Source organism: Papaver somniferum, chromosome 6, assembly GCF_003573695.1.
Source record: "Papaver somniferum cultivar HN1 chromosome 6, ASM357369v1, whole genome shotgun sequence".
Lineage (NCBI taxonomy): Eukaryota > Viridiplantae > Streptophyta > Magnoliopsida > Ranunculales > Papaveraceae > Papaver > Papaver somniferum.
In genome coordinates this window covers 84,820,975-84,893,063 of record NC_039363.1, presented here as the reverse complement: position 1 = coordinate 84,893,063, position 72,089 = coordinate 84,820,975, and positions in this window count along the sequence as shown.

The window sequence follows — 72,089 nt, the reverse complement described above, 5'->3', positions numbered from 1 at the left end:
GAATAATAATAATCATAATCACTGTTGCTGTTGGAAGTCGCCATCGTCTGGAACCAAATCAGAAGCACGGGATTACATCTATCCTAATATTGGTTTCATAATGAAAATGGTAATCCTCAACTTTTACCTATTTACGATTTCACGAACTTAGTGATAACAACATAAAACTTTGAAAACTTGCTCGCTTCTTCAAAACCTGCAAGGACGAGAAAAATTTAAAGTCAAACACCCGACTTTACATGAAACCATGAATGATCCATATAACCTTCCATATGAACATTCGCTGATTTTTACGTATACACACACACTATAAAATCACCAAACTCATGCGTACACTGCGAGTTAACAAATTCACCGAATATTGTTTTCTTTCAACAATTGTTCATAAATCAACTTTTGATTTCGAAACAAAAACGTGAATAAGTCACGTAATTTTAAAAATAATAATAATAATAAAATGTCGTGAGCTAATAACTCACGTGAACTTTTATACAAAAAAAAGCTTTTTTTGCTCACACGAGCATTCGTCTATAAAACGAGGGTTTTACTATTTTTGTGAAAGTCTACATGTTCCAAACAAAGTTTTGAAAGTCCACAGATGAATTTTATCATGAACTACAGGTATTTTCAAAATTTCCTCTAACTCTAAAGATTATTATTTACTGCTTCTACTACGAACGAACCTACGTTCCTAAAAGTATTTGTGAAAGTTCATGCTTTCAAAATAAATTTAGGTTTTCATGAATCCTCATAAACAAAATTTTCTCTACTGCGACTAGACCATGTCTATCCAATAATATATATGTCTCTTTCATATTAGGGATATTTGCTCGTTTCTTAACTATTGAACGAACGACATACGTATTTTCAAAAGCAACAAAATTTCATAAAACCTACGCATACATGCACACATGGAATTTTGTTTTGAACAACTCATGGTAAATTCATGAAAACACACAGCCAAAAAAAAAAATTCGGACTTACCTAGTCGGCACTGGCCGGAATTTGGCCGACGGTGGCTGGTGACGGTCGGCGGCGACTGAAGTCCGAAGAAAATCTTCCTTCCCTGCTGCTAATCGCGTGAGAATGGTGAAGGGAGGGAAGTGGTGGGTCGATCAAAAATAAAAGAATTTGAGGGTTTCTTCCCTTTTATATCAATTTTATTTCCAAAACCTAATAAAACATGGGTTTCCTTTTTTGGGCTCGGGTCCATAAATCCTAAATTGACCAAAACTGGGCTTTCCACCAACCAAATCAGCGATGCTTCACCTCTCCGTACTCACATAATCGCACTCAATCAACTATCAGAGTCCTTACTCACGCGGTTGCTCGTACATGACATCATTGGAGTAAATTGAGGATTCTGAAACTACCTTTGTAGACTGAGTTCAACCACTGATCTCTCGTCGACTGAAAATCACCATTTAATGCTTACTGCGGAACACGACTGTTCCTCACTAAGCGGGGGACTTATTGTAGATGGTGGATTTTCAACAAAGGGAAAAATCGTAAAATCATGATGCATGTTTCTGACACGGCTTTCAGACGAGCGACAATTCATATTTTACGAAGCCACGGTGAATATGCCTTTCGAAAAGCCTCCACTAGCTGAGCGTTCGATCCCTGGCATTTCGTCGTGCCCTCTATGTAGAATAACATATTTGGACGGTTTTTCGTAAGATTTAGAGCAATAACACCTTCAGGACGTCGATGACACTCACTGTTCCCTGACTACATGAGAGAGACCCCCCTCTACATAGAAGAACGATTGGGCAGTTCTCCGTAAGATTGAGAGCAATAACGCCTTTAGGACGTCGGTGATACTCACTGTTCCCTGACTATGTAGAGAGACGTGTATAGACCCAGGCGGTTCTCCGTAAGATTGAGAGCAATAATGTCTTCAGGACTTCGGAAACACTTGTTTTTTCACTAACTATACGCAAGAGATTAAATTCTACCGTGACATTCACCACTAAATTCCTAGAAGATAATCTATCTTATCTCAGTACTCCTATTTCATGATCGAAATGGTAATAGATAAATGTATTACTCCGATCTCATGATCGAATCCACGGATGATCTCATGAAATGGTAATAGATATTACTCCAATTTCATGGTCGAACCCACGGCTGGTCTCATGAAATGGTAATATCACCACTTATTTTATTACTCTGATTTCATTGTCGAATCCACGGCTGATCCTATGAATTGATGATAAAAAAACTACTCATCTTTATTACTCAGTTTCAGTACTCAACAACCGTGCATCTGGACCACCACTGAGCCTAGTTAGTAATTCGGCGTATTATTCGGGAATTATTCGCGAACGCATCCGAATCGTCCACATTCGAATCATACGGCCGAATAAGTTGAACCCCTTCCCTAGTACGCGGATTATATGAAGGTCCCGAATCATGCGCGTATTATTCGTGCTGCATCAAAGTTCAGCGTATTAATTCGCCCTGCTTTGCTTGCAGCCCAACCAGAAAACATCAAAATGGTCCCAGCTAACTAAGCCCACTTGCCCATTTCCCTCTCTTATAATTGGATTTCCACAAAAACATGAGGTAAGGATGGACCTCATGACCTCCAAGTCCCATGGCATCCCACAAAGCCACTAGGCCAACCGCTCCTAGCTGATATAATCCGACAATACATAATATATATCACAGTTCTTGCACAAACAATATTACTCCCGCCCTAAAATTCTAGAATTTTATTATTTAAAAGGTCCGAATTTTACGTACCGAACTCACATTTCCAAAACGAATTATACACGTACATATCCGTTCTGAATTAGTCTCCGAATAACGAACTGTTGAACGATTTTTTGACCGAATCCGACCTATCCGAATCCATGTAATTCCCTACGTTTGTCGTTCCGAACTACTCCCCGTACCCCGAATTGCTAACTAGGCCACTAAGAAAGCCCCATAAAATGGTGCAAGTGTACTCGACAATGATGCATGACTGAGCCCCCGGATGCACAAACGAGTATTCAAAAATATGGAAAACGAGGAATCCTACACAAAACAGGAGAGATAAACAAATAATAATAATAAAATAGTGGAGAGGCGCCCATGGGCCGGGCCAACCGGCCGGCCGGCCGTGCCTAGCCGTGGACGGTCCTATGCCTCTCCCATTATTTTTCTTATTTTATCATTTTCATGAACTCATGAAAACTCCCTCATCCAGCAACTTTCCTTGTTTGAGCAAAACTCACGGTTTCTCCATATTTTGATGAACTCATGGAAAATAATATAAAATTAGGGAAAGGTGTGTGGGACCGGGCAACATAGCCGGCCGGCCATGCCAAATCCGTGGCCGGTCCCACACCTTGCAGACCCTAACTTTTCATAATTATTATTTACCTCAACTCATGAAACTCCCTTGTTTCAACAAAACTCATGGATTCTCCATAACTTCAAGGATTCTCCATAACTTCAAGGATTCATGAAGAATAATATTATGAAATAGGGAAAGGTGTGCGGGACCGAGCAACCTATCCGGCCTGCCATGCCCAAGCCGTGGCCGGTCCCACACCTTGCAAACCCTAACTTTTCATGATTATTATTTTTCTCAATTCATGAAACCCCTGGGTTTGAGCAAAATTCATGATTTCTTCATATTTTCTCATATATTGCTCAAATCACGAAAACCAAAAGCCAACATGGTCACACGACTGGCTAGCCTCTCACGACAATTTTTAAATATTAAAACATTTTTATTTTAATATTTTCAAAATATTGATGAATTGAGCATACATGCTCATTCCAACAAAAATCAAGAGTTTCAGCCAAGATGAAACTCTTCTGAAAATTCACAATGTTGCTCGAACGCGCATCAGAAAATACTGAAACTCTCAGTATGGAGACACGGACACCACGTCAACAATACCTTCATGACCGACCAGAGTCATTCCTAGGGCTTGCACAAAGCCGGTCCCACATGTTTTCATAATTCTAACCTAATTTGCTCAATTGCTCATACTGGGCCCAAACTCTCTCCAACCAACTGGAGGATTCTTCAAACGGCCAACAATTGGTCACGTGACCACCAAGTGCCGGTCATATGGCCTCTTGGTCGGTCCCCCATATCTCATACCTAGGTTTTATCACCTAATGCTGAACCCAACAATATTTCAGAAAATGATGAAACCGACATTTAATCATCATTCTTTCACCAACTCTCAAAACCGAGAACCCTAGTGTATGATCACTCGAGCACTGGGAACCACATGGACGCCCATCATCCCATGTGGTCGGTCCCTCTTCACTCATGATCAATTTTTAGCAATTTGCCAATTGAAGGATTGATCAAAAAATTAGGGTTTCGAACAAACGCTCATGAAATCAGCATTCTGAGCAAGTTCAAACATTAAATTATGTTGATCCAGCAATCAGTATCTAAATTAATTATATAATATTCGGTAATCTACCAATATTTTAATTAATATTTTATTGGGTCACGTCACCAATAAATAATTCGCCGAATCGAGCAATACTTGCTCAATTGCCCGAATATTGATCCAACTAACAATATTCAGTAATCTGTCGAATTGAGCAATACTTGCTCAGTTGCTCGTCAAATTCTCAATATTCAGTGATTTGCAGAATTGAGCAATACTTGCTCAGTCACTCAAATATTGGTCAATAATTCACTGGATCGCTGAGCATTCATCACTCATGCTCGATTCAAAAAAATCTAGACTCATTGTCTAAACAGTCAACAACTGACTAATTAAAACACGCCTGCCTTGCAGACTCCACGATTCGTGAGACATCAATCACGTCACAAATAGGGATATATCACTTAGGGTTTTGGTCTGGCGGCCTTCGGCACGTGGATACATCCACGACGAGAAGTGTGAGTAAGTCGTGCAAACGGTTGAAGGATTTAGCAAAGTAGTGGGTGCACGATCAGTCAAGTCTCCACACGACATGGAACTGACTTTACCACGATCTCCCACTTTGCCACTCTTTCAGTCAAGAAACTCTCCCACTTTCCCACGAAGGGATCAATGTGTTCACTACTCTGACAGTATAAATAAGTCTCTGAATCCATGATTGACAACAAGAATTACATCAGTAATCATCCACACAGAATTTCTCGAGTAACTACTCTCAAGAATTCATCAATCTACCAGAACTTATTCGAACTCAACAGTTCACCAATTATTGCAGAAACCCACAACACATCCACAATCCTTGATCATCATTGATCCACACAATTCTCAGTTTCCCTCCTACAGATCAACCCATCTCCCTCTTTGCGACCGAATTGACTCTGGAACGGCCATTGTTTTGGTTTAAGCCGGAGTCATACATATTGATTTCCCGAATCTAAGAACACCCTTTGCAGCGGTGCATCTGTGTGAGGATTAACATTTTTCCCGGCTGAGGAGTCTCGACAACACGCTCAACTCTTCACTTTCCCAAAAAACCGGCGGCCCGTTTTTCTCCATCCACAACAACTTTCTAACATCTTATACGAATGAGCTTCGTATTTGAAATCTGAACCTTTTCTTCTCCATATCTCTTGAGATTGAGCTACAACTTGAGCATCCCTTTAACCCTTTAGTCTAAGTTGGCTAATAATACGATTTAATCCATAAAATTTTGAACTTTTATGCATATACCTCCAAATCATAAGAGAAAAAAAACCCAACTAAATTACGGTTATGAGTGTTATCGGTGTCAATGCATAAGTTTTCATGAATGATCTTCCAATAACCAAAACTTACTAACCACCTTGCTTTTGTTATTCTCTCTTATTTGGATAACATAGTACATAATTTCTGCAAAGAGATAAATCTTCGTCCAAAGAAAAATTATGACCTTCCACCCTAGGTTGGGCTTTTTCTACGTATAAGGACATAATAAGGATACTTTTTTTTATTATTATTATTTATAAATGACTAGTAAATAGATTTAGGTTTAGGTTAATCAAGGGGAAATTAGACATTTTTTATGTATTAGGAATCCGCACATCCGCATTCTAGGTAATAAAATCCTAGCAGGGTTAGGTATTTCACTAATTCGAAGTCGTAGGGTTCTTTTTTTTTCTACCATCGTCACATTACCAACATTAATGCAACATCTAATGTCCTTGACAAACCACTTAACTAGATCGACCTATAAATTTTCAAAAACTTACAAAAAAATAAAAGAAATTAAATATCATATTACCACGTTATTACATTTGAGTCTTGTTGTGACGAGGTCACCCTCGTAGTAACTCTTGCAAGGGTGCACTTTCTAACCCTTGGATATTACATCTTAAATATGCACACACCTGTAGAATAGCTTAGAAAATTAAATAGTTTTATTATTTTCAATTTATGCATTTTATATTTTTGTATCCTTATGTTTATTTGGGAATGATATTTGGTCCCTCTAAATAACCAATTAAATTTTCTATGATTTGTGAAGAAAACTCAAGACTTGTTGTATACTCGTTAGATAGTGAAAAAGCGGGGGTTTAACAACACCACCCAATATTTGGCTTAGCAATCTGTATGGACTAACTCCGAAATACTTTCTAGAGAATCAACTAGACAGTCAGACTCAATCTAGGTAAAAGTATCTCAAGGAGTTAATATCTCTCTCTTGTTTTGATTTACTCGAGCTAATAGAGATCAGCGAGTCTTTAATCAAACACAAGGAACAACTTGGATGGTACCAAAGACCAATATCCAAGGATCAATCAATGACAATCAACAACCAAAGGTTGGATTACTCTAATTGATGATCTAACACACAACGTGTATTATTTCAATTATAAAGATAAAACAATATAATGCGGAAATAGAAATAACACAGACACCAGAAATTTTGTTAACGAGAAAACCGCAAATGCAGAAAAACCCCGGGACCTAGTCCAGATTGAACACACTGTATTGAGCCGTTACAGACATTATCCTACTCCAAGCTAACTTCGGACTGGACTGTAGTTGAGCCTCAATCAGTCTCCCACTAATCCAAGGTACAGTTGTACTCCCTACGCCTCTGATCCCAGTAGGATACTGCACACTTGATTCCCTTAGCTGATCTCACCCACAACTAAGAGTTGTTATGACCCAAAATCACAGGCTTTAACAATAAACAAATCTGTCTCACACAGACAAGTCTATCAAAGGATCAATCTGTCTCCCACAGAAAAACCCTAAAGTTTTTATTCCGTATTTTGATAATAATCAAGGTTAACAAGAACCAATTGATAATCCGGCCTTATATTCCCGAAGAAAAGCCTAGATAAATGAATCACCTCACAACAATCTTAATCGTATGGTAGCGAAACAAGATGTTGCGGAATCACAGACAATGAGACGAAGATGTTTGTGACTACTTTATATATCTTGCCTATCGGAGATATTAATCTCAAGCCAATCAATCTAATTGTACTCGTACGATAGAAGATGCAAGATCAGATCACACAACTACGATAAAATTAGTATCGGTCTGGCTTCACAATCCCAATGAAGTCTTTAAGTCGTTAACCTGGTTTTAGAAGAAGAAAACCAAAGGTTAAAGGAGAAATGACTCTAGCACACAAACTAGTATCACACATGAGGTACGAGGATTGGTTTTGGAGAGTTGCTAGATGTCCCCTTATATAGTCTTTCAAATCAGGGTTTCTCCTTGGTCACAAAGCAAACAATATCCACCGTTAGATGAAAACCTGATTTAGATTCAAGCTAATATTTCTCAACTATTAGATCGAAAACTTAGCTTGTTGTACACAAATGAACTTCACGCTTCTAGGTTTGTTACCCGTACCCAAACGTGTACATTGTTGGTTCAACAATAGTTAACCAAAAGGTTAGCCAGATCAGAATTTCATACCAACCATATTCTTCTTCACCACAGCTAGTTCAAATGACTCAAATGAACTAGTTAGAGAGTTGTTCAATTGCAAGGACATCTTATATACTACACAAGACACAATTGAAGCAAAGATGATTTGATTCACTCGAATCGGTTCATGAACTTTATAGCCACGGTTTGTAAATTGCATTCCTTAGTCTTTATAAGTTTAAGTTCAGAAATCATCTTCAGATATATAACCTTCTTAAGTTCGCACACTAGGTTCGCGGACGTAAGCAACCAGGCAGAGTTTACAAACTCCAGCAGAAAATCTCGGCAAAGACTTTCCGCCGGTTCGCGGACTGGGTTCGCGGACTGGTACTTGGTGTGTTTTCAAAGTTGTTGTAGTGATAAGATTCGTTCAAGACTTGTGAAAGCATATTTTAGACTTATTTTTAAATAAAAATTATAGGAAACTTAAATAAAAGTGATATGAAAAATATGGAGAAGACTGGGGCTATGGATTCCACTAATTACCAATATCAAAGTGATTTATATTTTCTAATTATAATTACGCAAATCCTTCATTCAAGTTGATTCTTAATATTGCAAAAGTTGATTTTTTAGAAATAACAATTGTAAATTGAAAGTATGGGACATCAAAACCCTAGGCTAGCATGCTCCATCAATTGAAACAACAATTGTTTAAAAAAAACATTTTATCTATTTATTTATCAAGGCAAATAATCATATAATAATTGCATAAATTAAATAAAATAGAGATTACCACATTTCATTGGCGAAATAGCTTATTCCGTCGCCCCAGCGGATGGGTTTAGCTCATCATTGTGTAAACTTGCTCAAAATATTGATTCATGCTCAAAATTTGTTTACAAAGATGAAATGGAGAGAAAATAATGAAAATCGGGTGTTTGCAACGTTTATAATTGTTGCAAAACACTGTTACAAAGAACGATAAAAAAGAACTGTTGTTGTTGTATCTCTGCGACCATCGTGTGGCTGTCGTTGTCACTATTGATAAACGACTGTCTCTGGTGGTCTTTTGTTCTTCGTGTTCTTGGTGTAGCAGCAGAAACAAAGTTCTGAAAACTCTTGATTCACGCCTCCTGAGCTCTCCTCTCGACCCCAAACTCTCCGCCTCCCTTCTATGTGATACCAGAAGCCTATATATACCCACAGAGGCCTTCGAATATCACCCCATTACTCCAAATAATCCTCATAACTACGGCAGCAAAGAAAATATTCTCGGGAATATTTTCTTCCCTTTTTCTTCTCCTGCACGCGTCTGGATACGTGCATAGAATCTTTGTTTAACTCCTTCACGTTTCTGAAGCAACCAACCTGTGCGGTACACGTCCAAACTCGCTGTAATCCCGTGACTGTCTCCCTTGTGAACACGGCTTGCCATGTTTAGCTTCAATCCGACGATGCAGACAATTATAATCGAAACAATCAACCATACCACGCCTGTTACGCTCCGTAAAGTCATCCCGTGCAAATTCAGCCATTGAGTCTCACTGCAGCTCCTCCAAATCCGAAGAAGAATATGTTGCAGGTGAAAAAAAATATTTTCCCGCCAAAAAAAATTAATTCAAACGAGGGAGAAGGGTACTGTGGACAAAAATGGGTGTTGTGGACAAAAATGGGCTACATATAGCCGTGGGTGACACTTAGCAAAAATGGGGGTCCATATAGCAATTGTCCTCCGAGGTGCTCCGAACAACTTTTCGAGCCGAATTTTCCAATAATATTTATTTCCCAAAAAATACCTACAAACACACAAAACACCATAATAAGTACGAAATCGAGTACTAATAATACGGAACATTGAGGACAAATTAGACACATAAATGCGTCTATCAGTACTCACACAACATGTTTGTCAACTCCAGCAGAATTTCTCGGGAAGAGAAGTTCGACATTTCGCGGACTGAGTTCGCGGACTTGGCAACAAGCCATTCTTCCGGTTTCTGTTGATCAACAAAGTTCGCAAACTTTGGTTCAAGGGATAGAACTTATGCACATATGTGTTTCCACAACAATACTTATGTCCATCATTGGTTATGTAATCTAAACTCTCATTCCAACCATTGAAACATTCTTAGAGGACGTTATTTAGTTGTTACACCATTTCTCGTCAAAGCAATTTTCAAGATGATTGAAACATATCATGACTTACGTCACTAGGTAAAGATAAACATGGTCGAAGCGAAACACTTACCAACACATATTTCGAGATATAGATAGGCGAGGTATACTCGGCTCGAACTACCAAATGTGTATAATCTAAGTCTATATATAGCATACGACTTTTTGTCTCAAGAAGTAGGATATAGAGTAGATAAACTTTTGAGTGACAGATAAGTTCAAGTCTTCACATACCTTTTTGTCGAGAAGTTCCACCGGTTCCTTGAGTAGTTCTTCTTCTTGGCCATGAAGTCCTTGAGCTCAACTGAACTTTCTATCCTAGTCCGAGACTTAGCTATAATAGACTAGAAATCAAGACTTATAGTTTTGATTACTAACATTGACAAACATGCTTGAGATAGCAACGCATGCGAGTTCGACCGAGAAATGCTCTAACAATCTCCCCCTTTGTCAATTTTAGTGACAGAACTATCAATACATATGGAATACAAAATAGATAAAGACTTTAGTAGCTCCTATTCCACATGTCTAATCTTCAACATTCCTCAAAATCTTCGTCACTTCTAAGTACTCCAATGACCCCAAAGGTTGTACGTTTAGCATCACCGTTGTTGAAGATCCGTAGCTATAACAATGAGAAAGCATCGGTCTCGATCATTGTTATACAGTATCATAGTATTATTACACAGTGTCAAAGTCCAATTGTATCACAACTTCAACAATAATACTATGGTGATATGTATCACTCCCCTTAGTCAATACTCTATCTCTCATGGAAACCACTCCCCCTTACACAATGATCCGAAAACTATATGTATTTGTAGTGTGAACTACATATTAATTTTCTCCCTTTTTGTCAATAAAATTGGCAAAGGTACAAGAACGGGATCATAATGAAATTTCTGTAAGAGACATTTCATGACTAAAAGAAAAAAATACATACCATCTAATTTAGATGCAATCATATAGCCGAAGCTAATAGCATCCATCAAGGAGTTTAAAGATACAAGATAACCCCTTTAAAATTCCACAGCCGCACACCCCTCAAGATATGACCATTAAGCACAATTTCAAAAGAAATCTCCCCCATTTGATGTCATTCCCAAGGGAACAACAAGAGCGACCTTAATTTCAAAAGAAAAGAAGGATTTTTATTGGACACCAAAAACCATGAGAATGACTTTCCATGTCCATAAACTCAATCAAATTAATCACAAGTAAACCCATGATTAATTTAATCGGAATACGCAATCAAATTAAACACAAAAGTGATCAACTTAATTGATTATGCTCGACATAAGAGAACTTACGGAGCATACGACTAACATAACCATTAGAAAATGAATAGGATAGTCGTTCATATACTCAGCATAAGAGGAATATTACGAAATATGAAAATACTCAACTAGATTAATTACAAGAGAACCCATAATTAATCTAATTGGAATACACAACCAAACTAATTACAAAAGTAATCAATTTAATTGTCATTTGTTTTTCTCGACATAAAAAGACTTATGGAGCAATAACTAAATAACCAAACAAGATGATTAATTTAGTTCAAGAATTCTCAACATAAAGTACCTTACGGAACAACCAACAAAGCAAATCAAAAATTAATCAACTTGGTTGTATCGTTCTCAACATAAGACACATTACGGAGCCTCACGGTATTACATAATATATGGATCAGTGAAGATCAATACTGTGGAATACACAAGGATTCATTCTATCTTCCCATCACTATTTGCATAACGATATTAATAGACATCATCCTTGAAAACAAAAGATTTTAACCTATCTTCCATCAAAGATTTGACAATATAGGCTTAACTTTTGTAATTGTCAAAAGTCCATTCATTCTTTTACCAGTACGTGAATACCGATCACAAACGATTTTACTTTTGACAAAATATGGGACAAACATAGTTTAAGGTGGTAAACACCAATATCCCATAACAAATTGCAATATAACAAATCATAAATATTAAATACTGCAAAACATCATCCTCCAAAATATTTTTTAGAATTTAATATCAATAAATCTAAAAACATGAAGATGAAAACGTTGGACATAGCTATGTGTAATCACAATAATGGCTATTCCAAACTCTAGTAATCCTTCTCAAAAGAAGAATAAATTCTCATAAGAAGTTTCGTAGGCATCAACACATATAAGATGATTTGTCCTTTGAGGGTAGAATCAATCTTTTTCGCTCGGATTTACACCAAAAATAGCTACCAAAGGCGTATAAACAGATTTTCTTAACAAAGAAGAACATACAAAGTCATTAACGACCATGCACTACAGTTCACATAGGATGATTGTGAACATTCAAGAATCCCATAGTAATGCATACTACTGCCTGTTCTTGAACTTCCTTCTTTGTAATTCACCAATAACATTCTTGTAAAATCTAAAATGATCTTAAAAGAGTAGTACTCCAAGAATACAAGTGCCAAGTCCAAGAGAAGTGTAACAAGTGCAATGAAACTGAGCAAAACACTCAAAAACAAGAGACAAGACAAAACACTCCAATCTTAACTCATCCAAATACAATAATTCTCATATCCATTTGAATATAATTCAAATAGAAATGGAATGAAAAAATAATGAGGTCATTCCGAGTTCGTACGAAGAAGTTACGGCCAAAACAAGTTTACCGAATATCGACGTCTACAGGAAAATATGCATACGGATTTGCAAACGAATTTTCAAGTCTGCGAACTTAAACCCCTGGATTTTGATTTTAAAACATGTTATGCATACCTGGTAGGTGTACCATGAAGTCCAAACATCCCGAACTAATGTTTTCAAACCTAAACATTTAAGAACCTTAAACACAGATCAAGTTAGGTAGAAATGAATGATAATCAAGGTACATGGATCATTATAAGTACTCAAACAAGTAATAAAAACATAAAACTTGCTCAAGTTTATAGACATACCTTTTTAGAAAAGTCCAGTTGAATTCTACAGCCTTACCGAATATAATATGTGCGCCCCATTTGTTGTGCTTCCCTCACCGTATACATAGCAGGGCATTTCTTGGTGAGGATGCACTTTCAACACAAACAAGTTGTGTTGAGGTGAACAATGTCTTGGTCACCATGGCACCAAGAAAGAGTTTCTTTCCAACAAATCTTAAATCTTGTAGTGTTGAGAAACACCCAAGGAACTATTTTTATAAGCCTATCAAAGAACTTCAAGAGAACGCAAAAAGATTTGTGTTTCTTATTTCTTGCGTTCCAACTTATAAAAAACAGTTTCTGCAGATAGTTTTTAGTACTGCGAAGGGAAACTCTTTTGATAAAAAGAGACATCCTAGATTCTTCATAAAAGAAGACAATACTACTATCTTTATAGGAAGTATCAGGAATTGAGAAACGAATCAATTCATGCTTTGAGGTGATACACTTAGATGACTGAGATTTAAACTCCTCTTGTAATTCGTTTAGTTTATCACAACTAATTGGATTACGCAGAGGAGGAGCATTACTCTCACTGATTAGTAAATCAATATCAACCTCAACATGAATATTATCATCATAACTTGATTTAGCCTATCAAGAGATTCTTGCTCTTTCTGGAGGTATAACTCAACATCAAGAGATAAGCTCTCAAGCTTCTTTTCAAGCCCTGAAAACACTTCAAGGGATTTTAAACCTGGTGGAGGTTTAGATAGAATTTCTTCTACAGATTTTATTAAATCATTCATGGAAGAGAATGCTAAAATCCCTGGATCTGGTGGTGCATTTATTGAGATAGCACTACTGTCCATAGAGTCAGATCGCTACAAACACAGACTTGTAAGGTCTTGAACGTGTTTGCCTGCTATCAAACACAAGGAATAACTTGGATGGTACCCAAGACCAATATCCAAGGATCAATCAATGAAAATCAACAACCAAAGGTTGGATTACTCTAATTGATGATCTAACGCACAACATGTATTATTTCAATTATAAAGATAAAACAATATAATGTGGAAACAGAAATAACACAGACACCGGAAATTTTGTTAACGAGGAAACCGCAAATGCAGAAAAACCCCGCGACCTAGTCCAGATTGAACACACTGTATTAAGCCGCTACAGACACTAACATACTCCAATCTAACTTCGGACTGGACTGTAGTTGAGCCCCAATCATTCTCCCACTGATCCAAGGTACAGTTGTAATCCCTAAGACTCTGATTCCAGCAGGATACTGCGCACTTGATTCCCTTAGCTGATCTCACCCATAACTAAGAGTTGTTATGACCCAAAATCGCAGGCTTTAACAATAAAAAAATCTGTCTCACACATACAAGTCTATCAAAGGATCAATCTGTCTCCCACAGAAAAACCCTAAAGTTTTTGTTCCGTCTTTTGATAATAATCAAGGTGAACAGGAACCAATTGATAATCCGGTCTTATATTCCCGAAGAACAGCCTAGATAAATCAATCACCTCACAACAATCTTAATCGTATGGTAGCGAAACAAGATGTTGCGGAATCACAAACAATGAGACGAATATGTTTATGACTACTTTTTATATCTTGCCTATCAGAGATATTAATATCAAGCCAATCAATCTGAATGTACTCGTACGATAGAAGATGCAAGATCAGATCCCACAACTACGATAAAAGTAGTATCGGCCTGGCTTCACAATCCCAATGAATTCTTTAAGTCGTTAACATGGTTTTAGAAGAAGAAAACCAAAGGTTAAAGGAGAAACGACTCTAGCACGCAAAATAGTATCACAGGTGAGGTGTGGGGATTAGTTTTGCAGAGTTGCTAGATGTCCCATTATATAGTCTTTCAAATCAGGGTTTCGCCTTGGTCACAAAGCAAACAATATCCACCATTAGATGAAAACCTTATTTAGATTCAAGCTAATATTTCTCAACTGTTAGATCGAAAACTTAGCTTGTTATACACAAATGAACTGCACGCTTATAGGTTTGTTACCCGTACCCAAACGTGTCCATTGTTGGTTCAACAATAGTTAACCAAAAGGTTAGCCATATGAGCATTTCATACCAACCATATTCTTCTTCACCATAACTATTTCAAATGACTCAAATGAACTAGTTAGAGAGTTGTTCAATTGCAAGGAAATCTTATGTACTACACAAGACACAATTGAAGCAAAGATGATTTGATTCACTCGAATCGGTTCATGAACTTTATAGCCACGGTTTGCAAATTGCATTCCTTAGTCTTTATAAGTTTAAGTTCAGAAATCATCTTCAGATATATAACCTTCTTAAGTTCACACACTAGGTTCGCGGACTTAAGCAACCAGGCAGAGTTTACAAACTCCAGCAGAAAATCTCGGCAAAGACTTTCCGCCGGTTCGCGGACTGGGTTCGCGGACTGGTACTTACGTAACAAATTTGTCAACTCCTGCAGAATTTCTCGGGATGAGAAGTTCGGCAGTTCGCCTACTGAGTTCGCGGACTTGGCAACAAGCCATTCTTTCGGTTTCTCTTGATCAACAAAGTTCGCAAACTTTGGTTCAAGGGATAAGACTTATGCACATATGTGTTTCCACAACAATACTTATTTCCATCATTGGTTATGTAATCTAAACTCTCATTCCAACCATTGAAACATTCTTAGAGGACGTTATATAATTGTTACACTATTTCTCGTTAAAGAAATTTTCAAAGTGATTAAAACATATCATGACTTACGTCACTAGGTAAAGATAAACATGTTCGAAGCGAAACGTTTACCAACACATATTTCGAGATATAGATAGGCGAGGTATACTCGGCTCGAAATACCAAATGTGTATAATCTATGTCTATATATAGCATACGACTTTTTGTCTCAAGAAGTAGGAGATAGAGTATATAGACTTTTGAGTGACAGATAAATACAAGTTTTCACATACCTTTTTGTCGAGAAGTTCCACCGGTTCCTTGATTAGTTCTTCTTCTTGTATGATGAATCGCCATGAAGTCCTTGAGCTCAATTACACTTTCTATCCTAGTCCGAGACTTAGCTATAGTAGACTAGAAATCAAGATTTATAGTTTTGATCACTGACATTGACAAACATGCTTGAGATAGCAACGCATGCGAGTTCGACCGAGCAATGCTGTAACAGATAGTCTCTGTTATTAACTAGGTGATAAACAAACTCGGTAGTGAGTTTAATGTTATTTGTGATTAAGATCAATAAAGTTCCGCTTTTATATAGGAACCGGATTTTTACTATTGTAACTAATTGTTGTACCTTTTTCGACATGATCAAAACATGAGAGAGTATAAAATTGAGTTGATACTGGATGTCTAAAACTCATGTCTAATTATAGGTTCATAAAGTAATTAGACGTAGAAGTTTATTGATTTATTGGTATACAGAAAAAGAAAAATAAAGCTAAAGGTCAAAACATCAATATTTAAGATCGAATTAGTAAAGAAAGACAATATACCATTGTTATACGTTTTTGTTTCCATGATTAATCATGATCAAAGGTTATCAAATATTCTATATTTTAATTCAAGGAAAACCCATTGCTGAGATTTAGATTTTTAATTTGTGATTTTTAAAGGAGTAAGGAGCGAATTAAATAAAATACTAATATATAAGAAATAATACAAACAATAATTTTTTTATAATCTAAATTTTGTGTCGGGAATCTAAAATTTAATATCAAAGGGTTATGAAGTGCACCCTTACAAGAGCTGTCACATGACTGACCTCGTCACAACATGACTTTATTACATTTACCCTTCTAAAAACCTGCATCCTTCGTAAAAGTTGGACTATCCACCTTGTTTAAATATTGTATTGATTTTGGTTCATATTTATCACAAAAGGATGACAAAACTCATAAAATTAATCCAAGTAATCGTCCACGACTAGTGTTGTTCCATGGAAAACATTGGTCCTAGTTTACTCCGGTTAGTGACAGTTCTGAATGCAAGCTTTCCAGTGGTCGATCGATGGGGTTGGCTTATAGTTCAATCTCACATTGGTTGTTGAAATGCTGGAGTGTGTTTAGTCCGCTCCAAAAATATCCACGGTGACTACATTCTAGAGAATACCAATTTTACAGCGAGTTCGATGAGGATTTTGAATCACAAAACCTGTTGGATGAAATTATGGTTCATTGTAGGTCGCCACATTTGAAAAAATTCACGAGCATTATCTTATCGAGCTTCAAGTATGGGTCAATAACCACCTTGTCAATTGAAAAACTATCCAATTACTTCTCAACTCAACCATCTTCGTCTCTTTAACCTTTCGTTGATTTCCTAAGAAGGGGTATCTTCCTCCTCTAGGATTAGTAGGATGCCAATCTTTAACCTGAGTTGGCTTCAAGCTAGGAAAATGGTCGTAAACTCAATACTTTGCAAAAAATAATTATAGATAAAACATCACACAAAAATCAATATAAAGTTACAACAAATTTTGGAAATAAGACACATAAATTACCCCGAGAAGACCAACATTCCCTGCAATTTGTCTGTCCAAAATGGCAGCATGTACTCAGAAATTGAGAAAAAGTTCAGTGATGATAATAACACCGGAGAACTATCATATGGTATTATATATGTTATAAATATTCCCTATTTCTCAGTTTTTATTCTAGTACTAATCAGTGTTTTTATTGTAGTTTATGTAGTTCAAGAAATGACGGAAGATCCAATCGTGGCTATTGGAAATTGATGCTTAGACTGCAGAGGAATTTACAAATCTACTACCTCATAAAATGAGACAATACCTTTGGTGAGATAGAGTATATATGTACAAACTTGTAGTTGCATCTTTTTCATCTATTGATTGTTGATTGTTGTTCTTTCTCTTTTGCATAACATGTGGATGACCATACTGATTCTAATCACAAAGGTGATAAAAATGGAGATGTTTGTTACACTGACACTAGCTTGTGTTGGATTATATATTTCATGCTTAGGAGAGTTGTGTACCTTATGATTGCTCAGGTACTTATTAAAGAAGATTCTTTTTAGGATTTTTTAAGTAAAAATATGTTATTATATATGGGTAACTCACATCAGTATATCAAAACTTCGATACTGTCTTAGAATTTGTCAATTGGAACTACAATTTATTTTACTAGACGAACCATAATAATTAGTGGAGTTGCTAAAACATATTGTATCCCCGATGTTTCATTCATTTAGATCTATGCTTTTCGTATTTCCCATAAAAACATGACGTTGATCATCAACTTGTCTTCTGTTTTCTGTGTTTTTTTCCATCTTATTTTATTGAGAATTATCCTCATAAAAATGCATATTACTTGTGAATGTTTTCTGCAGTTATGAAACTGAACTCAAAAACACTACACTTAATATTATATTTCATACATAAACATACGAGAAAGAGATTATTATAATCGAAATAGTTGAGCTGGAAAATACTTGCTTCTTTCACTTGTAACACATCAAGATCGTCCTTAGTAATTAAAAAAAAAGTTAAACTTTGAGATCATGTGTTTATCAAGATGGTGAAATGAATCCAATTAAGTTTATAAGATTCTTTTTTGGACCCTGGCAATTGTATCAACTTCTACCTCAAATTCCTCCGCGTTGCATGGATTCTGAGCATCAAAATATTTTATTGCAATTGGTTTGGAGTTCGTCAGCACACATATATAGACTCTGCGTGAAACACCTCATTGAGGATGTAGTCTTCGTTAAAATTCTCAGTCATCCACTAAATATCTTCACATGAAGGTAATGCCACATCTCTGCGAAGTATTATCATTTTTAGAAGATCTGAAATAATAGAATGTTAACAACAAGAATATTACAAATTAAAACTATAAGAAATAATAAATAAATAAAAATATTTGGAGACATGTCTTCATGTGTTTAATCGCGATCCTTCAAAAATAAAATTTGTAGGTAGGATATAATAAATACTATTATAGCCAATACGAGTAGTGCGAAACAACTAAAAGTTAGTAACAAAACCGGAGCTCTGGATAATCCTGTAAATTGAAAGATTGAACTATTTTTATAGTATGTTTGGTTCAAGGAATTGATTTCTTGGTAATCCAATTCCAGGGGAATGTGGCAAATTTCTTTAACCAAACAACATAAATCAACTATATGTAATTGAGAATTTTAATTCCTAAGAATCAATTCCCTACAAAATAATAGATTTCCATTACATTGGTCTAATAGTGCAATGAAATTGGATTCCATGGTAAAAAAAAAGTAATTGAATTACCTCAACCAAACGCTAATTTTTTGGATTTGAATTTAATTCCTTGGAATTCAATTCCAAGAATTAGATCACCCCATAATTGAATTCCTAGGAATCCAATTCTTCCAATCAAACGAAGTATTAGATAGAATGTGTACATGACAACAGATTATATATGTTTGGTACACACTCAAAACTACCGCAAATACCCGTGCTTTCTTCAACTTGTGGTCCAAAACATGATCCCAACCAATGACCGCATAACAAAGGACTCCCAGAAAATCGAAACATATAAATTAAAACGTCAACATTTAACAATTTACACCTAACAAAAATCCAAATCACTTGATCTTTTATTAGCTAAAGTAAGGATATCATACCTTCGTGGTGGAAACCTTGAGAAGTTTTGTTCGAAGGAGTGAGACTAGACAGGTTGTTGTTGGAGAAATCCCTGAACCGATACCAGAACTAAGTTAGTAAAGAACGTCAATTAACCAACAAGAACACTAAACTGACAGAACTTAGAAGATATCTAGGCCGATGTAATTTTTCAATTGAGACAGAATTTCTCCGTAAAAACTGTTGAGTAGGTATTTAAATTGTGTTATTTAGATATGTTTTTTTTCTTTCTCTTTTTCACTTCTCTAATGTAAGTGAGAGTAAATAATTTTTTTTTGGCATCTGGACTAGAGATTGTGGTTAATGGTTTTTGTCAAATTAAGTACAGTTCATATATATAATATTAATTACCCAAATATCCTCGATTTTTAATGTTTAATACTACATTTATCCTTGTAAATTCATTAAAATAGTGAAATATTTTTTTGCTTATCTTGATTATAATATTTATGGGGTCACGAACAAATAAGAAAACTTTTAACATAACTATATGATTTAATATATCTATGGGTTTTCATTCTTTCCAATGTAATAAACTTGTATCTACATCTTACATAAACTACAAGGTCTCGTTAAGATTATAATATACTAGTATGCCGGCACGCTCTTTGCACGTGCTTTGATTTTTCTCTGGGACCCTTCCACACCGAGAATATTTTTGATCGGGGCGATTTCGGATGGGGGCATGGGGGACTAATTGAAAATTGCCATTTGTCATTAAGTTTTCTAACTTATAATTTTTACGACAAGGGTGATTGGGGAATTAGTTAGCCGTAACCTTGTTTTACATTGGTGAAAGAAATTTGAAGGAAAAAAGCCTATTCATCTTCATGGATTTATAAGATATAACAGGCGAAGAAGTCCAGAGAGGCCAAATATTTTGGATATTGTTTCAATTTTATCAGATGTCCCTAAAGGGACAAATATTTTGGATATTGTTTGATTTAGGGAAAAATTGAACTTCAGGTTAAAAGATTAGATTTTTATTCTCATGATATTGGATTTTGATCGTGAAAAATCTTTTAACACCAGCGAAACCCTGACATTCATAAATTATGATCATCGTTAATTTTTTTCTTCGTGTTATCAAAGATTACACACCTTAGTTTTATTTCGCTGAAAGAGATGCAAATATTCGTTTATTTTACTTCTTCATCGATGGTGATTAATATCTCAAGGTGATTGTCAATGGCAGTAGTGTCGTTGTTGACGGTGATACTTTTATTTTCTCTATTCTACCAAGGTCTGTGATCATTAATCACATTAGTAAATCCTTAACCTTTTTCCGATAAAGAAAAATATCATTTTTCAAGAACGACAATGTTAAGGTTAAGCTTTTCTGATCCTAATTCTCATACGACCCTAGATTTTCTGATAACCTTTTCCAGAATTTCAACCGCAAAAGTAAGTTAATTGATGGTAAATTCACAAAATACCCTTGCTTACAAAATTAATTAGCCAAAATCAGTTAATTAAGGATGAGAAGTGGCAGTTTTTTATTAGTCCCTCATGCCCCCCATCCAATATAGCCCCCATCAAAAAATTTCTCTTCCACACCTAACCAACTGTCTCTACCCTTTGTTCTCTCCCGATTTGTTATTTTTCATTTTTACATTTTTGGCCTCATTTAATTTAGATGGTATGTTTAATGTAGTTATAAAACTATGGGTAATGGATTTTCAAAATTTACAGCTTCATTTATGGTAGATGAATAGTGCTAAGGGGTGTTCCCTTTACATAATATATATATTATTTTTTTAAGCATGATTGTAATATAATTGATAGTCATACATTATTTTTTTTGGCACGATTACTATGCGGTAAATACTCTTTGTAGAAAACCCTAACTTTTGAATTATATGGTTGGATTTTCATTTGTGAGTAAGCCCCGTTAATGTTTGGTATAGATTAAATATAATTTATAAATATAATTTATAAATATAATTATTACTATTTATATATTATTTGGATATTTGTAAAGTTTGGAAATGTATGGATACGAAAATCACTTTTATCATAATTATTTTAATTATCTCATGATCAGTGTACAACTCAAAAGATTGGAAATCGGTTAAATAACAATTAAGTGAATAATGATACGCAATTCATGATCAAAAACAAAATTCCTAACTGTTACCATGAACGTATACCTTTTTTTATCTAGATGTCTCTCTTTTCTACGTAGAAAGCAAGAGTATGTATAGTGCTTATCATGATTAAATTATTTATCATGGAGAAGCTCATGTCGAGTGCGAGTCATAGTTGTCTGGAAAAACAAATTAAAAATAAGTTACTATTATTCAAATCTGATTCGATGAACAACTTATTAAGATACCTACTTCTCTCCAAATGGACAATGCAGGATGAGCTTCCCTAAATTTGGAAAATTGTTTTTGAAAATTAACCATCTCATTGATGACGTTATCGAATATTCTTTTAATGAGTTTGATTGATTTTTTATTTCTGATTACATTCTAATGCCACAAAGACAATAAATATACATTTCCAGAAAGTACTAAAGGTTTAATCTAAGTTAATTTGGAGACATTCTTCATGACTTCTGAATGACACCTGAGCACCAACAATGGCAACCTCTTTTTCAGTAATGTGGGGAGAAACCATTTTTATTTTATTTTTTATGAAGAAGAAATGAGAAAAGATATCAGAGGTTTGAAATAAAACGTTTATTGAGAGAAGAGTCCTTTAAAAACACAACAACTAGTTTTTTTTTCTTTTTGGCTAAAAAATAGCCATTCCTCGAGAGAAGATACTTAAAAATGTACTAACTTACGGTTAGGATTCCACAAAAACCTAACCATAAGTGACTATGAAATCCATTAATTTCAGAGAATTCACCATACATCTTGGATTCCTAGCCGTAAAACTTTTTTGTTTGGTTGAAAGGTTTATGGCTAGGTTGTTCAGGTATAACCTAGTCATAAACCCGAAAGTCACCAATTTGGTTTTTTCTTTTTTTAATTTAAAAAAAAAAAAATTTAAGGCAAAGTTGGTCTATACCTAGATGTAAAAGGAATATGGGATGAATTTGAAATTTCAGGCACTTATGACTAGGTGCCTAGGTCGATATTTTTCAAATTATATATTCCTAGCTATAAGTGACTCTAATTTTTGAAATTTCAGAGTTCTGAAATAAATTTGGACTTGAAATGTAAACGTTTCATTAAACCATAATATAAATCGTTACATAATTTGCTCGCATCACAACTATCTAACATCCTATACGAGTTAGGAAAAAAATCCTTAAGGATGGCGAATGAGCTTCGTATTTGAAATCTGAACCTTTTCTTCTCCATCCCTCTTGATATTGAGCTACAACTTGAGCATCCCTTTCACCCTTTAGTCGAAGTTGGCTAATAATTCGGTTTAAGCCATAAATTTTTGAACTTTTATGCATATACCTCCAAATCAGAAGAAAATAAAAAAACAACTACTTTACGGTTATGAGTGTTATCGGTGTCAATACAGAATGGTGTTCCAATAACCAAAACTCACTAACCACCTTGCCTTTGTTATTCTCTCTTATTTGGATAACATAGTACATAAGTAATGCAAAGAGATAAATCTTCGTCCAAAGAAAAATTATGACCTTCCACCCAAGGTTGGGCTTTTTCTGCATATAATAGAGTGAGATTATGATATTTTTATTTTTTGGAAACCGTGGATGTAGAAAATTTGGTGTTGAAATGGGATAGGTGGGGTAGATACATGTGGGATTCATATATAACTAAAATGTATAATGATTATCTTTTTCAAGAACCACCCGTTGAGCTTTATAATGGCTATTTTTTGGTAGTAAAGGTATAGTCGTAAGGTGAAAAGTCAGAATTGTTTGAACTTTCAAAGTCACTTACTGTTAGAGCATCGCTCGTCTGAATTCACAAGTTTTGCTATCTCAAGTTTTTTGTCAGTGTTAGATGTACAACAATATATCTTGATTTCTAGTATACTAAAAAAGAGACTCTGACTAGGATTAAAATATGGTAGTTGATTATCATACATCACTAAATAACCCTCGAAGACATTTGCAAGAACTTCATCAACAAAGAGGTATGTAAAGACTGTCCAATCCTATTTACTCACGACGTTTACCATTCTATAATGTCATACTATGTCTTATGATTTTAGTAGATTTAATATTTTAAAGAAAAAATGTCGACTTCAAACTTGCCTTTGTTAAATTCTTGAAGTATGATTCAAGCAATGGATGTCCATAGATCCTTTAGCAATCTTAGTTAGAAAATTTCTTGTTCACAAAATATTTTTGTTTCAAGTTGATCATTTGGAATTTTCACAACCAACAGTGCATCTTGTCTATGGCTATTCAAAATGTTTCGAATTAATTATGAGAAAAGATGGACTGCTCGGTGCTAGGTATACATACTTGTATGTTTTGCAAAATTCAGTCAGAATTCCGTGAACCGTATAGGTTCGCAAACCCATTACATATGAGTCCAAGAATGAGGTAGGTTTGCAAACCCCTGCTATCTGACTTTCGTGAACTTCCAAGGTTTGCAAACCCGGTTTGCAACCCCTTGTGTCCTGACTTCGGGAACTGGAAGAGGTTTGCAAACGTGTACACTTCAATCAGAAGTACACACACTATCCTTAAATTTATCTTTGTTTGTCCCCCTTTGTGCCATGGGTTTCGCTCTGGCAGCAAGCTCAAAATTTTCTTAGGCTCCGATTTGGCCCCACACAAGCATTTCTTCATCCGACACGTAAAGGTTCTCAAAAAGAATAGTGTTGTCAAGTGGGATATGGATACTTTCTGTTTCAGTCCAGAATCTTTCCCTTACGGAACATACAGTAACAAAGTCAAATTGCATATGTGCTTCCTAAGTTTCAGGCCATAATAATGAAGCTTGCACCAAGGCTACAACCATATTGCTTTCTATATCGAACAACCAAAAAGTCATCTTCTGGTGCTTTAGTTTACGGATCCAGTCGTATGATCCTACATAAATCATAAAATGTTAAAGAAAGAATAAAAAAATGATAAATAAACTAACAATAACATATACATTCTTGGATTTGGATTGTTGCCTCTACCCGATAGACCCTTGCAGCCCATGAAGATTCTTAACGAAATAAGACTGCGGTCTTATATTTTGGCTTCCTCCAAGGTATTCCATCCTGTTTTTCAAGCAAAAATGTTGAACCTTATATATATGTATTTTTTGGCCATATCTTGTTATTCTTAAATTTCATCATTTTCTTGATTTTGTTGTTGAAAAATCACAAATCCGCATTCAATCACTTCTACTCTTGCTCCACCAATGACAAGTGTGTGTTTGTTACATTGCCTTGCACCCAATGAAATCTTGTTACGAGGAGGGTTAGAGTCTATTCATATCTTGGTGTTACTTCTTGCATTCTTTTCTTCTTTTCCTTTGATCGATTAATTATAACATATTAAGAATTGCGCTAAATAAATAAATTTGTAATTTTTGGTGAATTCTCAGAATCCCTTAGGACAAGGAATCAAAACACGAACTAGCCATAAGATCCATTACGACTAGGAATAACTCATATCAAATAGGAATTTTGTGACGGAAAGTTTATTTTTGGGTTTCACTATATTTTTTACCGCTAGAAAATCATATTTTTGCTGGAAATTTTTGATGAAATCAATTTTTTTAGAGTCACTTATGGTTGGGATTCCAGGATGCAATACTAACAATATATATATGTATGGTTGGGAGCTCATCAATGAGTAGTTTTTTTGCATGCCTTTGTGCATTTGGATTTGGATTTTTATCTCTATTAGTAACCTTCGTCCACGCCATCTTCTTTTATAGTTTAATAGACGATGGATAAATTTTTATAATCTGCGATTTGACGATAAATCGTCTTTTGAAGAAGAAAGAAGAGGCGTGGGGATTTTAATGGCTAATGAAGAAGGACACGATAAGGATATTTTTTTATTATTATTTATAAATGAATAGTAAATAGATTTAGGTTTAGGTTAATCAAGGGGAAATTAGACATTTTTTATGTATTAGGAATCCGCACATCCGCATTCTAGGTAATAAAATCCTAGAAGGGTTAGGTATTTCACTAATTCGGAGTCGTAGGGTTCTTTGTTTTTCAACCATTGTCACACTACCAGCATTAATGCAACATCTAATGTCCTTGACAAACTACTTAATTCGATCGACCTATAAATTTTCAAAAACTTACAAAAAAATAAAAGAAATTAAATATCATATTACCACGTTATTACATTTGAGTCTTGCTGTGACGAGGTCACCCTCGTAGTAGCTCTTGTAAGGCTGCACTTTCTAATCCTTGGATATTACATCTTCAATATGCACACACCTCTAGAATAAATTAGAAAATAAAATAGTTTTATTATCTTCAATTTATGCATTTTATTTTTTTGTATCCTTATGTTTATTTGGGAATGACATTTGGTCCCTCTAAATAACCAATTAAATTTTCTTTGATTTGTGAAGAAAACTCAAGCCTTGTTTTATACTCGTTAGATAGTCTCTGTTTTGAACTAGGTGATAAACAAACTTGGTAGTGAGTTTAATGCTATCTGTGAGTAAGATCAATAAAGTTCCGCTTTTATATAGGAACCGAATTTTTACTATTGTAACTAATCGTTGTACCTTTTTCGACATGATCAAAAGATGAGAGAGAGTATAAAATTGAGTTGATACGGGATGTCTAAAACTCATGTCTAATTATAGGTTCATAAAATAATTAAAGGCAGAAGTTTATTGATTTACTGGTATACATAAAAAAAAAAAAAAAACTAAAGGATAAAACATCAATGTTTAAGATCGAATTAGTAAAGAAAGACAATATACCATTGTTATACGTTTTTGTTTCCATGATTAATCATGATCAAAGGTTATCAAATATTCTATATTTTAATTCAAGGAAAACCCATTGCTGAGATTTAGATTTTTAATTAGTGATTTTTAAAGGAGTAAGGAGCGAATTAGATTAAATACTAATATATAAGAAATAATATAAACAATAATTTTTTTATAATCTAAATTTTGTATCGGAAATCTGAAATTTAATATCAAAGGGTTATGAAATGCACCCTTACAAGAGCTGTCACGGGACTGACCTCGTCACAACATGACTTTATTACATTTACCTTCTAAAAACCTGCATCCTTCGTAAAAGTTGGACTATCCACCTTGTTTAGATATTGTATTTATTTTGGTTCATATTTATCACAAAAAGATGACCAAACTCATAAAATTAATCCAAGTAATCGTCCATGACTAGTGTTGTTCCATGGAAAACATTGGTCCTAGTTTTATCCGGTTAGTGGCAGTTTTGAATGCAAGCTTTCCAGTGGTCGATCGATGGTGTTGGCTTATAGTTCAATATCGCATTGGTTGTTGAAATGATGGAGTGCGTTTAGTCCGCTCCAAAAACATCCACGGTGACTACATTTTACACAATACCAATTTGACAGCGAGTTCGATGAGGATTTTAAATCGCAAAACCTGTTGGATGAAACAATGGTTCATTGTAGGTCGCCACATTTGAAAAAATTCACGAGCATTATCTTATCGAGCTTCAAGTACGGGTCAATAACCACCTTGTAAATTTCCAAACTATCCAATTACTTCTCAACTCAACCATCTTAGTCTCTTTAACCTTTCGTTGATTTCCTAAGAAGGGGTATCTTCCTCCTGTAGGATTGGTAGGATGCCAATCTTTATCCTGAGTTGGCCTCAATCTAGGAAAATGGTCGTAAACTTAAGACTTTGCAAAAAATAATTATAGATAAAATATCACACAAAAATCAATATAAAGTTACAACAAAATTTGGAAATAAGACACATAAATTATCCCGAGAAGACCAATATTCCCTGCAATTTGTCTGTCCAAAATGGCAGCCATGTACTCAGAAATTGAGAAAAAGTTCAGTGATGATAATAACACCGGAGAACTATCATATGGTATTATATGTGTTATAAATATTCCCTATTTCTCAGTTTTGATTCTAGAGTGTTTTTATTGTAGTTTATGTAGTTCAAGAAATGACGGAAGATCCAATCGTGGCTATTGGAAATTGATGCTTAGACTGCAGAGGAATTTACAAATCTACTACCTCATAAAATGAGACAATACCTTTAGTGAGATTGTCAAATCCAGGTACTGCTCATATAAACAGAACTACATGCGCTTATGATGGGTTTATAGTTAGTGATAGAGTATATATGTACAAACTTGTAGTTGCATCTTTTTCATCTATTGATTGTTGATTGTTGTTCTTTCTCTTTTGCATAACTTGTGGATGAACTAACTGATTCTAATCGCAAAGGTGATAAAAATGGAGATGTTTGTTACACTGACACTAGCTTGTGTTGGATTATATATTTCATGCTTAGGAGAGCTGTGTACCTTATGATTTCTCCGGTACTTATTAAAGAAGATCTTTTCTAGGATTTTTTAAGTCAAAATATGTTATTATATATGGGTAACTCACATCAGTATTAAAACATCGACACTGGCTTAGAATTTGTCAATTTGGAATTAAAATTTATTTTACTAGACGAATCGTAATAATTATTGGAGTTGCTAAAACATATTGTATCCCCGATGTTGCATTCATTTAGATCTATGCTTTTCGTATTTCCCATAAAAAAATGACGTTGATCATCAACTTGTCTTCTGTTTCCTGTGTTCTTTTCCATCTTATTTTATTGAGAACTATACTCGCAAAAATGCATATTACTTGTTAATGTTTTCTGCAGTTATGAAACTGAACTCAAAAACACTACACTTAATATTATATTTCATACATAAACATACGAGAAAGAGATTATTATAATCGAAATAGTTGAGTTGGAAAATACTTGCTTCTTTCACTTGTAACACATAAAGATCGTCCTTAGTAATTAAAAAAAAAGTTAAACTTTAAGATCATGTGTTTATCAAGATGGTGAAATGAATCCAATTAAGTTCATAAGATTCTTTTTTGGACCCTGGAAATTGTATCAACTTCTACCTCAAATTCCTTCGTGTTGCATGGATTCTGAGCATCAAACTGTTTTATTGCAATTGGTTTGGAGTTCGTCAGCACACATATATAGACTATGTATGAAACACCTTCATTGAGGATGTAGTCTTTGTTAAAATTCTCAGTCATCCACATAATATCTTCATATGAAGGTAATGCCACATCTCTGCGAAGAATTACCATTTTTAGAAGATCTGAAATAATAGAATCTTAATACAAGAATATTAAGAATTAAAACTATAAGCAATAATAAATAAATAAAAATAATTGGAGACATGTCTTCATGTTTTTAACGCGATCCTTCAAAAATAAAATTTGTAGGTAGGATATAATAGAATAAATACTATTATAACCAATACGAGTAGTGCGAAACAACTAAAAGTTATTAACAAAACCGGAGCTCTGGATAATCCTGTAAATTGAAAGATTGAACTATTTTTATAGTATGTTTGGTTCAAGGAATTGATTTCTTGGTAATCCAATTCCAGGGGAATGTAGCCAATTTGTTTAACCAAACAACATAAATCAACTATATGTAATTGAGAATTTTGATTCCTAGGAATCAAGTCCCTACAAAATAATATATTTCCATTATATTGGTCTAATAGTGCAATGGAATTGGATTCCATGGTAAAAACAAAAGTAATTGAATTACCTCAACCAAACGATAATTTTTTGGATTTGAATCTAATTCCTTGGAATTCAATTCCAAGAATTGGATCACCCCATAATTCAATTCCTGGGAATCCAATTATTCCGATCAAACGAAGTATTAGATAGAATGTGTACATGACAACAGATTATATATGTTTGGTACACACTCAAAACTACCGCAAATACCCTTTCTTTCTTCAACTTGTGGTCCAAAACATGATCCCAACCAATGACCGCATAACAAAGGATTCCCAGAAAATTGAAACATATAAAGTAAAGCGTCAACATTTAACAATTTACACCAAACAAAAATCCAAATCACTTGATCTTTTATTAGCTAAAGTAAGGATATCATACCTTCGTGGTGGAAACCTTGAGAAACTTTTGTTCGAAGGAGTGAGACTAGACAGGTTGTTGTTGGAGAAATCGCTGAACCGATACCAGAACTAAGTTAGTAAAGAACGTCAATTAATCAACAAGAACACTAAACTGACAGAACTTAGAAGATATCTAGGCCGATGCAATTTTTCAATTGAGACGGAATTTGTCCGTAAAAACTGTTGAGTAGGTATTTAAATTGTGTTATTTAGATATGTTTTTTTTCTTTTTCTTATTCACTTCTCTAATGTAAGTGAGAGTTAATAATTTAGTTTGTCATCTGGACTAGAGATTGTGGTTAATGGTTTTTGTCAAATTAAGTACAATTCTTATATATATAATATCAATTACCAAAATATCCGCGGTTTTTAATGTTTAGTATAACATTTATCCTTGTAAATTCATTAAAATAGTGAAATATTTTTTCGCTTATCTTGATTATAATATTTCTGGGGTCACGAACAAAACATTATTAAGAAAACTTTTAACATAACTATATGATTTAATATATCTATGGGTTTTCATTCTTTCAAATGTAATAAACTTGTCTCTGCATCTTACATAAACTCATACAAGGCCTCGTTAAGATTATAATATACTAGTATGACGGCACGCTCTTTACACGTGCTTTCATTTTCCCCTCTCATGGGACCCTTCCACACCGAGAATTTTTTGATAGGGGCGATTTCGGATGGGGGCATGGGGGATTAATTGAAAACCTCCATTTGTCATTAAGTTTTCTAACTTCTAATTTTTACAACAAGGGTGATTAGGGAACTAGTTAGCCGTCTCCTTGTTTTACACTGGTGAAAGAAATTTGGAGGAAGAAACCCTATTCATCTTCATAGATTTATAAGATATAACAGGCGAAGAATTCCAGAGAGACCAAATATTTTGCATATTGTTTTAATTTTATCAGATGTCCCTAAAGGGACAAATATTTTGGATATTGTTTGATTTAGGGAAAAATTGAACTTCAGGTTACAAGATTAGATTTTTATTCTCATGATATTGGATTTTGATCCTGAAAAATCTTTTAACACCAGCAAAACCTTAACATTCATAAATTATGATCATCGTTAATTTTTTCTTCGTGTTATCAAAGACTACACACCTTAGTTTTATTTCCCTGAAAGAGATGGAAATATTCGTTTATTTTACTTCTTCATCGATGGTGATTAATATCTCAAGGTGATTGTCAATGGCAGTAGTGCCGCTGTTGACGGTGATACTTTTATTTTCTCTATTCTACCAAAGTCTGTGATCATTAATCACATTAGTAAATCCTTAACCTTTTTCCCATAAAGAAAAATATCATTTCTCAAGAATGACAATGTTAAGGTTAAGCTTTTTTGATCCTAATTCTCATACGATCCTAGATTTTCTGATACCCCTTTCCACAATTTCAACCGCAAAAGTAAGTTAATTGGTGGTAAATTCACAAAATACCCTTGCTTACAAAATTAATCAGCCAAAATCAGTTAATTAAGGATGAGAGGTGACAGTTTTTTATTAATCCTTCATGCCCCCATCCAATATCGCCCCCATCAAAAAAATTCTTTTCCACACCTAACCAACTCTCTCTACCCTTTGTTCTCTTCCGATTTGTTATTTTTCATTTTTACATTTTTGGCCTCATTTAATTTAGATGGTATGTTTAATGTAGTTATAAAACTATGGGTAATGGATTTTCAAAATTTACAGCTTCATTTATGGTAGATGAATAGTGCTAAGGGGTGTTCCCTTTATATAATATATATATTATTTTTTTAAGCATAATTTTAATATAGTTGATAGTCATACATAACTTTTTTTGGCACGGTTACTATGCGGTAAATAAACTTTGTAGAAAACCCTAACTTTTGAATTATATGGTTGGATTTTTATCTGTGAGTAAGCGCCATTAATGTTTGGTATAGATTAAATATAATTTACAAATATAATTATTACTATTTCTATATTATTTGGAGATTTGTAAAGTTTGGAAACATATGGATATGAAAATCACTTTTATCACAATTATCTTAATTATCTCAAGAGAATTTTAGTATGCACACTCTCAAAAAATATTGAATAACTAAATCATGATCAGTGTACAACTCAAAAGATTGGAAATCGGTTAAATAACAATTAAGTGAATAATGATATGCAATTCATGATCAAAAACAAAATTCCTAACTGTTACCATGAACGCATACCTTTTTTTATCTAGATGTCTCTCTTTTTCTATGTAGAAAGTAAGAGTATGTATAGCGCTCATCATGATTAAATTGTTTGTCATGGAGAATCTCATGTCGAGTGCGAGTCAGAGTTGTATGGAAAAACAAATTAAAAATAAGTTACTATTATTCAAATCTGATTCGATGAACAACTTATTAAGATACCTGCCTGTCTCCAAATGGACCATGCATGATGAGATTCCCTAAAGTTGGACAATTATTTTTGAAAATTAACCATCTCATTGATGAGCTTATCGAATATTTTTTTAATAAGTTTGAATGATTTTTTATTTCTGATTATATTCTAATGCCACAAAGACAATAAATGTACAGTTCCAGAAAGTATTAGAGGTTTAATCTAAGTTAATTTGGAGACATTCGTCATGACTTGTGAACGACACCTGAGCACTAACAATGGCAACCTCTTTTTCAGTAATGTGGAGAGAAACCATTTTTATTTTATTTTTTATGAAGAAGAAATGAGAAAAAATTTGAGAGGTCTGGAATAAAACGTTTATCGAGAGAAGAGTCCTTTAGAAACACAACAACTAGTTTTTTTTTCTTCTTTTTGGCTAAAAAATAGCCATTCCTCGAGAGAAGATACTTAAAAATGTACTAATTTACGGTTAGGATTCCACAAAAACCTAACCATAAGTGACTATGAAATCCATTAGTTTCAGAGAGTTCACCATACATCTTGGATTCCTAGCGTAAAATTTTTTTTTAGTTGGAAGGTTTATGGCTAGGTTGTTCGGCTATAACCTAGTCATAAACCCGACAGTCACCAATATGGTTTTTTTGTTTGTTTGTTTTATTTAATAAAAATATTAAGGCAACGTTGCTCTAGACCTAGATGTAAAAAGAATATGGGATGAATTTGAAATTTCAGGCACTTATGGCTAGGTGCCTAGGTCTATATTGTTCAAATTATATATTCCTCGCCGTAAGTGACTCTAGTTTTTGAAATTTCAGAGTTTTGAAATAAATTTGGAGTTGAAATGTAAATATTTCATTAAACCATAATATAAATCATTACATAATTTACTCGCATCACAACTTTCTAACATCCTATACGAGTTAGGAAAAAATCCTTAAGGATGGCGAATGAGCTTCGTATTTAAAATCTGAACCTTTTCTTCTCCGTCCCTCTTGAGATTGAGCTACAACTTGAGCATCCATTTCACCCTTCAATCGAAGTTGGCAAATAATACGATTTAAGCCATAAAATTTTGAACTTTTATGCACATACCTCCAAATTAGAAAAAAAAAACAACTACATTACTGTTATGAGTGTTATCGGTGTCAATACAGAAGTTTTCATGAATGGTCTTCCAATAACCAAAACTCACTAACCACCTTGCCTTTGTTATTCTCTCTTATTTGGATAACATGGTACATAATTTCTACAAAGAGATAAATCTTCGTCCAAAGAAAAATTATGACCTTCCACCCAAGGTTGGGCTTTTTCTACGTATAATAGAGTGAGATTATGATATTTTTATTTTTGGGACTGTGGATGTAGAAAATTTGGTGTTGAAATGGGATAGGTGGGGTATATATATGTGAAAATGTGGTATTGAAATGTATAACGATTATATTTTTCAAGAACCACCCGTTGAGCTTTCTAATGGCTATTTTTTGGTAGTAAAGGTCTAGCCGTAAGGTGAAAATTCAGAATTGTTTGAACTTTCAAAGTCACTTACTGTTAGAGCATCGCTCGGCCGAATTCACAAATCTTTCTATCTTAAGCTTGTTGTCAATGTTAGATGTACAAAAATATATCTTGATTATTAGTCTACTAAAGAAGAGACTCTGACTAGGATTAAAATATGGTAGTTGATTATCATACATCACTAAATAACCCTTGAAGACATTTGTAAAAACTTAATCAACAAAGAAGTATGTGAAGACTTACCAATCCTATTTGAAAAAACGGGGGTACAACAACCACACCCAATATTTCGCTTAGCAATCTGTATGGACTAACTCCAATATACTTTTAAGAGAATCAACTAGACAGTCAGCCTCAATCTTAATAAAAAGTATATCAAAGAGTTATATCTCTCTTTCTCGATTCAATACTTACTCAACCAAATAGAAATCTGCGAGTCTAATTGAATACAAGAGAAATCACTTGAACGGTACCAAAGACCAATATTCAAGGATCAATCAATTTCAATCAACAACCAAAGGTTGGATTTCCCAATTGATCGATTCAATGCACAACATGTGATATTTCAATTATATAACAAAATATAATGCGGAAAAGAAATAACACAAACACCAAAAGTTTTGTTAACGAGGAAACCGCAAATGCAGAAAAACCCCAGGACCTAGTCCAGATTGAACACATACTGTATTAATCCGCTACAGACACTAGCCTACTACAAATTAACTTCGGTCTGGAATGTAGTTGAACCCCAATCAATCTCACACTGATCCAATGTACAGTTGCGCTCCTTACGTCTCTGATCCCAGCAGGATACTATGCACTCGATTCCCTTAGATGATCTCACCCACAACTAAGAGTTGCTATGACCCAAAGTCGAAGACTTTAATAAACAAATATGTATCACACAGAAAAGTCTACGGTAATATATAAATCTGTCTCCCACAGAAATACCTACGAGTTTTTGTTCCGTCTTTTGATAAATCAAGGTGAACAGGAACTAGTTGATAACCCGGACTTATATTCCCGAAGAACAACCTAGAATTATCAGTCACATCACAATAATCTTAATCGACTAGAGAAATAAGATATTGAGGAATCGAAAACGATGATACGAAGATGTTTGTGACTCACTAAAAAAATCAGGGAATTTGTGACGTCGAAAAAACGTTACTATCTATATATTGTAAGGTCAAAAAAACGTTGGAAAAGTGCCGTTATTATTAGTGTTGCAATAATTTATCAACGGTTGATTCGTTACAGTAAAAATCTATTAAATAACAGTTTCATTCGTTGGAATAAATACACCAACGGTAATCTAGTCAGCACAAGATTTATCTGATGTCATTTTGTTGTAAAGGATAACCGTTATTGTGGAGATCGTAACGGTTGGTCTGTAACAGTTCGGTGTAACACATACTGTAGCGGGGACTTTGTGTGTAACGGTTGACTTATTTCCACCTGTACTTCCTTGTAATGGATACTGCAACAATTTTAATCGTTGTTTAGTTTATTGTAACAGATTGGGTTTAACAGTTATTGTAACGATTCCCAACCGTGATAGCTTAGTGTAACGGCTACCGTACTGTCATAAACCTTCCATTTTGTTTATGTTTTGGGCACCCCCTTGTATGTTAAGGGCACCCCAGTAGTTCTGTTAGAAAGTGTTTAAAGGTATTAAATAGTCGTTAATCGAAGTGTGTCAACCAAACTGCGCTGTGCACGTTATTCCTCGGATGGAGTGGTTATAGTCTGTACTCATCTCTGTGTAAGTCATGAAAAATAATAAGAAAAACAATCTTTTCTCTCTCAAACTTCTGTTCTTCCCAATCCAATCTCTATCCTTAGAGATTCAGAGATGTTTCTGTGCTAATTTGTAGTGTAGATCACCACAATTGGTATTAGAGCACTCGATTCTGAGTGACATGAATATCATGGTGAACGACAAACTCGAGTTGGGGGATTTACATAAGCATTTATATGTTGTTCTTCAGGATCAAGAAGTAGCAGAAAAGGCTTTGAAGAATAACCCATCTCCTGTGTGAAAAAGCGGGGGTCTAACAACACCACCCAATATTTCACTTAGCAATCTTTATGGACAAACTAGAATATAATTTTAAGAGAATCAACAAGACTCAATCAATTAAAAGTATATCAACGAGTTTATATCTCTCTTCTTGATTTGATTTGCTCAAGCAAGAACTGCGAGTTCTAATCAAATACAAGGAATAACTTGGATGGTAACAAGACCAATATCCAAGGATCAATCAATGACAATCAACAACCAAAGGTTGGATTACTCTAATTGATGATATAACGCATAAAATGTATTATTTCAATTACAAAGATAAAACAATATAATACGGAAATTGAAATAACACAGATACCAGAAATTTTGTTAACGAGGAAACCGCAATTGCAGAAAAACCACGGGACCTAGTCCAGATTGAACACACACTGCATTAAGCCGCTACAGACACTAGCCTACTCCAAGCTAACTTCGGAATGGACTGTAGTTGAACCCCAATCAATCTGCCACTGATCCAAGGTACAGATATGCTCCTATGCCTCTGATCCCAGCAGGATACTGCGCACTTGATTCCTTTAGCTGATCTCACCCACAACTAAGAGTTGCTATGACCCAAAATCGCAGGCTTTGACAATAAACAAATCTGTCTCCCACAGACAAGTCTATCAAAGGATCAATCTGTCTCCCACAGATAAACCCTAAAGGTTTTGTTCCGTCTTTTGATAATAATCAAGGTAAACAGGAACCAATTGATAATCCGGTCTTATATTCCCGAAGAACAGCCTAGAGTTATCAATCACCTCACAACAATCTTAATTGTATGGTAGCGAAACAAGATGTTGCGGAATCACAAACATTGAGACGAAGATGTTTGTGATTACTTTTAATTTCTTGCCTATCGGAGATATCAATCTCAAGCCAATCCATCTGATTGTGCTCGTACGATAGAAGATGCAAGATCAGATCACACAACTATGATAAATGTAGTATCGGTATGGCTTCACAATCCCAATGAAGTCTTTAAGTTGTTAACCTGGTTTTAGAATAAGAAAACCAAAGGTAAAGGAGAATCGACTCTAGTATGCAAACTATTATCACACGTAAGGTGTGGGGATTAGTTTTGCACAATACTAGATGTCTCCTTTATATAGTCTTTCAAATCAGGGTTTGCAATCAATGTTAGCTTAGTAACAAAGCATTCAATATTCACCGTTAGATGAAAACCTGATTTAGATTCAAGCTAATATTTCTCAACCGTTAGATCTAAAACTTAGCTTGTTATACACACTTGACAATGCACGCTTCTAGGTTTGTTAACCGTACCCAAACGTATGCACTTGTTGGTTCAACAACAGTTAAAAAAATGGTTAGCCATATGAGCATTTCATATCAACCATGTTATTCTTCACCATAACTAGTTTAAATGACTTCAAATGAACTAGTTAGAGAGTTGTTCAATTGCAAGGAAATCTCATGTACTACACAAGACACAATTGAAGCAAAGATGATTTGATTCACTTGAATCGGTTCATGAACTTTTATATCCACGTTTTTCAAACTGCATTCCTTAGTCTTTTTAAGTTTAAGTTCAGAAATCATCTTCAGATATATAACCTTCTCAAGTTCGCAGACTAGGTTCGCGGACTTAAGTTACCGGGCAGAGTTTACAAACTCCAGCAGAAATTCTCGGGTTTGAGAACTTCGCCGGTTCGCGGACTTAGCTTCACGCAAGTAGTTTGTCAACTCCAGCAGAAATTCTCGGGTTTGAGAACTTCGGCAGTTCGCGTACTGAGTTTGTGGACTTGGCTCACGCCATTCTTCCGGTTCTCTTGATCAACAAAGTTCGCAAACTTTGGTTCAAGGAATAAGACTTATACATAAATGTGTTTCCACAACAATGCTTATGTCCACCATTGGTTATGTAATCTAAACTCTCATTTGAATCATTGAAACATCCTTAGAGGACGTTATACAGTTGTTACACCATTTCTCGTCAAAGCAATTTTCAAGATGATTGAAACATATTATGACTTTCGTCACATGGTAAAGATAAACTTGGTTAAAGAGAAAAGCTTACTAACACATATTTCGAGATATATATAGGCGAGGTATACTTGGCTCGAAATACCAAGTGTGTATAATCCAAGTCTATATATATAGCATACGACTTCTTGTCTCAAAGAGTAGGAGATAGAGTAGATAGACTTTTGAGTGACAGATAAGTTCAAGTCTTCACATACCTTTTTGTCGAGAAGTTCCACCGGTTCCTTGAGTAGTTATTCTTCTTGTATGATGTATCGCCATAAAGTCCTTGAGCTCAACTACACTTTCTATCCTAGTTCGAGACTTAGCTATAATAGACTAGAAATCAAGACATAGTTTTGATCACTAACATTGACAAACATGCTTGAGATAGCAACTCATGCGAGTTCGACCGAGCAATGCTCTAACAATCTCCCCCTTTGTCAATTTTAGTGAAAAAACTATCAATACATATGGAATACAAAAAAGATAAAGAAACTTTAGTAGCTCTTATTTCACATGTCTAATCTTCAACATTCCTCGAAATCTTCGTCACTTCCAAGTACTCCAATGATCCCAAAGGTTGTAAGTATAACATCACCGTTGTTGAAGATCTGTAGCTATAACAATGAGAAAGCATCGGTCTCGATCATTGTTATACAATGTCATAGTATTATTACACAGTGTCAAAGTCTAATTGTATCACAACTTCAACAATAATACTATGGTGATATGTATCATTACCCCTTAGTCAATACTCCATCTCACATGGAAACTACTCCCCTTTACACAATGATCCGAAAACCATATGTATTTGAAGTGTGAACTACATATTAATTCTCCCCCTTTTTTTCAATAAAATTGGCAAAGGTACAAGAACGGGATCATAATGAAATTTCCGAAAGAGACATTTCATGACTAAAAGAAAAAAAATACATACCAACTAATTTAGATGCAATCATAAAGCCGAAGCTAAATGCATTCATGAAGGAGTTTAAAGATACAAGATAACCCCTCTAAAATTCCACAGTCGCACACCCCTCAAGTATGACCATTAAGCACAAGTTCAAAAGAACTCTCCCCTATTTGATGTCATTCCCGAAAGAACAACAACGAGCGACCTTAATTTCAAAAGAAAAGAAGGATTTTGAAACAAAAATGACAATAACAAGACAAAAATAACTCTTAAGAAATTGAACTGGAGTATACTTATGGAGTTTCAAACTCAATTTCCCAAAATATAGAGATAAGCATAGGGGTAAAAGTTATAGAAACGTTGTAGTGAACCAAAACAACACCAATAGACTGCCACAAGTGTTGAAACGTAGCAGTGTCTAATGGTTTGGTAAGAATATCAGCCAATTGTTGTTCAGAAGGCACAATTCCATACTTATGATACCATTTCATAGAGAGCACGAATAAAATGGCACCTTATGTCAATGTGCTTTGTTCTTGAGTGCTCAACATAATTCTCAGTGATTCGAATCGCACTAGAGTTATCACAAAAGATCTTCATTATTCCAGTATCAACTCCATAATCAACTAGCATTTGTTTCATCCATAGGAGTTGAGTACAGCATGATCCAGCAGCAATATATTCTACCTCACATGTAGACAGGCATTGAGAATTTTGCTTCTTGCTATGCCAAGCTACAAGATTCAGTCATACATAGTAGAAACCCCCTGATGTACTTTTTCTGTCTTCTACACATCCTGCCCAATCAATATATGAATAAGCAGAAAGGTCAGTGTTAGTATCAAAAGTGTAAGATAGACCATACCCAGCAATGTGATTAATATACCGAATGATCCTTTTTGCAGCTGCAAGATGAGATTCCTTTGGATACGCCTGAAACCTAGCACAACAACCAACATTGAAAGAAATATCAGGATGTAAGATACAAAAGGCTACCAATAATAGATCGATAAATCTTTTGATCCACTTTTGCTCCTTTCTCATCTCTATGTAGTTTACCAGTAGTGGGCATAAGTGTCAATTTTGGAGAAGACTTATCCAGGCCGAACCTTGTCACAAGATCTCGAGCATACTTCTCTTGGGATAAGTAAATTCCATCCTTAAGTTGTTGAATTTGTAATCCTAAGAAGAATTTTAATTCACCAACATTGCTTATTTTAAATTCTTTAGCAAGAGAGACTTGGAAGTCCTTTGCAAATTTTTCAGAAGTTGATCCATAGATAATATCATCTACATAGACTTGAGCAATGACAACAGCTTTCCCACTCCATTTGGTAAACAAGGTTTTATCAGCTCCGCCTCTTGAAAAACCTTTTCTAATGAAAGAAGTGATAAGTTTTTCAAACCAGGTTGTAGGTGCTTGTTTCAACCCATACACTGCCTTTTTGAGTTTTAGCACATGATCTTGGAAATCAGGGTTTTCAAATCCCTTAGGTTGAGCGACATAGACTTCCTCCTTTAAATTCCGTTTAGGAAAGCAGATTTTATATCCATTTGAAAAATCTTAACCTTAATAAAACAAGCATGAGCTAACAAAAGACGAATGAACTCAAGGCGTGCCACAGGAGCAAAGGTCTCGTCAAAGTCAATCCCTTCAATATGTGAATATCCTTGAGCGACAAGTCTAGCTTTGTTTCTGACAATCGTGCCAAATTCATCAGACTTATTCTTGAATATCCATTTGGTACCAACAATATTGATATTTGAGGGACAAGGTACAAGTTCTCACACATCTTGTCTTTGAAATTGATTTAACTCTTCATGCATTACATTCACCTAAAAAAGAATCGTTCAGAGCTTCATCAATATTTCTTGGTTCTACTTGCGAAAGATAACAACCAAAATTGCACATATTTTGAAGTTGTCCTCTTGTCTTGGCTATAGAATCTCTTCATCCAATAATACTGTTGGGATCATGATTCCTTTGAACCCAGAGATGTCGTGGAGGGACACGTTCTTTTTCTTCAGGAATGGTTTGATCAGTGCTCTTCTCCTCGTCACTAGAAATGTCAGGATCAGCAACAATTGGGATAACTTCAACTGATTCTGGGATTTCTTTGACTTTCTCAATAGTCTCGGTTGGAGGCAATTCAACAGGAGGATTACCATGACGAAAGTTACTAATGTCGTTGATGATAACATTAGCAGATTCCATCATGACTTGTGTTCTGAGATTAAACACTCGAAAACCACGACTATCAGAAGCATAGCCAAGAAACATACTTTCATCACTTTTGGTGTCGAATTTCCCTTTCTTCTCGATCTTTCAGAATATAGCACTTACTTCCAAACACCCTGAGATAGGGTAGGTTGGGCTTTCTTCCGTGCCACAACTCATAAGGAGTGTTAAGGTTTTTAGACTGTAAATACACACGGTTGATCAAGACCCAAAACCTTAATGGTAAGTTTTTATTATGGAGCATTACCCTGGCCATTTACTGAATAATCCTATTCTTTCTTTCAGCAACTCCATTAGCTTGAGGAGTAATAGGTGGTGAGTATTTTTGAATTATCCCCAGTTCGTCACAGAATTCAAATACCTTGGTGTCTTTGAATTCAGTTCCACGATCGCTTCTAATTTTCTTTAGTTTACGACCTTGTTCTCTCTGGATCCTTTTAACAATAATCTTGAATTCACCAAGAGTTTCATTCTTATGAGATAGAAATGCAACCCAAGTGAATCTGGTGTAATCATCTACCATAACTAAAGTATACTTCTTACCAGTAACATTGGGTTGTTGAATTGGTCCGAAGAGATCTATATGAATTAAATCAAGTGGAGCTTTAGTGAGAATATCTCGAGATGATTTGTAGTGAACTTTCGTTTGGTTACCCTTTTGACAGGCACCACACACACCTTCAATCTTTGCATTGATTTTGGGAATGCCTCTAACAAGTTCTTTGTTAATGATCTTAGTTAGAAGACAATAATTGATGTGACCAAAACGCTCATGCCAAAGATGTGTAGATTCCACCTTAGTCAAATTACAACGGTTGCTAAACTGAGTATCAAGTAGATAACAGTTGTTTTTACCACGAGTTCCTTGAAAAATTACTTTCCCAGTTTTGTCTATAACAGTTTGATCGTTCCCTTCTTGCTGATGTAGCAACAACTCTCATCTCCAAACGTTACAGGACCTCCTTCATAGTCAATATATGAAACTAACCATGTGAGATCGCCTGTCATATGTCTACTACATCCACTATCAAGAAACCATTGAAAAGGAGACGTAGATCTTAAAGCAAAAGCACCCATACTATTTGTACTTCTATGTTTATAGTTTCCTGATAGTTTTGCATGTCCTTTCAGAGTATCAAAAAGTTGTTTAGTTTTCTTACAAAGATTACTTGCAACATTCAGACTCTTTTGAAACGACATACAAACCTGTTGAAGTTGATTGGAAGAATCACAACAACAATGCGTGCCAAAACTTTAAAGTTTGTCTGAGTGGTTCTTAGTCATATCAGTTTTCACAATAACCAGTCGTTGATTACCATCTGATTTACGGCTGTTCTTTAAAGAGGAACAACTGGAGTTTCTCATATTCACCAAGGGACAATTACCAGATATCAAATCCTTAAGAATTGCAATTTATGCAACAAGACCAGAGTTGATCCGGATTTGTTCATCCAACCCTTTTTGAAGAGTAACCAGTTTATCAGACTTTTTTCTACGGTTGGTTTTTAAACTTGGTGAAGCGTCAATTGAGACTTTATGGTACATATAGTCAGATCACTACAAACACAGACTTTTGAGGTCTTGAACGTGTTTGCCTGCTCTGATACCAATTGGAAAAGCGGGGGTCTAACAACACCACCCAATATTTCGCTTAGCAATCTGTATGGACAAACTCGAATATACTTTTAAGAGAATCAACAAGACTCAATCAATTAAAAGTATATCAACGGGTTAATATCTCTCTTCTTGATTTGATTTACTCAAGCAAGAACTGCGAGTTCTAATCAAATTCAAGGAATAAATTGGATGGTACCAAAGACCAATATCCAAGGATCAATCAATGACAATCAACAACCAAAGGTTGGATTACTCTAATTGATGATCTAACGCACAACCTGTATTATTCAAATTATAAAGATAAAACAATATAATGCGGAAATTTAAATAACACAGACACCAGAAATTTTGTTAACGAGGAAACCGCAAATACAGAAAAACCCCGGGACCTAGTCCAGATTGAACACACACTGTATTAAGCCGCTACAGACACTAGCCTACTCCAAGCTAATTTCGGACTGGACTGTAGTTGAACCCCAATCAATCTCCCACTGATCCAAGGTACAGTTATGCTCTTATGCCTCTGATCCCAGCAGGATACTGCGCACTTGATTTCCTTAGCTGATCTCACCCACAACTAAGAGTTGCTACGACCCAAAATCACAGGCTTTGACAATAAACAAATCTGTCTCCCACAGACAAGTCTATCAAAGGATCAATCTGTCTCCCACAGATAAACCCTTAAGGTTTTGTTCCGTCTTTTGATAATAATCAAGGTGAACAGGAACCAATTGATAATCCGGTCTTATATTCCCGAAGAACATCCTAGAGTTATCAATCACCTCACAACAATCTTAATCGTATGGTAGCGAAACAAGATGTCGCGGAATCACAAACAATGAGACGAAGATGTTTGTGATTACTTTTTATATCTTGCCTATCGGAGATGAGAATCTCAAGCCAATCAATCTGATTGTACTCGTACGATAGAAGATGCAAGATCAGACCACACAACTACGTTAAAAGTAGTATCGGCCTGGCTTCACAATCCTAATGAAGTCTTTAAGTCGTTAACCTGGTTTTAGAAGAAGAAAATCAAAGGTTAAAGGAGAATCGACTCTAGTATGCAAACTAGTATCACAGGTGAGGTGTGGGGATTAGTTTTGCACAATACTAGATGTCTCCTTTATATAGTCTTTCAAATCAGGGTTTGCAATTAATGTTAGCTTAGTAACAAAGCATTCAATATTCACCGTTAGATGAAAACCTGATTTAGATTCAAGATAATATTTCTCAACCGTTAGATCGAAAACTGAGCTTGTTATACACACTTGACAATGCACGCTGCTAGGTTTGTTAACCGTACCCAAACATATGCACTTGTTGGTTCAACAACAGTTAACCAAATGGTTAGCCATATGAGCATTTCATATAAACCATGTTCTTCTTCACCACAACTAGTTCAAATGACTTTAAATGAACTAGTTCGAGAGTTGTTGAATTGCAAGGAAATCTCATGTACTACACAAGACACAATTGAAGAAAAGATGATTTGATTCACTTGAATCAGTTCATGAACTTTTATAGCCACGGTTTGCAAACTGCATTCCTTAGTCTTTTTAAGTTTAAGTTCAGAAATCATCTTCAGATATATAACCTTTTCAAGTTCGCAGACTAGGTTCGCGGACTTAAGTTACCGGACAGAGTTTACAAACTCCATATGAAATTCTCGGGTTTGAGAACTTCGCCGGTTCACAGACTGGGTTCACGGACTGAGTTTGCAGACTTATCTTCACGCAAGTAGTTTGTCAACTCCAGCAGAAATTCTCGGGTTTGAGAACTTCGGCATTTCGCGGACTGAGTTCGCGGACTTGTCTCACGCCATTCTTCCGGTTCTCTTGATCAACAAAGTTCGCAAACTTTGGTTCAAGGAATAGGACTTATACATAAATGTGTTTCCACAACAATGCTTATGTCCACCATTGGTTATGTAATCTAAACTCTCATTTCAATCATTGAAACATCCTTAGAGGACGTTATATAGTTGTTACACCATTTCTCGTCAAAGCAATTTTCAAGATGATTGAAACATATTATGACTTTCGTCACATGGTAAAGATAAACTTGGTTAAAGAGAAAAGCTTACTAACACATATTTCGATATATATATATAGGCGAGGTATACTTGGCTCTAAATACCAAATGTGTATAATCCAAGTCTATATATATAGCATACGACTTCTTGTCTCAAAGAGTAGGAGATAGACTAGATAGACTTTTGAGTGACAGATAAGTTCAAGTCTTCACATACCTTTTTGTCGAGAAGTTCCACCGGTTCCTTGAGTAGTTCTTCTTCTTGTATGATGTATCGCCATAAAGTCCTTGAGCTCAACTACACTTTCTATCATAGTCCGAGACTTAGCTATAATAGACTAGAAATCAAGACTTATAGTTTTGATCACTAACATTGACAAACATTCTTGAGATAGCAACGCATGCGAGTTCGACCGAACAATGCTCTAACATTGTGTTATTATCCATATGCAAAGAAATTTTAGCAGTAGAGACCAGGAACCTACTACTATTTGAGTATAGGATGTATGTGGGTGAATCTGTTGATGAGAATTGGCGATGTAATTCGGCTGAAATCTTTGAATTAATTGGATCTGTGTTGAAGAAAGTGACGCTGATTAAGATATAAATTTATGAAAAGCTTGAAGGAGCTTCAATTGATTCAAGTTCAGAATGAGATGTCGTTCACAATTCTTCAGATGAAGGTAATTACAGATCTAAACCCAAATCAGACTTCTCATTTGTTAATGGAGATGGTGTTATATATGTTCAAGACTACAAGTCTATTGCGGTCAATATAGTTTCTCCTTATTCTGAATTGGAAGGGAAGATAGAAACCCACTTTTTATATTACCAAGAGGGAAAACCATTCATTACTTGGTTCGATTTGATTAGTGATGTTTCTCTAAAGCCTGATTATGTATGGGTACTCAGTAAAATGTTCTCAATCTCAATCATGGAGGTAAATGATGAAAAGTTTGATGTTCATAAAATCTTAATCGTTGTTGACAACAAGCTGCGTAGTGGAAAATGTCTTCGTTGTGGCATTGGTTTTGCTCGAACCTTATTTGATCCAGGAAAAGAGTTTGAAGCTAGTGGAAGATACAGAGGTAATTCTAAAATCTGCAGGAATACAATTGTTTCTATGATTGACCTTAGTTTTTTGATTATAAAGGATAAATGCAATGCAAATGTTGTTTATAAGATGATTCTAGAATTTTGGCATGGGTTAGAACTGTTGATTGCGAATTCAAATGAGCTTATGTGTGTTGTTTCACCTAATTCTGATTATTGTTGTATGCCTTTTGATCGTGGTAAATAGTGCAAAGTGATGAGAAGGCATTTGCATTATGATCACAGTAGTTCTAAACTCATTGATACGTTTTAGTGTTTGATGGTTCTTAATGGGTTAAATTTAATGCTTGAGAATGGATTGCATGAGAAGAAAAAAACCATAAGAGGAGAGTATTTGGGTTACTATTACTGTGAGAAGCTTCAGCTAAAATGCGTCTAACAACCTTCACTCATGTTGTTCAAAACTATGGAGAATGAGAAGATAATGCATGATAGTATGGTATGGAGGTTTAACAAAGGTACAAGTTATTATGGATTCTTTACAGGACAGCCTAAAGGTTTTCTTCATTGTGTAATTCTATTCAAAGCATTATATGCACCGTCTGGAAAATTGTTCTCGCAAAAGTGGCTTGGAGAGTTAACTTCAGAAGATGATTTTGTTAGACTCCACGTCTGTTCTGTACAGTATTCTTTCATGGCGATTCAAATATGCACTCATTTAAACGTTGTGGAAGCTTTATATGAAGAATATTATATTATAGGAATGAGGTCCATGAGTAACTATGTTGCTGGTTTACACAAAACCCTCAATTGTGCTCAGCATTCTATATTCTGTGGCTGTAAAGGAAGAAATCTTTTTGCATCCATGGTGGAAATCAGTAACAGGATGAAAGCACCGCTTGTTGAGAGAAACAAGATGAAAGCTATTATGAACTGTCAGGAGGGTGGTACTCTCACCATGGTGCTTACTCTTCATCACTATCAAGTGTTGGATTTGCTAATACAAGAAGCGAAGCCTGAGAAAAGGGTGGGTAGGCTGATATGGCAATTAAAGAATGTTGTTATTAGTAAGAAGATCATCTTAAGTGAGGGTTCTTGGCATTCTGATGTTAGTGTTGATAAGAAGGAACATGACATCAAGTCAAAGATCCAGTTAAAGGTAATATGGTACAATTTAGCATTCTGTAGCCTATGGGAAAGTTGTATTACGCCAGTGTTTGCTTCAGGTTTGGTACCAATTTCTCCATTAGTCGTATACTTGTGGAGGTACAAGAACAACTACTTCGATAAGTACAGCCTCGGGTTACATAACTCAAATTTTGCTGGAGATTTCGAGGCCTTCTCAAGTCAAGAGCGGCGACAGTTGTACTAGGTTATACGAAGAATGAGCTGTAACAAGCACCTTGTAGTGGCATCTAGGTATTTTACTGGGACTACCCGACATGTTTTTATGCAACTGCAGACCTCCACACCCTGATGGATCAACAAAACAAGGGGGAGATGAGGTTCTCAATTCTAGGGCTATGATACACAGTTTGCAAGGGGTAAGGATAATTATTCCTACTACATTACATGGCTTTACTGCATATACTCAGTACATCAAAGATTGTACACTTCTTAAAAGGTTTTGGATGGAAATATTCATCACAGTAGCTACTACTTTACAAGTCAGCACAAGTCATCACTCTCGTACAACTGGACTAATGAAGAAAATGAATATATCTTATCTCACACAATGGCCTGGTGGGGAACTTCCTTATCAAGATTTTGACTTCTATTTCCAAGAAAGAATGTGCGATGAAGGTGTATTGTTCTCTAGTGTTTTACCAAGAGACGATTAAGTCATCAAGCCTTTGTGGAATTTTTCGAATGTTTGATTTTATCTACACAGATTCAGAACTGACACTGGGAAATAATATATCTGCAAGTGGTGTCATTACTAGTAACTACCCAGCCTTCAGTTGTGAAGATACAAGGCCTTTTCATACCCAGCCTTCAGTTATGAATCTGGGCAGGCATCTTGTGCTGGTAGATAAATATTTTCTTGATAAATTCCATCAACTCTTGAAGCAGCTTGAGCTCTCCACCACAGATGTCCCAACAGTTCAAGTTACAAGGCATTACTTGGTAAGAATATTACAAGAACTCAATGCATTCGCAAGCTTCAATTCATCTTTTGGCTGTCACCCAGGGATGGTGATACTCAGGTTCGAAGGCTCAAAATATATGGGGAGTTACAATCAGGTGACGATTGAAGAAGGTGGAAAGCCGGAGCTACATGGAAACAATTTCATCCCAAGAAAAGGTTGGAAGGTGGAGATTTCTGTGTTAGTAGTGGGGAATTGCCTACAATTACAACTCAACATGCAGGTTATTTACAAAGAAGTAAACATGAAGATGCTTGTTTACGCCTCAAATTCTCGTAGAGAAACTCCTCTTACGTTGAAAGATAGAGCATTGACTGTTTTTGAAGGACTACAACCAAGATTGATACCAGCAATTCATGAGATCGGTTCCAACTTTTCTTGGCAAGGGGTCTTGAAGTTTATCAAGGTCATATTCACCTGACTTTTCCCACAGTACTCGCGAAGGAGTTACAATGAGCCGACAACCAAGTTTCTTTTCAACTTCCATCCTTGAGGACAAGGATGATTTGAAGGGGTGGGATTTGTCATAAACCTTCTATTTTGTTTATGTTTTGAGAACCCCTTTGTATGTTAAGGGCGCCCCAATAGTTCTGTTAGAAAGTGTTTAACGGTGTTAGATAGCCGTTAATAGAAGTGTGTCAACCACACGTGCGATGTGCACGTTATTCCTCGGATGGAGTGGTTATAGTTTGTACTCATCTCTGTGTGAGTCATGAAAAATAATAAGAAAAACAATCTTTTCTCTCTCAAACTTCTGTTTTTCCCAATCCAATCTATATCCTTAGAGATTCAGAGATGTTTCTATGCTAATTTGTAGTGTAGATCACTACACGTACGACACGTTTCAATCTATTCTAACGTCTAAATAACGGCTTCAAACGTTGATGATTGATTGTAACATTTTGGATATAACAGCTTGTTGTAACGATTCGATTCGTAACAACTGATTGTAACGTTTGTCGTCTGCCACGTGTCTATCGCTTGTAACATATAGACTAACGGCTTTAAGACGTTGACAATTGTAACATTAATGAATTTGCTAGGTGTGCTAATTACTAACAGATATTATAACGTTGATTTGACGTTGGTAAAAAAATAGTTTTCAAAAAAAGAAAAACGTTTTTTTACTGTTATAAATAATCTCCCATGATTGGACCCTGCAATGCAATGCAATCCATTTCTGAAGCTGCAATACAATTAGTTTCTGAAGCTGCATTGCAATTCATTTCTGAACCTGCAATACTGAATCTGAAACCCATAACTCAATCTCATTCTGCAGAACATACATTCTCATTCTAGCACAAGGAATTCATTCATTCAATTATTCTGGAATTCAATCTCATTCCACAATACATACATTCTCATTCTAGCATCATAAGGAATTCGTTCATTCAATTATTCTGAAATACATACTCCTCAATCATTCACATATGTAAATTATATACGAGTATCATCTTTACATTGGAAGAACTGCTTAAGCCTAAAAAATACATGGTTTCCTATATGGTTATAATTAAATGAGAAGGGTTGTGTTTTTCAGCAGTTTCTAAATATAAGCAAGTGTTGTTCTGCATTATATATACCTTGGCTGAAAGAAGTTGTTATCCACCAAAAGAAGTTGTCCATCGACATCATAGTAGCCTTAACCAGCTCTTGCCATCAATTCTAGTATCCCGACAAAAAAATAAACGAAACGGAAACCAAAATTAGAAACAGATCTCATAGGAGAAAAAGATTCAGTCAGTAATTTGGGCATTTCGTTTTACATGATTCTGCAAACAATAAAATTAGTGACAATCAAATTGGAAACAATGTTCGCAGGAGAGACAAAGAATCATTCAGTTACATGTGCATTGTCATTCTGGATTTCATACATTTTCATTGTTGAATACCATTCAATCATAATAATTTGAACATTGACAACCTAAGTATCAAAAGTTTATATTTATTTGACAGAATTGTAACTGGAAATTCACATACACGGTTCATATGAAAAAGTCTGAAAAGTTGTAGTAAGAATTTACTCACAATAAGAATTAGAGATGAGAATGTGTTACTTCTCAGTTGTCCTACTTCCACAGCTTCGCAGGGCCAACACTATCTCATATCTTCCAAATTATCTACATGTCCAGGTATTCTTGCACATCAACATTTTTAATAATATTTCTCTATCAATGTCCTGCAACGCAAATTCAAGAATCTTGATCTCGGTTACAAGTTAATCCCTCGCTTGTACAGATTTGCAAGGCCAACATGGTCTCACTTGTTCATCATTTGCCCAGCTTCAGGTGTTTGTATCAATGAATCCTAAAAAAGCAAAGAGAATGGTAGTATGAATCAACAAAATTTTTCATTTAGAGGAGACCATAATAATGATAAGTAATGCACAAAACTTTAGTGTGGTAAGAGTTTACTCACCAACTGGAATTAAGTAGGTTGCTTGTCAGGATTGCTGCATCATCAATCTCCATAAGGTAAGCATTATTTGTGCCAAGAGAAACAACGCATATGCATCGAGTATTCGGAAAAGTAATGTCTCTATAAATACTCAATGTGGTGAGTTGTTTCTTCTGCCACAAAAATGAACATCTTGATCTTTTGTTGTTGTATACCTAACCTGCAACCAAATTTTCATCAAGTGAAGAGACCATAATAATGATAAGTAATGCAAGAAACTCTAATGGGTCAAGAGTTTACTCACCTACTGGAATTAAGGAGCGTTACTTGTCTGGTATTAAGCATCGATCTTCATAAGGTGAGCTTGATTTGTGCCAAAATAAACAACTCACCTACATCGGGTTTACGGAAAATTAAGATATACAATAATATGTTTTATCTCTATGAAAACTCGATGTGGTGAGTTGTTTGTTCTGGCATAAAAAGGAATATCTTGTTCTTTCGTTGTTGTACACCTCTCCTACAATACCTGTTCAAGGGCTCGAAATAAAATCATTTGAAACAATTTTATTTATTCCAGCTCTTGAACAGCCTTGCAGGAACAAACAACAGTATCTTATCTTGTTCTTCACTCAGATGGTACTGCCACACTAACACATCTCCAACTTCAAGTCTTCCAATCAATGATTCCTCATAAAACAATAAGAGAATGGTAGTAGGTGAGTATTTCAGTCAGGATAAAATAATGACAGGGGAAACTAATTATCATAAGAGTTTAGTCACCATTGGAATTAGAGAGGAAAACATATTACTTTTCAGGTTAGCTGCATCGATCTCCTTCATTTACAGCAAACCTAACGACTTATACGTATCCACTCTGAAAAATATATGGTGATAAGTTGCACTTGTTGGCAGGAGTCATGTAAAATATATATTTGAAGAGATCAAAATAGGCAAGTAAACAAACCTGAGATAGAAAAGGAAACCTGCACCTTCAAGTCAACAGTGTCTCATATAACGGCCATGCGAGCACATCTCTAGGTACCTCAAAACTACCACATCTCTTATCTGGGTGTACACTGGTCCTGCAAGGTTATGTAAGTGGTGGCAAAAATACATTACAAGATATGCACTTGTTAACTATGAATTTTTTCCACACTTACACATCTTCAAGTCGCATCAATGAATCCTGGCAAAACAAAGTGAAGGGTAGTAAGAATCAACCAATTTTCATCAAGGGAAAGAGACCATAATAATGATGAGTAATGCAATAAACTCTAATGTGTTAAGAGTTTACTCACCAACTGGAATTAAAGAGGTTACTTGTCAGGTTTGCGGCATCGATCTCAATAAGGTGAGCTTGATTTATGCCAAAATCAACAACACACCTATACAGAGTTCACGGAAAATTAACATATACAGTAATATGTTTTCTCTACGAGAAATCTAGGTGGTGAGTTGTTTATTCTGGCATAAAAATGAATATCTTGTTCTTTTGTTGTTGTAAACCTGCAGCAGCATCGTGTTCATGGGAATGGCTAGAATCCTAGACGAAGGATACAACTCATATCGATGTAGTTATATACTAATCCTGCAAGGCTCTCTAAGGGATGGAATACATTCATTTTGACAGAGTTAATGAATTTATTCAAACGCTTAAACAGATTTACAGGACCAATATTGTCCATATAGGAAACGTGACAATAAACCGCATACAGAACAAGAGGGAAATAGAACTCTGTGTTGGGTGTTGTATCTTTAGGCATAAAAATGAATTTCCAGTGCTTTTGTGGTTGTATGCCAATCCTGCAATTCATGTTCAACAACTTGGAATCAAATCATTTATAGAAACTTCATTGTTGAATAGATCGTAATAGGTGACAAAATAAACCTGCTGCTAAAAAGGAAACCTGCAGCAACATCGTGTTCATGGGAATGGCCAGAATCCTAGACGAAGGATACAACTCATATCGATGTGGGTGTATACTAATCCTGCAAGGCTCTCTAAGGGGTGGAATAAATTCATTTTAACAAAGTTGATTTTGTCGAATAATGAATTTATTCAAACGCTTAAACAGATTTACAGGACCAATATTGTCCATATAGGAACCGTAACAACAAACCGCATACAGAACAAAAGGGAAATAGATTACAACTAAACAACCAAAAATCTAGAGCAGTAATATGATGAATGAGATTACAGTTGAATAAACCTTATTTGGGTTGTAATCTATTGAAAGAGATTAAAACATCCAAGAGAAAAAAGAATGTAAAGCAGTAAACATCAGCATATAAAGAATATAGATTAGAACAAACTATTGAGAGACAATGCAAACCACTAAAAATCAGTAAACCTTAAATGTGAAGCAGAAATCTATTGAAAGACATTATAAATGGATGCTAAGTAGTAAACAGTATGGATGTTAAGCAGTAAACAACAACAACAACAAAAAAATTGAAAATATATATCTTGTTAAAATCTATTGAGATTACAACCAGTAAAAACCTAATTTTAAAGGGAAAAGTACAAATCTAAAACATACCAGTGATCTTCATACGGATCTATCAAACAAATTGAAACCCTAAAGGAGAAAAATAAACAATTTTGATAAATTTATTCGTAGCTAAAAGGCACAAAGAAAACACCTTGAGATTGAATGAGATACAGTGAAAGATGGGAAAAAGGTATGAGTTCTTCGTCTCTCTCTTTTAATAAAACAGGGGGAGAACTGCAATTATTAAGTCAGAGGAGGGAAATGAAATTTGAGAGGAAAATCAGATAGGGTTTCAAATTTGTGAGCGAATGGATATCAAAAAGATTTATTAGATTGGGAAAGTGAGAGGGAAATGAAATTTGAGAGCCAAAACTTTTGGACAAGAGAAGAGTACAATAATTGAGGAGAGATTTGCTTTTTCTCTCAAAATATCTAAGTCCAAGGTGTCCGGATCGAGGTAAAGTTGGTCAAATTTGTGGTCAAGTTGGTCAAATATGTTGTCAAGTTGGTCAAATTTGTGGTCAAACACATAATCGGATGCAAAATGAGGCACACTCAGCTTTCAAGATTACCATATACAGACCCAATGTTCTCGTCCAGGTGAGGTTTTTGATGTCAAATATCAGATTGGATGGATCCGAGGTGGATTCTGCAACCTATTATGGAACTCATCTTGCAAGATTACCATATACAAACCCAATATTCTCGTCCAGGTGAGGTTTTTGATGTCAAATATCAGATTGGATGGATCCTGAGTGGATTCTGCAACCTATTATGGAACTCAGCTTGCAAGATTACCATATACAGACCCAATGTTCTCGTCCATGTGAGGTTTTTGATGTCAAATATCAGATTGGATGGATCCGAGGTGGATTCTGCAACCTATTATGGAACTCAGCTTGCAAGATTACCATATACAAACCCAATGTTCTCGTCCAGGTGAGGTTTTTGATGTCAAATATCAGATTGGATGGATCCGAAGTGGATTCTAAAACCTATTATGGAACTCAGCTTGCAAGATTACCATATACAGACTCAATGTTCTCTTGCAGGTGAGGTTTTTGGTGTCAAATATCAGATTGGATGGATCCGAGGTGGATTCTGCAACCTATTATGGAACTCAACTTGCGAGATTACTATAACCTATTATAGGTGAAGAAGTTTGCTTTAGCTGAAAGACATGAAGATGATGCATATATTCAACAACACTCAGAAATGAAAGTGCAAGACTTAATCCAAAATAGTGTGTGGCATATACCAAACTAAATGTTGAAATATTTTAGTAAAAATGAACTACCAATCATTGGAGGAGGTAAAGATAAAAGAATATGGGCACATGAAAAAACTGGCAATTTCACAGTATCAAATGTTGCACATGTTATCAAACAAAAACACCCAGTAGTAACTTGGGCTCATCAGGTTTGGAAACCTTGTCTTCATCCTTATACATCTTCCAATCTATTATAAATTTTAAGAGGAGCTTGTGCAACTGAAGAATCTGTAAGAAAAAAGGTTTTTCTACTGTGTCTAAATGCTATTTCTGTGGTAAACACCAAGATACAATGGATCACCTACTATGGTCATGTGATTTCAGTGAGTCCATATGGCACTGGATAAGCAACATATTCCAGTGTTCAAAACCTACAAAATTTGAGGAAGTTCTTCAAATAGCAAAAAAGAAAAGTTCAGTTGTCAAAGAAGTTTGGTACAACTTCTCTTTCAATATAATGGTGCAGCCATGGCATACAAGAAATAAAATCATTTATGAAGGTGAAACTCCATGCTTAGCACAGTTCAAGCAACATATTGCAAGATTTGCAAAAGAATGCAGAATCAGAATGAAAGGGAAAATGGATAGTAGTATGTATGATCTATAGATTCTCCTGACTTTTAGTATCACGGGGATCAAGACTAAAAGCATCATTTATAAACAGTGCTTTTGCAAACTTCCTATTCAAAACCAGATTCTTATATGCTGTGATGGTGCTTCAAAGGGGAATCCAGAAATGGCGGGGTTGGGTTTCATTGCCAGAAATAATACTAGATGTTGTATTGGTGCTGCATCAGGTGGTCTTGGTGTAGCAACAAACTACTTGGCTGAAGTTGTGGCACTTATTGTAGCAGGAGAATGGGCAATTACCAAAGGTTTACAAGAGGTATGCTTCAGTTAAGATTCAAATGCAACATTGATGGATTTTAACAACAACAAAATACCATGGATAGTATATCATAGATGGATGAAGATAAAACAAGGTATTCCTCTTATTAATTTCAGACACTCATTCAGAGAAATAAACTTCTCTACTGATCATATGGCTAAAGAAGGTGTAGCTATAGCAAGAGGAGTGATACTATTCTATGATGAAAAACCACCAAGTCTTGGTGAACTAGAAAATGAAACAGATGTGTACTTCAGGTTTTAACTATTTTGCTTATCTGTTTCTTTTGTAAGGCTATACTGAGCTAATTTTTATATATTATTGGGCCCAACATGTTGGGCTCAAAATTTTTACTTCTTTTGTTCAAAACCTTGAAAACATCTGGGCTTTTTTGTAAGCTATAAATTGAAAAAAAATTGGTAATAAAATGTAATGATTTAGAAAAAAAAAAACTTGCAAGATTACTGTTAGAGCACTGCTCGGTCGAACTCACATGTGTTGTTATCTCAAGCATGTTTGTCAATGTTAGTGATCAAAACTATAAGACTTGATTTCTAGTCTATTATAGCTAAGTCTCAGACTAGGATAGAAAGTGTAGTTGAGCTCAAGAACTCCACAACGATCATCATACAAGATGAAGAACTACTCAAGGAAGTGGTGGAACTTCATCGACTAAAAGGTATGTGGAGACTTGAACTTATCTATCACCCAAAAGTATATCTACTATATCTCCTATCTTGAGACAAAAGTCGTTTTGCTATATAGACTTTGTTTATACACATTTGCTATTTTGAGCCGAGTTTATCTCGCCTATATATTTCTCGAAATATGTGTTGGTAAGCTTTCGCTTTGTCCAAGTTCATCTTTACCTAGTGACGAAAGTCGTGTTAAGTTCCAATCACTTGAAAATGGCTTTGACGAAAAATGGTTTGTGAATAACAATTATATAACGTTCTCTAAGAATGTTTCAATGATTGAAATGAGAGTTTAGAATATATAACCATTGTTGGATATAAGCATTGTGTGGTAGCAAATATATGTATAAATTCTTATTCCTTGAACCAAAGTATGCGTACTTTGCTGATCAGGAAAACCGAAACAGAGTCCACGAACCCAGTCCGCGAACTGTCGGAGGTTCTCGTCCCGATAAAATCTGTTGTAGTTTGTGAATTGTTTACAAACTTATTCTGGGTACTTAAGTTCGGGACTCAGTCCTCGTACTTAAGTTGGTTATTTCTAAAAACGATTATACGTGAACTAATACTTATATAAACTAAGGAATGCAAGTTTGCAAACCGTGGCTATAAAGTTCATGAATCTATTCGAGTAAATCAAATAGTTTTTGCTTCGATTGTGTCTTGTATACTTCTATAAGATCTAAGCAATTGAAAAACTCTATAACTAGTTCATTTGAGTCATTTGAACTAGTTATGGTGAAGAATAATATGGTTTATATGATAGTGCTCATATGGCTAACCATTTGGTTAACTATTGTTGAACCAACAAATGTACATTTTTGGGTACGGTTACACAAACCTAAAATCGTGCATTTCATTTCTGTATAACAAGCTAAGTTTTCGATCTAAAGGTTGAAATATATTAGCTTGAATCTAATCAGGTTTTCATCTAACGGTGAATATTGAATGCTTTGTTACTAAGCTAACATTTATTGCAAACCCTGATTTGAAAGACTATATAAGGGAGAACTCTAGCAACTGGGAAACCTAGTCCTCACACCTCCTGTGTGATACTATTTGTATTAGCTTGAGTCGATTCTACTTTAACCTTAGGTTTCTTCTCGAGACCCTGTAGGTTAACGACTTAAAGACTTCATTGGGATTGTGAAGCCATACCGACTACTTTCTTATAGTTGTGTGATCTGATCTTGCTGATTCCATCGTGTTGAGTACAATCGCAACGATTGGCTTGAGATTGATATCTCCGATAGGCAAGATATAAAAGTAATCACAAACATCTTCGTCTCATCGTTTGTGATTCCACAATATCTTCTTTCGTCACGTCGATTAAGATTATTGTGAGGTGATTGATAATACTGAGCTGTTCTTCGGGAATATAAGTATGGTTTATCAATTGGTTCCTGTTCACCTTGATTTATCAAAAGACGGAACAAAACTCGTAGGTATTTCTGTGGGAGACAGATTTATCTATTATCGTAGACTTTTCTGTGTGATATAGATTTGTTTATTAAAGTCTTCGACTTTGGGTTGTAGCAACTCTTAGTTGTGGGTGAGATCAGCTAAGGGAATCAAGTGCGTAGTATCCTGCTGGGATCAGAGACGTAAGGAGCGCAACTGTACATTGGATCAGTGTGAGATTGATTGGGGTTCAACTACATTCTAGACCGAAATTAGTTTGTAGTAGGCTAGTGTCTGTAGCGGCTTAATACAATGTGTGTTCAATCTGGACTAGGTCCCGGAGGTTTTCTGCATTTGCGATTTCCTCGTTAACAAAACTTCTGGTGTCTGTGTTATTTCTTTTCCGCATTATATTTTGTTATATAATTGAAATATCACAGGTTGTGCGTTTGAATCAATCAATTAGAATATCCAACCTTTGGTTGTTGATTTACATTGATTGATACTTGAACATTGGTCTTTGGTACTGTTCAAGTGATTTATTTTGTATTCAATTAGACTCACATATTTCCATTTGCTTGAGTAAGTATTGAAACGGGAAAGAGAGATATAACTCTTTGATATACTTTATTAAGATTGAGTCTCATTGATTCTCTTGAAAGTATATTGGAGTTAGTCCATACAGATTGCAAAGCGAAATATTGGGTGAGGTTGTTGTACCCCCACTTTTCAATTGGTATCAGAGCAGGCAATCACTATAAACCTTATAAGTTTGTGTTTGTTTGATCCTTAAAAATTGCCCTATGGGAAATTTCCTTGGAAAACTTGCTCTTGGCATCTGTAACGCACGCCAGAATTTCTTAAAGATTGTTCAAAGATTATTATGGACAAAACCTTCGGTTTCCTATAATAATCTCATTTCATCTAAGAACTTGGAAAAATTAGATGATAAGAAACAATCCAAAGAAAAAAATAAAAAGAGGAGAAGATTGAGAAAACGTTCGTTACGCTCAAAGATATGGATACTCACTAGATTAACTCTTAATCTTTTTGAGAAATACTATCGTAATGGATCTATTTACAAAGATCTATTTAGAGCGTTTGAAAGTGTTTTCAGATTCTTAGAAAAACTTAATTCTGTTAAGTTTAATAATCGACCCGATAAAAGTTTTGTACATATAAAACTATGGAATAATGATGTACGGACTCAACAATCTGTCAACACAAGTAGATCCAATGCAGGTTCTCATGTTTTTGACATAGGGTCAAGGAATCGAAAAAATATTCTTTCCAGTCACATCAAAAAGAAGATGGAAAGATCTGACAACCCTGATTATCATCATTACTTTGATTGTATCACTGGGACTTCCCACAGATATCAACCAGAAATGTTGTATGAGGATTCCTCTGGACATCTTGCCTCATGGTAACAAGCCTGGCACTACCCCATTTGTATATATCTTGAGATGGGGCAAGACACGGTTTTATTTGTGTACAGTTGGGTTAAGAATATCATTCTATCCTTTTTGCAAATAGAGCTTTCTACTGCATCCGTCTTCTCTCACAAATTGTGTTATCACGGGATGCAACCTTGATGTATGAACTTTAAAAGAAAATCCTAAATTCCTTTTGAGGGTCACGGTTCATAAATGGTTCCAAGCCCATTAATGGGTCTTATAAAAAGGAAGTACGCGCACCTTTTTCCTCATCCCATCATTCCGCATACGTGAACACTTTAGGGTTCTTGTGTTTCCTCCATTAAAACTTCTTTGGAGGAAGATTAAAAGGAAGGGTGTTCAAGGTTCATTCCAAGTAAGTAATTTCCTCTTGGTTCCTTCCAATTTCTAGATCTCATGATGACTTTTAAGGTTTCAAAAATAATTTCAAAAAGCTTGAGTGCTTCTAGCATGAATCTCCCTTTGGACCAAAATTCTCTTAGGATTAGGCTTGTTAATGATTCTTGTGCTAATACTTTTGAAAGGGATTTCATCTATGGGTTTTATTGTAGAAAAGAAATTGTATCTTTCTAGTGGATATAAAGAGGATTTAGTTTGCTTTGAAAAATTCAATCTTGGAAACATCTTTGATGGTCTTGGTCAAGGATTTGATACTCTCACAAGAATTTTCTATGCCAACATTCATGATGTTGATCTCGGAAAAATGGAATTCAAAACCATGATAAATAGAAAAACGTTTATTGTTAATAGAGAGTTGATTTCGAAAATTACCAACATTCCATCGGGTAATGTTTGTATACCTAGGCCGAGTGATGAACGACCATCACATGAAGACATTTCTCTTGCTCTTTTTGGTAAGAAGGTTGCTTGGAATCAGGGGAAGTTTCCTACTAATGTTGTTAGTGTTGCTTTGATGGCTTTCGGCAAACTTGGTATTTCTAATCTTTGTCCCTCCACAATTGAGAATTCTCGGTGGAGTCGCAAGTTTACAGAATTGGTCTATTTCCTTGAATTGGGTGTTCCGAGTCTCGATATTTGTGGTTTCATCATTTTTCAAATGACTTCGATGACTTTACCCATCAAGAAGTTAGGTTACCCTTGCTCGATTAGTCAAATTCTCCGTGATCGTGGTTTTGATTTAATTGGCAATTCTCTTGGGGTTCCCAAACTTGTTCGTCCCTGTACTTTCAGACTTATAAGGGAGAATGTATGCAAAAGACAAAGAGATGATTCCCTTGACGATTGTGACCCTACCACCTTGAGTCTTCTTCAAAAAGTTCACAAGGGTGTGTGTAAGGTCAATGCAAGGGTGAAGTGTGTGCAAGAACAATTGTCGTCGGTTGCAACTAAGTTTCCCGAGCTCAAGGAAGAATTGAACATGATTCAAGCATCTTAGAGTGTTTCTGATGATGAAGATGATAAGTGAATTATGATTTTATTTTTCCTAGTAAATCTTCGGATGAGAATTTTATTTTCTTGTTTTATTTAGAAGAATAACTAGAGTTTGGAATAGCCATTATTGTGATTACACATAGCTATATCCAACGTTTTCATCTTCATGTTCTTAGGTTTATTTGTTTAAATTGTAAAATTGTTTGGAAGATGATTTTTGCAGTATTAATCTTTATGATTTTATATATTGCAATTTTTTATGGGATATGTGTGTTTGCGTCCGTGAACTATGACTGTCCCATACCTTGTCAAAAGTTAAGTCTTTTGTATGTCGATATGCATGTATTGATAAAAGAATGAATGAACTTTTGACATTACAAAAGTTTGAAGCCTATTATGTCATTATTTATAGAAGATAGGATGATCTTTTGTTTACGAGGATTATGTCTATTGTATGTCATTGTGCAAATAGTGATGAAAAATAGAAGGAATCCTTGTATATTCCGCAGTATTGATCTTCCCTGATCCATATTTTATGTATATACTTTGCGGCTCCGTAAGTTTTCTTATGTTGAGAAAAATCGACTGAGTTGATTACTTTCTTATGATTAACTTAGTTGTTGCTCCGTAAGTTCGCTTTTGTCGAGCATGACCAATTAAATTAATCATTCGTGATTAATTTGGTTGAGAATTTCCGATTAGATTAATCATGGGTTTTCTTGTGGTTAATTTAATTGAGTATTATTTGGATTAAAATCCATATTCGTATGTGATTTGTTATGTCCAAAGAAATCCTTCTTTTCTCATGAAACTAAGGTCGCTCTTTTAGTTCTTTCAGGAATGACATATTATGGGGGAGAGTTCTTAATTGAACTAGTGATTAATTGCCAAATCTTTGTGAGGAGTGCGGCTGTGGAATATTACAGGAGTTATCTTGTATCTTTATAAACTCCTTGATGAAAGCATTTAGCTTCGGCTTTATGATTGCATATAAATAAGTTGATATGTGCTTGCTTTTGGTCATGAAATTCCTCTTTGGAAATTTCATTAGGATCCCGTTTTCGTACCTTTGCCAATTTTATTGACAAAAAGGAGGAGAATTAATATGTAGTTCACACTACAAATACATATGGTTTCCGTATCATTATGTAAGGGGGAGTGGTTTCCATGTGAGATGGAGTATTTACTAAGGGGGAGATATACATATCACCATAGTATTGTTGTCGAAGTTGTGATACAATTGAACTTTGATGCTGTTGTTTGAGGGTGAAAACGGTATCTACTGATTTCGGTAATTTCGAGTGTGTGGGGAAACGAGTCTAAACCCTAAACAATGTATTGCAAGGGAGTACTTTAGATTCAAGAGATCAATCTGTACAAATCCGGCCTAAACCAAGAAATGGTCGTTCCATATTTGTTTCGGTCACAAAGAGGAGGAGAAGGGTTGGTTTTGGGGAGGGAAGCGAGGAGAGTGTTGAGACCAGAATAGTTGATCCTGGAAAAGTAGTTGTTTTGTGACTTGCATCAGAAAGTGGGAAGCTAACAGATGGGAATGATAGCAAACGTTTTCTGAGTGTTGTATGCTCCTGACCAGAACTTGTCGTTCGGTGGAAATAGGTAAGACCTATTTATACAATTCGAAGTGAAACGTACTCTGGTCTCGTAAAAAATGGAAAACGGATGAGTAAATGGGAGGAGGTGGTAACCGATAACGCCTGGAATTGATGTTCCATAAAAGAAAGCGTTCTACCATTACTCCCTGTATTTACTAACCGCCTCATCCTTATGACACTGTCTTGTAACGGGTGTAGAGTATGCCGCACGCTTAAACCGCCAAACCAATACCCAATGAGCATCCTCCAGTTTGTGACATGTGTTGATGTCTCGAGTGTTTTCGTGGAAAACATGTAGCATGTTGCTGTTGTTTGGAAAGTAGAGCTTGGGAGACTTGCCGGCTTGGTGGTGACCTTCGACGGTTGAGATTTTGCATCTTGAGAGGAAGGGTAGCCGTTGATTATTACAACCCTTCGTTTGGTAGCCAGTGGCATGAAAGCATGGCCGACATGGATTTAATATGGCCTAGTTTAGGCGTGGCCAAAAGCTAGGGTTGTGGCATTGTTTGGGCGCGACCAAAACTAGGGCTTGACATCGAGCCAAAAGGTTTCCATGCGTTAGCTGGTAACCTTGGACGACTAAGATCTGCGTCTTAGATGGAAATGTGGTCGTCGATTGTTGCAAGCCTTCGTTTTGGAAGACGTGAAGGGAAGGCCGGCATGGTATGGTTTAGGCGCAGCAAGGTGGCTGGCACGGAATGCCATTGGCACATGTGTCATGGTCGGCATGCCTTGGCGCGGTTTAGGCGTGGCCAAAACTAGGGTTTTGGCATTGGGCCAAAGGTTACCATGCGTTGGTTGGTGACCTTGGACGGCTAAGATTCGTATCTAAGATGGAAGGGTGGCCGTTGATTGTAGAACGCCTTCGTTTTGGCAGCCGTGAGGGGAAGGCCGGCATGGTATGGTTTAGGCGCGACAAGGTGGATGGAACGGCATGACATTGGCACATGTGTCATGTTCGGCATTCCTTGGCGCGGTTTAGGCATGGCCAAAACTAGGATTTTGGCATTGGGCCAAAGGTTACCATGTGTTGGTTGGTGACCCTGGACGGTTAAGATTTGCATCTAAGATGGAAGGGTGGCCATTGATTGTCGCACGCCTTCCTTTTGGAAGCCGTGAGGGGAAGGCCCGCATGGTATGGTTTAGGCGCGGCAAGGTGGATGGCACGGCATGCCTTTGGCACATGTGGCATGGTCGGCATGCCTTGGCGCGGTTTAGGCATGGCCAAAACTAGGGTTTTGGCACTGGGCCAAAGGTTACCATGCGTTGGTTGGTGAACTTGGACGGCTAAGATTTGCATCTAAGCTGGAAGGGTGGTCGTTGATTGTCGCACGCCTTCGTTTTGGCAGCCGTGAGGGGAAGGTCGGCATGGTATGGTTTAGGCGCGGCAAGGTGGTTGGCACGGCATGCCATTGGCACATGTTGCATGGTCGTCATGCCTTGGTGCAGTTTTGGCGTTCGGCCAAAGGTTACCATGCGTTGGCTAGCGACCTTGGACGGCTAAGATTTGCATCTAAGATGGAAGGGTGGTCGTTGATTGTCGCACGCCTTCGTTTTGGCAGCCGTAAAGGGAAGGCCGGCATGGTATGGTTTAGGCGCGGCAAGGTGGTTGGCACAGCATGCCATTGGCACATGTGGCATGGTCGGCATGCCTTGGCGCGGTTTAGGCGTGGGCGTTGGGCCAAAGGTTACCATGCGTTGGTTGGTGACCTTGGACGGCTAATATTTGCATCTAAGATGGAAGGGTGGACGTTGATTGTCGCACGCCTTCGTTTTGGCAGCCGTAAGGGAAGGCCGGCATGGTATGGTTTAGGCGCGGCAAGGTGGATGGCATGGCATGCCATTGGCACATGTGGCATGGTCGGCATGCCTTGGCGCGGTTTTGGCGTTGGGCCAAAGGTTACCATGCATTGGATGGCGACCTTAGACGGCGAAGATCTGCATCTCAGATGGAAGGGTGGCCGTTGATTATTGCAACCCTTCGTTTTGGCAGCCAGCGGCATGTAGCGGGGCCGTCATGGCTTTGGCATGGAATCGTGGATGGCATGGTTTTCCATTGGCACGGTGGCGCGGCTGGCATGGTTGGAATTCCTTGGCGTGGAGGTGTGGCTGGAACGGCATGTCATTGGCACATGTGGTGCAGATGGCATGGTTGGCATGCCTTGGCGCGGAGACGTGGCTGGCATGGTTTTCCATTGGCACGGTGGCGCGGCTGGCATGGTTGGCATGCTTTGGCACAGAGACGTGGATGGCATGGTTTTCCATTGGCACGGTGGTGCGGCTGGCATGGTTGGCATGCCTTGGCGCGGAGACGTGGCTGGCATGGTTTTCCATTGGCACAGTGGTGCGGCTGGCATGGTTGACATGCCTTGGCATGGAGATGTGGCTGGCACGGCTTGCCATTGGCACGGTGGTGCGGCTGGCATGGTTGGCATGCTTTGGCGCGGAGTCGTGGCTGGCATGGTTTTCCATTGGCATGGTGGTGCGGCTGGCATGGTTGGCATGACTTGGCGCGGAGATGTGGCTGGCACGGCGGAGCGGCTGGCATGGTTGGCATGCCTTGGCATGGAGACGTGGCTGGCATGGTTTGCCATTGGCACGGTGGTGCGGTTGGCATGGTTGGCATGCCTTGGTGCGGAGACGTGGCTGGCATGGTTTTTCATTGGCACGGTGGTGTAAGAATTTAGGGTTTGGTGTACAAAGGTGATGTTGGTCAAAACTAAGGGTTCTACCGTGGAACATGACACATATATATGTAAAAAAAAGGTACCCTGGTAATTCTTACGTAGGCGTGTTGAATGATTCAATAAATGCGCTAGTGGTCCCAGTGACGTCATGTCAGATGTAAGGTTTTACGATTTTAACCCTAAGCTAAAAACCACCATCAACATTAAGTCCCCTGCTTAGCTAGGAACATGAGCATTGTTGCGAGGTAAGCATAAGATGGTGACAGGAGAGGACAATATAGAAATGACAAGTCGTGTAAAGTTGGTCAAGAAGACACGACTAACCTTTTTCGAGAGGTAAGGAGAGTTCGTGATTCTCGTGTTGGCGGCCTTGCATAGATTCTACTTGTGGTGTTGCTGGCTAGAGCGTGAAGTGGTGAGATATAGATTGTCGGCTTGGAATGGGAGCCGCAGGCGTTGGTCGTCTTGGAATGGGAGCCGCAGGCGTTGGTCGGCTTGGAATGGGAGTCGCATGCATTGGTCGGCTTGGAATGGGAGCCGCAGGCGTTGGTCTGCTTGAAATGGAGGAAACTGACTTCGGTCAGCGGAATGGTGGAAACTGTCTTCAGTCAGCAAAATGGTGTAAACTGGTTTCAGAACTTCGGCTACCAAATGATGGTGATGATGCTGGAACTTCGGTTATCAAATGGTAGTGATGGCGCCTGGAAACTTTGTCGAAATCAGGGTTTGGGATGCCGAAACCCTAATTAACGCTCCTTACTAAAATCGTTGTAGAATTCTCGTACAAACTCGGATTTTGACGGTCCTCACCTCCATCTGACCGAAAAAGAATTTCCTATCTCTTCACGCGGGAATATTTAGGTTTTGAGCTCGTTTAGAAGGTGAAAACGGCTCGACAGTGAAACTAAGGAAGAATTCAGGAGGGATGTTGCGGGCCCGTGGTAGCATAGTCGCGCCGAGTCATCTGTTCCCGTTCATGGAGCAAAAAGGGAACTTTATTCATGCAAAACTCTAGAAACTCCGTCCGTATGAAAAGAGGTATTGACCATCTTCTGTTTTCTGTTGCTCGTTTGTATCAGCGCAGTGTCTCTCCAGTGGATTCCAAAATTTACCAAACTCCATTGCATTCTTGGGATGGATGGATGGAATATATGCTCGGCAAACGATCATGTCACGGTTAATCTTGGAGATTGTGGTTGCGGTGTCGGTCTATCCTCGGCTTTAGGTTGTTCAGTGCCTGGACCTTCTGATCGTGATGATGATGTGTTGTGAATGCTTGTATGGTCGAAAACTTCTGGAGCCCCCGGATGAAATAGGGAGACGTTTTGTTGCCGATGTGCTGCTATCAAGTCTTCCAGGAATTTGTTCCAAGCGACATCCTTCGAACCATATTCTGAATCTTGGACTATCATATGGAATGAGATGTGGTAAGAATTCCCCAGTTATACTTCGGTTTGATCCGATGGCATGGATGAATATGTGAATATATCTTTGTGGCGTGCTCTTGAAGTCTTCGGTGTACATGTACGGCTTCGTGTTGAGAAATTCCTGCGGCTTGTGAAACTTCGATAGTGATGATGTTGAAATCAGAAATAACCTGGTTGAGGGGAGTGAAAGCATCTCATGCTGGTAGTCCCCATGTGTATCCTATTTTCATTGCATCTCCTTGAATCCACGTCCACGTGATTTGATACAAGCTTATCGTACTCTTCTGGATGTGACGCTGGGATGCTCAGGATATCGCATGGAAGAAATATTCTGGATAAAGAAGATGTAGGAATGAGAGAGTTATGTTGTTTATCATGACTCCCTCTGTTTCTTCAAGAAAATGTTTCAGCCGCGTCTCTGGAGTTATCTCATGAGTCTTTGATGGTCGTCGATGGACTGCGAAGAGAAGTCCCCAGTCGCATATTTCTTCAGTTTCTGAAGTTGTTTTCCTCTGAAGGCTTGGGATCCTCCGCGGCCTCGTAAAGTGTTTAAGGAGTCTTCTAGACAGAGAGGTGATGATATTCTTGTGTTGCACCCTTGAAGAGTAGATGACCTTGTTGCGGCTATGGCCTTTTGGTTGACTGTGTCTCCTGAGCTTTGACAATGAAGGGATTCCGTGTGTATCCTCAGTCCTCAAGTATGGTTTACATGTTTCCATCTTTGTAGTGATTGCAGTTGTGGTGAAGCTCTGGCTGGTATCAACAAATGAGCGGCAACAATTCTTGGTAGCAGATGTAATCAGAAGAGACTACATTGTCGTGGTAACAAAGTAGGTTGGCTGGAATTGTATGGGCATCCATGGAAGTAAAAGGATTGGCTGGAGTTGTACGGGCATCCGTGGAAGTAAAAGGATTGGCTGGATGAGTAAGCGAGCAAACTGTCCATGACTACAAAGATTGGTTGGATGTGATCATGATCCTTGACATGGGGAGCGTGGTGGTACGACCCTTTGCAGGAAGAAGTGTCGTTGAAGAAGCTTCTGCTCTTGGAGAAGATGTTGAAACTTAAGAAGCCGAACGCTTAAGCATCGTCTTAGGATCCTGGAGAAGCTTATGGACAGAACGCTAAAATGGAGCAGCTGCTGGAGCGAGCGTTGAAGCGGAGCAACTGTCGGAGTGATCGTTGAAGCGGAGTCGCTGCTGGAGGATGTTAAAGCGGAGCGGCTGCGTTAATCAGTGTGTTGTCAAACTGGACACCCTTCAAACGAACAATGGTTAGGAGTCCCCAGTTTCATCTATCAATCATGCTTTCCAGGAGAGGTTGGGGTTTGGGAACGGCTTCTCTGGTTGGAAACAGCTACTTCCCTGATGCAGTGCGGTTGAGGGCTGCAAATATGCCTTGACGTTGCGCCTTGGGGAAATATAGAATCTCACATAAATGTTTCATCATAGACTGCACGATTTTACGGGCGAAGTCCCCAGAAATCATGCATCTCCTGACAGGGGAAATAGTCTTTGTGAACTCAGGGGGGTTGTTGATTTTTCTTTGCTTCGATTTTGGAGAAGTCGTTCCTGATCTTTTCGTGTAATGAAATTATATTGTTGATTCCCTTCTACTGGGCGTTCAAGAGCAACGCTGGAAGGATGCAAGATGCTGGAGCAAGGAAGATGCAAGCTGCTGTAAAGATGCAAGTTGTTAGCGCTAGAAAGGATGCAAGCTGCTGGCGCTAAAAAGATGCAAGCTGCTGTAAAGATGCAAGCTGTTAGCGCTGGAAGGATGCAAGCTGCTGGCGATGGAAAGATGCAAGTTGTTAGCGTTGGATCGTCTTGGAATGGGCGCTGGCTTGGTGTGGACGCTGGCTTGGCATGGACGTTGGCTTGGATTTGATATGGCGCGGACTGTCGGATGGGCATGGCGCGGACTGTTGGCTTGGCACGACGCTGTCTTGGCGTGGCGCAGACTTGTTCTTGCGGGTCCAGTTACCTCTTTCCATATGTAAATCAAATAGGAAATCATTTCCTTATTCAAATTCCAAAAGTGTTATGCGTATGAACGGGGTTGGCTATCCTTTTTATCTCGTATCTTTGTTCTCACATCCTGGTTTTAGCGGTAGCAATAAAGTGGGCAAGCATATTCCAGCTATGTACTCCAATGTTTCTCTTTCAATTTGTTTTCTTGTTTTCTTATGTTGGTGCAAACCCTAGCCATAGGTATGCCTTCCATAAATCTGTAGAAATATTGTTCTTCTGAACTGGTGTAAACCCTAGCCGTGGGTATGCTTTCATAAACTTGTAGAAACACTTCGTCATAAACAATTCCTCTTCGAATATCACCGTAGTAACGTCGATTACCTCATGAATAGTGACGGGTAATCATTATTATGCAAAGTATGCACGTACGGGTAGATGACTGTTTTTTTTTTTTGAAAGGCAAACAAATCGCTTGGTTTATGGTTTTGATTTTCTGGATTTTTGGGTTGATAGACAAGTATTACCCCTGAGGGTTTTGGATTATTATTTGGAATGAACTGTTTTAGAATATTGATGTTTTTGGTTATGAATATAAGTGGCATGAGTACCCCAGGAAAGTCATGGAATTGTGAATATTGTGCGGTAGTAGAAAGCATGAAACACGGGAAAAATATGGCTATTGGTTTTTATCTCCCCTGTGAAGTTTTGAAGTAGTAGACCATGTATTTTGTCTAGCAAGACTTACTCGGTTTTTCGGATCTCCTGATGAAAAGGAATCTCCCGGGTGTAAGATCGAGTTTTGTGGGAAGCACCGTCGTGACTGTGGGAAGTCCCCAGTCATCCCTTGTCGTGTCATGACTGGTAACCAGGCAGTTTGGTAACTGAGTCGTCGATCCCTGGGCGGGTCGTTTGGATTCTACCGTCCTGACGTATGGGTCGAAATATGAGATCGAGGATTGAAAGTTGACATTGTAACCGAAAAATCATTCTCCCACTGCGGTCGTCAATTGTTTGAGGGTGAAAACGGTTTCTACTGATTTCGGTAATTTCGGGTGTGTTGGTGAGAAGCGAGTCTAAACCCTAAACAATGTACTGCAAGGGAGTACTTTAGATTCAAGAGATCAATCTGTACAAATCCGGCCTAAACCAACAAATGGTCGTTCCAAACTTGGTTCGGTCACAAAGAGGAGGAGAAGGGTTGGTTTTGGAGAGGGAAACGAAGAGAGTGTTGAGACCAGAATAGTTGATCCTAGAAGAGTAGTTGTTTTGTGAATTGCATCAGAAAGTGGGAAGCTAACAGATGGGAAATCTAGCAAACGTTTTCTGAGTGTTGTATGCTCCAGACCAGAACTTGTTGTACGGTGGAAATAGGTAAGACCTATTTATACAAGTCGAACTGAAACGTACTCTGGTCTCGTAAGAAATGGAAAACGGATGAGTAATTGGGAGGAGGTGGTAACCGGTAACGCCTGGAATTGATGTTCCATAAAAGAAATCATTTTACCATTACTCCCTGTATTTACTAACCGCCTCATCCTTATGACACTGTCTTGTAACGGGCGTAGTGTACGCCACACGCTGTAAACCGCCAAACCGATACCCAATGAGCATCCCCCAGTTTGTGACATGTGTTGATGTCTCGAGTGTTTTCGTGGAAAACATGTAGCATGTTGCTGTTGTTTGGCAAGTTGAGATTGGGAGACTTGCCGGCTCGGTGGTGACCTTCGACGGTTGAGATTTTGCATCTTGAGAGTAAGGGTAGCCGTTAATTATTGCAACCCTTCGTTTGGTAGCCAGTGGCATGAAAGCATGGCCGACATGGATTTAATATGGCGTAGTTTAGGCGTGGCCAAAAGCTAGGGTTGTGGCATTGTTTGGGCGCGACCAAAACTAGGGCTTGACATCGAGCCAAAAGGTTTCCCTGCGTTAGCTGGTAACCTTGGACGGCTAAGATCTGCGTCTTAGATGGAAATGTGGTCGTCGATTGTTTCAAGCCTTCGTTTTGGAAGTCGTGAAGGGAAGTCCGGCATGGTATGGTTTAGGCGCAGCAAGGTGGCTGGCACGGCATGCCATTGGCACATGTGGCATGGTCGGCATGCCTTGGCGCGGTTTAGGTGTGGCCAAAACTAGGGTTTTGGCGTTGGGACAAAGGTTACCATGCGTTGGTTGGTGACCTTGGACGGCTAAGATTTGCATCTAAGATGGAAGGGTGGTCGTTGATTGTCGCACGCCTTCGTTTATGGCAGCCGTGAGGGGAAGGCCGGCATGGTAAGGTTTAGGCGCGGCAAGGTGGCTGGCACGGCATGCCATTGGCACATGTGGCATGGTTGGCATGCCTTGGAGCGGTTTTGGCGTTGGGCCAAAGGTTACCATGCGTTGGTTGGTGACCTTGGACGGTTAAGATTTGCATATAAGATGGAAGGGTGGCCATTGATTGTTGCACGCCTTCGTTTTGGCAGCCGTGAGGGGAAGGCCCACATGGTGTGGTTTAGGCGCGGCAAGGTGGCTGGCACGGCATTCCATTGGCACATGTGGCATGGTAGGCATGCCTTGGCGCGGCTTAGCCGTGGCCAAAACTAGGGTTTTTTTGAGCCAAAGGTTACCATGCATTGGTTGGTGACCTTGGACGACTAAGATTTGCATCTAAGATGGAAGGGTGGTTATTATTGTCGCACGCCTTCATTTTGGCAGCGTGAGGGGAAGGCTGGAATGGTATGGTTTAGGCGCGTCAAGGTGGTTGGCACGGCATGCCATTGGCACATGTGGCATGGTCGGCATGCCTTGGCGCGGTTTAGGCTTGGGCGTTGGGCCAAAGGTTACCATGCGTTGCTTGGTGACCTTGGACGGCTAAGATTTGCATCTAAGATGGAAGGGTGGCCGTTGATTGTCGCACGCCTTCGTTTTGGAATCCGTAAAGGGAAGACCGACATGGTATGGTTTAGGCGCGGCAAGGTGGCTGGCATGGCATGCCATTGGCACATGTGGCATGGTCAACATGCCTTGGCGCGGTTTAGGCGTAGCCAAAAATGGGGTTTTGGCGTTGGGCCAAAGCTTACCATGCGTTGGCTGGCGACCTTGGACGGCTAATATTTGCATCTAAGATGGAAGGGTGGTTGTTGATTGTCGCACGCCTTCGTTTTAGCAGCCGTAAAGGGAAGGCCGGCATGGTATGGTTTAGGCGCGGCAAGGTGGCTGGCACGACATGCCATTGGCACATGTGGCATGGTAGGCATACCTTGGCGCGGTTTGGCGTGGGCGTTGTCCCAAAGGTTACCATGCGTTAGTTGGTGACCTTGGACGGCTAAGATTTGCATCTAAGATAGAAGGGTGGCCGTTGATTGTCGCACGCCTTCGTTTTGGCAGCCGTAAAGGGAAGGCCGACATGGTATGGTTTAGGCGCGGCAAGGTGGCTGGCACGGCATGCCATTGGCACATGTGGCATGGTCGGCATACCTTGGCGCGGTTTTGGCGTTGGGCCAAAGATTACCATGCGTTGGTTGGCGACCTTGGACGGATAAGATCTGCATCTCAGATGGAAGGGTGGCCGTTGATTGTTGCAACCCTTCGTTTTGGCAGCCAGCGGCATGTAGCGGGGACGGCATGGCTTTGGAATGGAATCGTGGCTGGCATGGTTTGTCATTGGAACGGTGGCGCGGCTGGCATGGTTGGCATGCCTTGGCGTGGAGGTGTCGATGGCACGGCATGCCATTGGCACATGTGGTGTGGCTGGCATGGTTGGCATGCCTCGGCGCGGAGACATGGCTGGCATGGTTAGCCATTGGCACGGTGGCGCGGCTGGCATGGTTGGCATGCTTTGGCGCGGAGACGTGGATGACATGGTTTTCTATTGGCACGGTGGTGCGGCTAGCATGGTTGGCATGCCTTGGCGTAGAGATGTGGCTGGCATGGTTTTCCATTGGCACGGTGGTGTAAGAATTTATGGTTTGGTGTACGAAGGTGATGTCGGTCAATACTAAGGGTTCTACCGTGGAACATGATACATATATATGTAAAAAAAGGGTACCCTGGTAATTCATACGTGTGCGTGTTGAATGATTCAAGTCCACTTATAGGTTGTTGTAATTATAGATAGGATTCTCAAAAAAGAAAATCTTATCTCTTTTGTTTCTTGCAAACTTTCCCCTATATAAATACCTGTTAAGGGAAAGGGAAAGGGCAAGTTTTTAGTTCTCAAGAGTCATTGTCTATAAGTTTCTGAGTGTTTCCTGCTTTGAGAGTGATAGTTTGTGAGTGTTTTCATGTTCTAAGTGTGAGTTTGAAGTTGTTTCCCCTGGCCTTTACATCATGTCAGATGTAAGGTTTTACAATTTTAACCCTAAGCTAAAAACCACCATCAACAGCTGTATAATAATAATATGACACTATATAACAATGATTGAGAATTCTTGTTTTCTCATTGTTATAGCTACGGATTTTCAACAACGATGATGCTAAACTTACAACCTTTGGAATCATTGGAGTACTCGGAAGTGACGAAGATTTCGAGTAATGTTGAAGATTAGGCATGTAGAATAGGAGCTACAAAAGTTTATTTATTTATTTTTGTATTCCATATGTATTAATAGTTTTGTCACTAAAATTGACAAAGGGGGAGATTGTTAGAGCACTTCTCGGTCGAACTCGCATGCGTTACTATCTCAAGCATGTTTGTCAATGTTAATGATCAAAACTATAAGTCTTGATTTCTAGTCTACTATAGCTAAGTCTCGGACTAGAATAGAAAGTGTAGTTGAGCTCAAGAACTCCATGGCGATCATCATACAAGACGAAGAACTACTCAAGGAACTTGTGGAACTTCATCGACTAAAAGGTATGTGGAGACTTGAAC